This window comes from Lepus europaeus, chromosome 10 (assembly GCF_033115175.1).
Source record: "Lepus europaeus isolate LE1 chromosome 10, mLepTim1.pri, whole genome shotgun sequence".
NCBI lineage: Eukaryota > Metazoa > Chordata > Mammalia > Lagomorpha > Leporidae > Lepus > Lepus europaeus.
In genome coordinates this window covers 4,064,317-4,125,264 of record NC_084836.1, presented here as the reverse complement: position 1 = coordinate 4,125,264, position 60,948 = coordinate 4,064,317, and the positions used below count along the sequence as shown (strand labels likewise).

Sequence of the window (60,948 nt, the reverse complement as noted above, 5' to 3'; positions counted from 1 at the left end):
TCGGACTCTGCCACAGGGCCATCTGGGGGCTCTGGGAGGGGCCGCACCCACAGTCACATCCCGCGTGAGTCGTGACAAATCTGCACCTGCACTTGGGTCCCGGTGACTTCCGTCCTCTCCACCGCCCGGCTGGACCCCGGCCCGGCGTGGAGTACAAGCAGGACGCCGGGCGCTGCGCCCCGCGGGCGGTTTTCAAAGGGGCACTTCCGGCGTCTCCCGCACATGCACTCCGCACAGCCAATCCTGCACACACCTTCCTGAATGGATTTTGAACTTTTCAGGCAGGTTTTTGTTTGTTTGTTTGTTTAATCTACTGAAATGACCTCACGTTTTCTCCCTGACTTGCCCATGTGGCAAATAGCCTGAGAACTGACCATGCGACACCGGCCCGGCCGTCCGGCTGCTGCCTGGGCATTTTGTTCAGAATATTTCACATCTGGGGCCGGCGCTGTGGCGTAGCGGGTAAAGCCTCTGCCTGCCACATCGGCAGCCCAGCGCTGGGTCAAGTCCCGGCTTCACCTGTTCCCATCCAGCTCCCCGCTAATGCGCCTGGGAGAGCAGTGGAGGATGGCCCAAGTGCTCAGGCCCCTGCAGCCACGTGGGGGACCTGGAAGAAGCTCCTGGCTCCAGCCTGGCCCCGCCCGGGCAGATGGACCGTTTGAGGAGTGAACCAGCAGTTAGAAGACCTCTCTCCACCCGCCCCCACTCTGCCTTTCAAATCAACCAATCAGTGTCAAGAAATAGAAAAAGAGAAAGCCACGTGCAGTCTGCCTTGGGTGCAGGTTTCTTCTGGTGCCCGGGCGTCCCGGTGAGGTCCCTGTCCCACACCACAGGGGGACGAGGTGTGGGGGCGAACGGCTTCTCCAGGCAGCAGGGGCCACGTGCACATGTCCTGGCCTCTGTGGTCACCACTGTCGTGGCTGTGGCGCCGCTAGTGGAAGGCCACGAAGTCCCGGGGTCTCCACCCTCATGGTGGACAGCACCTTCCTCAGGAGACTGGTGGACAGTCACACAGGGGCTCAGCCTCTGCCGTCTGTCTCTCACATTGTCATACGGTGTCTCAGCCCCTACCATCTGTCTCTCACGTCGTCCCACAGGGGCTCAGCCTCCGCAATCTGACTCACATCGTCACACAGCGGCTCAGCCCCCACCATCTGTCTCTCTCATCACACAGCAGCCTCCACCATCTGTCTGTGTTATCACACAGCAGCTCAGCCCCCACCATCTGTCTCTCACGTTGTCACACGGCGGCTCAGCCCCCGCCGTCTGTCTCTCACGTTGTCACACGGCGGCTCAGCCCCCACCGTCTGACTCTCACATCGTCACACAGGGGCTCAGCCCCGGCCGTCTGTCTCTCACGTCATCACACAGCAGCCTCCGCCATCTGTCTCTGTTATCACACGGCAGCTCAGCCACTACCATCTGTCTCGCATTGTCAAATGGCAGCTCAGCCCCCACCATCTGTCCCTCGTGTTGTCACACAGCTGTTCAGCCTCCGCCATCTGTCTCACATTGTCATATGGCAGCTCAGCCTCCGCCATCTGTCTCTCACGTTGTCACACGGCAGCTCAACCACCACCATCTGTCTCGCATTGTCACACGGTGGCTCAGCCCCCGCCGTCTGTCTCTCTCATCATCACACAGGGGCTCAGCCTCCGCCGTCTGTCTCTCGCATTCCTACTCCCTCCACAATGGCCACTCCCGTTCTGCTCCTCCGGGTGCCGAGCTGCACACAGCAGAAGCTGAGCGAAGGCAGAGCCGGCACCTGTACCTCCAGGGCCCTGAGCCCAGGTGACCCTCGGCCCTGCAGAGTGACAAACGGGGCAGAGCCAATCCTGTCACCCTGCCAGAGAGGGCGGCGCCTGGGGGTGCTGGGAGTGGAGTCTAGGGGGAGACAGAGACCGAGAGAGACAGAGGATGGAGAGAAAGAGAAAGAGGAGAGAGGTGGGGGGAGAAGAGAGAAGGGGGAGGAGTGAGAGAGGGGAGAGGAGAGTGAGAGAGGGAGGAGGGAGGAGAGAGAGAGGAGGGGGGCGGGCAGAGAGGAGAGAGAGAGGGAGGGAGGAGGGGGTGGGGAGGAGAGGGAGAGAGAGGAGAGAGAGGGAGGAGAGAGGGAAGAGAGAGAGATGGAGAAAGGAGAGAGGGGGAGGGGGAGAGAAGAGAGAGGAGAGAGAGAGAGGAGAGAGAGAGGAGGGGGAGGGGGAGAGGAGAGAGAGAGGAAGGGAGGAGGGGGTGGGGAGGAGAGGGAGAGAGAGGAGAGAGAGGGAGGAGAGAGAGGAGAGAGAGATGGAGAGAGGAGAGAGAGAGGGGATGAGGAGAGAAGAGAGAGGAGAGAGAGAGGAGAGAGAGAGAGAGAGGGAGGAGGGGGAAAGAGAGAGAGGAGAGAGAAGGAGAAGAAAGAGAGAGGGGAGAGGAGAGAGGGAGGGGGAGGGGTGGGGAGGAGAGGGAGAGAGAGGAGAGAGAGAGGGGGGAGGGGGGAGAGAGAGGGGAGAGGGGAGGAGGAGGGAGGGAGGAGGGAGGGAGGAAGAGGGGGGAGGGAGAGGAGGGAGAGGAGAAGAGAGAGGGAGGGAGAGAGAGGAGGAGGGAGGGAGAGGAGAGAGCCAGCACACCCCAAGCAGCCATGGATCACACAAGCGAGCCCTTCCCAACATGCACCGGGGGCTGGTTAGGCCTGGAAGGTCAGAGGGCAAATCTGTGCGCTGATCAATCGGGGGCTTACACAGAGCCTCCCGAGACTCTCAAGTGACAGCGACACTTTCCCGGTCCCAAGAAAATGTGGGGAAAAACGGCCCGAACTTCCCTGGGCTCAGTGCTGCCCTGGAGCCATCGGCTTTGCCACACGCTGCACTGCCCGGCTCCCACGGCGCTGGGCCCGGGATCTTCCCCACCTACCAGGAACTGCCGGCGTGGAAGGAGGGAGAAATCCTAACGCAAAATCAGCGACCGGAAACGAGAGAAGCGACAGGATGTTGTAAACCCACAGCCGCCTCGGACAACTTGGATCAACACGGAGGGAAGCAGATTTAATTAAGGGGTGGGGGCCGGAGCAGATACGGGGAGGAGACCCGGCCGCGATGGGCGACGGGCGAGAAGCTCCAGTCTCCGTGAGATTCCTGCTCGGCACCTGAGGTGGTGCAAGGGGGCGGAGCCGATCCGGGATCCAGGTGCCACCCTCCACCTCCGTGCCGGGATTCCCGCCAGCCCCCCATCCCCAGGGAGTGTGCATCCCAGGGCCCCGGGCAGCAGCAGAGACTGTGGGCCCTGGAAACACAGGGACAATGAGGACGGAAGGCAGACGGGATGCAACTGGGCAAAGCCCACAAGACTCGCCACGAACGGGGTGTGGCGTGGCATGGTGTATGGTGTTACATGGTGTGGCAAGGTGTGGCATTATGTGGCGTGGCATTACGTGGTATGCCATGGGGCAGAGTGGCGCAATGTGGCATGGCAAGGTGCAGTGTGGTGAGGCGTGGCAAGGCATGGCACGGTGCGGTGTGACGTGGTGTGGTGTGGTGTGGCGTGACGTGGGGCAGAGTGCCATGGCAAGGCATGGCAAGGCGTGGCATGGGGCAGAGGAGGCTGGTGGCTGTCAGCCCCTCCACGGTGGGAGCTCCGCCTTCCCCGGGGCTCCCGCACACCCCTCCTGCCGTGTGTGTATGTGTGTGTGTGTGCGCAAGTTGTGTGTCCTCGGTGGGGCTCACTGTGCCCTACTAGAGGGTCCTCCTCCAGGCGTGCAGGCCACGGCCCCGTCTCTGCTCCGTGTTTTTCTCTGTTATTTCCCCGTTTCATGAGTAGGTTATTTTGTTCTGAAACAATGAGGTTTGCAGGGGAGAGGAGCGAGCAGCTGCCCTCTGGGTCGGGGGAGGTCCCAGCTCCCGTGCTGGGCCGCTTTGCTTGAGACGCTGTTTTCCGAGTTTCCTACACTGGGAACCTGCCCTGGTTTATAAACAGAACCCATCCGTGAGGCCGGGTCAGCAGGGCTGGGGGCGGGAACCAGGGCGAGCTTGCCGGTGGAATGAGAGCACAGCGGGGCTGGAGCCAGACTCCCTCTTCATTGTTCGTAAGAAGCCCTGGGCGGCTCGGGCTGCCAGCGGGAACGAGCCGGGACCCACAGCGCCGAGGTGAGACAGAAAGACCCGACTGGACTCTGGGAGGGAAGCCGGACAGGTGAGCAGTGCGGGGGCTGGATGCGGAGACCCCAGGGCTGATCCGGTCGGGATCCAGTGCCCTGACTGGCCGGAGACCCAGCGCGGGATCCAGCGCCCTGACCGGCCGGAGACCCAGCACAGGATCCAGCGCCCTGACTGGCCGGAGACCCAGCGCGGGATCCAGCGCCCTGACTGGCCAGAGACCCAGCGCGGGATCCAGCGCCCTGACTGCCTGGAGACCCAGCGCGGGATCCAGCGCCCTGACTGGCCAGAGACCCAGCGCGGGATCCAGCGCCCTGACTGCCTGGAGACCCAGCGCGGGATCCAGCGCCCTGACTGGCCAGAGACCCAGCGCGGGATCCAGCGCCCTGACTGGCCGGAGACCCAGCGTGGGATCCAGCGCCCTGACTGGCCAGAGACCCAGCGCGGGATCCAGTGCCCTGACTGGCCGGGAGACACAGCTTGGGATCCAGCGCCCTGACTGGCCGGAGACCCAGCGCGGGATCCAGCGCCCTGACTGGCCGGAGACCCAGCGCGGGATCCAGCGCCCTGACTGGCCGGGAGACACAGCTTGGGATCCAGAGCCCTGACTGGCCGGAGACCCAGCGCGGGGTCCAGCGCCCTGACTGCCCGGAGACCCTGGAACAGGAAAAACAACTGTGCTGCAAGCGGCTGAGGCCTGGGGGAGGGGCAGGAAGTGCTCCCAGCCCCCCAAGCAGCCCTGTCCCCCCCCCAAACCCCCCCCCCCCGAGATCCAGCTGCTGGGCCAAAGAAGCAAAAGTTGTTCCTGCGGAGGTCAGCAGGATGGGGACCAAGGGGCCCAGGGGAGCGCCCCCCACCCGCCGGGCCCCAGACCACGGAAGAGGGAGACCCGAGAGCCCGCAGCCTGCCTTCGGCTGCCCCACACAGCACAGAGCACATGGGAGAGGGGGACCCCAGACCAGCACAGCCCGCCCCTCCCCAGGGAAGAAAGTGCGCAGAGCCGTCCTCGGGATCCAAGGAAGGGGCTGAACTCCTCCCCGGCCACCACCACGGTGCCCGCACAGCAGGTCCCGGGCGTAGGCGGCCTCCCCAACGGGTTCTCATCTGGTGAGCACGGAGGGAGCTGTGGCTCAGCTGCACCCAGACAGAAGACAAGGGGGGAGCTGCCGAGCTGTGCTGAGCGGCGGTCCCTCCTGGTCAGAAACACAAAAGCCACCTAACCCTATCGGCCAGGCTACCGTGGCCTTCTGCAGAAAGGGTAATTAACACCCGACTGCCGAGTGTGCCGACCCCTGGACGCAGGCTGGTTTGTCACTTGAAAATCAAGCCCGTCAAGTCTCCCTACGGACAGAACAGAAGGGAGACACGGGGTCGTCTGAGTAGACCGGGGAAAGCCTTTAACAAAATTCAGCATCCGTGCACGGCCAGACGCAAACCAACAAACGTAAGCACGGCTCAGCAATGAGGGAGACCAGCAGTGTGCTCCCTCGGGCAGGGCGGCTCCGAGGAACCCGGCGTCTGACACGGCCCCGTGGTGAGATGCTGAGCGCTTCCCTTCTAAGGTCAGCCAGGGCAGCGACACACTCGTGTCTGTGTCACGGTGTATCCCAAGTCCTGGACAGAGCGACCAAGGGGAGAAGAGGAAGCTACAGGCAGACAAACAGAAGTGGAGAAAGCTCTTCCTTATCCGTAGTTCAGTGACCATGGATGCAGAACATCCTAGAGGTTCCGAGAAAGAGCTGCCCACGGAGACCTGAGACGCTGGAACAGAGGCTCCTGTCCCCCGCCCCCAGGAAAGAACTCCAGGGGCTGCGGTTGTGGCTTGGATGTTGTGAATCCCGGCCGCTCTCCTTCCGATCCAGCTCCGGGCTAATGCGCCTGGGAAAGCAGCAGAGGATGGCTCAAGTGCTTGGGCCCCTGCAGCCGCGTGGGAGACCCAGAGGAAGCTCCCGGCTCCTGGCTTTGGCCTGGCCCAGCCCTGGCTATTGTGGCTATTAGAAGAGTGAACAAGCAGATGGAAGACCTCTCTCTCTCTCTCTGCCTTTCAAATAAAGAAAGAATCCCAGACATGAGTCAGGGTGGCACTGAGCATCTAGCCAATTTGAATGAAACAGGTGCACATGAGTTGTGGGTATGCAATTCAGCAGCCTGAGGGCCCGGGGCAGGCAGAGGTGCGTGTGGTAGGGGGTCCACGCCTCCCCCTCCCCGCCCCCTTCTCCTGGGCTATTCTGGGCAAAGGGCTTTTTTGGGTGAGATTCAGGAAACCCCTCCAAAGCTTCATTCCCAGGTGACGCCGGCCCAGTAGATTGTCGTGGGACATCTGGGCGGGGGGGTGATGCCGGGACCCCGGACACTGAGTGCTGCCAGAGCCTGCTGCGTTCCTGTTTTGCCCATCGCTTCCCTGCAGCCGGCTGCCCTCCCTCCCACCTCACCCAGCTGCCGGCAAACTCAGCAAGGCCTCGGTCAAGAGCAAATGCCACGCTTGCTTGTTTTCAGGCGTTAGTCACAAGTCATCGCAAAACGCAATCTCCTTAAAAATCCATTTCTGCCAGCCTCCAGAATAACATCAACTCATTCGGAAGACATTTGTAAAATACAGCCACCCAAACTATGGAACACCGCTGAGCGCCGAGAAGCCGAAGGAAACCAGAGGCGGCGGCGGCGGCGGCTTCCGTTCACGCGAGACGCGGTGGTATTTACACGCCGGCTCTCCCCGCATTCACGGCCGTTACGGTGCCTTCCCATCACAGCCCCAGCAGGTGTCCTGTGTGCGAATCAATGCGGCGATTCTGAAGTCCCTGTGGAATTCCAAGGCCCTGAAAGTCCACAGGACTCCCAGTCATGGGGCCGAGGAACGCGTCCATCTCCCTTCATTTTCATAAATCTACATTCCATACCCCCAGGACGGCCTGCTGCGTGGGCTCCTGCAGACCGAGGACAGCCGGACTCACCCTGAGAAGGAGGGCAGAGCCCGGCATCCCATGTGGGCGCTGGCTCGAGTCCCGGCCGCTCCAGGTCTTTGCCCTACCAATCTGGGGGTCATGGCCGAGGGTGAACTCACTGGGGCAGCTCAGGGGAGAAGGGCCCAGGGCAGGGGCCCCTGTTCTCACCCACCGCCCAGGGCCCCAGCGGGCGGTGTTACAGGGCAGCTCTGTGCTGCGTGCCTTCCCCGTGTGTGCACCTGCTGTGGGCTCCCACAGGTCGCCAGTCCCCGCCACTGTCCTCGGGGCAGTGGGCAGAGAGAGGTGAGAGTCCCGGGAGCTGCAGACCACCGGGGTCCACACTGGCCTCCCCGTGACTGGGCAGCACCCCTCCCTCTAATCCCCTGAGGCCCTGCCTAGTGAGTAGGAAGAAGGCAGGTGGCCGGTGGAGAGGCCAGCCAGATACCTGTGAGGGGCCCAGGTGCCCCACGGCTCCCGAGGTCACCAATCAACCTGGTGGGAGGGGAACACATAGAGGACCCCCCACCCCCACTCTCCACTGTACAGCCAGGAACAGAGGGGGCCGGGGGGTGTCGGCCAGCTGTTGGCTCAGGAAGAGGCAGACACGGGGCTAGGGAGAGCCGGCCGGTCCGTGCCACACCGGGCAGCACACGTGGTCGCTGTGCGGGGAGAGCCGGCCGGTCCGTGCCACACCGGGCAGCACACGTGGTCGCTGTGCGAGCACTCTACACTCAGGACGGAGCTGACCATTCCACTCCCTGCAGTGTCGGTGGACGGGAAGAGCCCAGCTCAAGGTCCACGCGCGTGGGAGGTGAAGCGGCTCCATCAGCAAGTGGCTGCGCCCGAGAAGTTCTCGCAGATTTGCGGGAGAATCACAGGAGCCGCTGCTGCCCCTGCAGGCCCCGTGATGGGAGGGAGGCAGCTGCGGCTCCCGTGCCTGTGCTTTTCGGTGCTGGGCACCTGACCACCAGGCGTCTGTGAGCACAGTAGCATTTGGAATCCAGGACATTTCAAAGCCACCTCCAGAAGTCGTGGGGCCTGAGAAGGGACCAGGAACTGTGGCAAAGTGGCCACAGGTGCACGAGGGTGAGGGCTAAGGTGGTGACCAGGGGGCAGGTGCACCACCGGGTAGGCCGAGCCAGCTTCCTGGCCCCCAGCCACATCATCCTTCACGGGGAAGGTGCCTCGGCTCCCCATGGGCACCCGCAAAGACCCTGGGGCTCCCTGGCAGTGACGTCAGTGGAAATGGAGGGTGAGCAGCAGTGTGGCAGCTCTGCCCGCGCCGTCAGAGCAGAAAATGAAAACAGAAAAAGTCACCAAGTCACAGAAAACGCCATTCTTGGAGAGACCCATGGCTCCAGGGCCACCCCCAGGGCTCAACGGGACCCGGAGGGTGCAGGCTGGTGGACACCGTGGCCAGATGACAACCTGCCACAGCTGGGGGCCACCGCGGCCAGCCCCCCATCCTCATGGCCCTGCAGGCCGGGCGGTGCGAGACTCGGTGGCAGGTGAGGGCTGCTCACTGCTGGCCGTCTTCTCTCAGTGTGAACGGTCATGGCAGCTCCACCCTCAAGACCAACTCACCCCAAAGGCCCCACCCCCAACACTATGGCCTTGGAGGGCAGGATTGGGCAGCATTGAAAACAGTGTGCTGGGGGCTGCCGCTGTGGCACAGTGGGTTAAAACCCTAGCCTGAGGCACCGGCATCCTACGTGGGTCCCAGGTCAAGTCCCGGCTGCTCCACTTCTGATCCAGCTCTCTGCTATGGCCTGGGAAAGCAGTGGGAGATGGCCCAAGTGCTTGGGCCCCTGCACCCACGTGGGAGACCCGAGGAAGCTCCTGGCTTCAGCCTGGCCCAGCCCTGGCCGTGCAGCCATCTGGGGAGTGGACCAGGACGGAAGCTTTCTCCCTCTCTCTGTCTCTCCCTCTTCTCTGCAGCTCTTTCACAATAAATGAGGAAATCCTGGTGAAGAATCCCGGGGGCTCCTGGTGCTGCTGGAACAGAACTCCGGAGACTGGGCGACTGACAAAAAGCAGAAGTTTCTCCCTCACGCTTCCGGAGGCTGACGGCGCGCGGGTCTGGGGTCCGCGGCTGCGTCCTCCCGGGGCGGGGGCGGAAGGGCAGGTGGGCTCAGCAGGAAGGGCCCCCCCCGCCCCGCCTGGGCGCCGCCCCCTGCGAGGCTGCGGAAGACGGAATGAAAGCCAATGACCTTGGTGCTAAAACCTAAACATCCACGCACGGATTCTCTCGACGGCCATGCCTGAACGTCGGAGCAGGCGCGTCAGCCGTAGCCATTTGCGACAGGAGAAAGCCTTCCTGCGCACAACCTTTCCTTCGAAGGTGACCCAGTGCGCACGAAGCTGTGAGCCTCCCACGGGAAGTCAACCAGCGTTCGGGAGAACGGAGCGACGCCCCCGGTCCCCAGAGGGCACGGCTGTGGGTGGCAAAGATGCCCGTTTTCTTTCTTTTTTAAAAAAGTTCGCGGGATTAATTAATTTCTGGTAAAAATCCTAACGTAACTTTAATCCTGAATAATGCAAGTTGGTAAGAATGGTCACGAGGTGCACTAACTGGAGTGCAGGTGACGTTACCACTTGCATGGTCTACATTATTAAAAGTATTAACGTGTATATATTACCCTGTAATCCAAATAAGTCAATCGGTGTTCGACAGGTGCTGCCTGGCTGTCGCGATGCTGTTTTGTCCTCCACGCTCTGTCACTGGTGCTGTCTCCTGGGGGGTCCCCTCCCCAGGCTCTCTGGCCGTCTCCACCCTGGTTCTCTGGGGTGCACGGGTCAGCCAGGCCCAGACCTGGGGCTCAGCTCATGCACTCTCTGCCTCTCTGGGCTGGCCATGCACACCCCACCGCGGGGATTCTGTGCCCAGTGTAGGCCCCAGGCCACAGGTGGGCCGCTCCTGGCCACAAACCCAGGCAGAGTTCGGACAGCGTCCGGTCCTGGGCAGACAGCGTTCCCACTTCGGGTTTCCGTATTTTACCTGCTCTTGGACATACATGGGTGACATGTGTGGTGCTGCTCCCATCTTCACTCTGTGTGTCACAGGCACGCCACCCAACCCGGCCCACGCTGGGTCCTAGGCTCATCCGTGGAGTGGGCTGATCCACTGTGGGGGCGGTGAGGGGACACACACACTCGCCAGCACCACGCCACTGTCACAGTCCCTAGCCAGGGTCCTTCCCGCCGGAGCTGGGGGCAGGGGCGGGGGCGGGGGCGGGCGCCGTCCGTCAGCTCCGACTCCCCCGCCTGGGAAGATGCCCGGACGGCAGCATCAGAGCATCAGGAGGATCTGAGCAGAAATCCCGATGGGGCCAGAGGCCAAGGCCACCCTCCCCGGGCGTCCCCGGGGCTGAGGTTTGCTGAGGGAGCCGGTGGGTCCACACCTGCGGGCAGTCCTCGGTCAACCACCAAACACAGGGCTGCTCCTTTGCCGGCCTGGGCTTAGATGCCGGGGACGCGGATAGACCCGACGCCAGCTCTGCCTCTGAGGAGCAGTCGGGGGTTGGGGGGGGGGGGGGCGGAGTGGGACATGAGGTCACGGGGCCGGTGCTGTGGTGCAGCGGGCTAAGCCACTGTCTGCAGTGCCGGCATCCCATATGGGCACCAGTGCAAGTCCTAGCCGCTCCACTTCCGATTCAGCTCTCTGCTATGACCTGGGAAAGCAGTGGAAGGTGGCCCAGGTCCTTGGGCCCTTGTACCTGCATGGGAAACCCAGAAGCAGCTCCTGGCTCCAGGTTGGCCCAGTTCTGGTCATTGCAGCCATCTGGGGAGTGAACCAGGGGATGGAAGATCTTCCATCACCACCCCTACCCCACCCCCACCCCCATAAACTCTGCCTTTCAGATAAAATAAAAAACGATTAACTCTAAGGAAAGAACGCGAGTTCAGAAAAGGACCGGGCAGCGACTCGCAAGCAGAGTGAGCCCTGGCCGGGCAGGTGGGCACGGGCAGGGCCGAGGGGTCCCCGGGCGTCTCCTCGCCCAGGGAGGGTCCTAGGAGGAGTGGCACTCGATGCTTGTCTAAGCATCGGGAGAACAAGGGAGGCAGAGAGGCAGGCTGGACCCGGCCTGGGAGGGCTGGGGTGGCGGAATGGAACCGGGCAGGAGAAGCGTCGGGGGCCTGGGGAGCAGGTGTGGGCCGGTGGCGGTGCAGCCTCTGCCGGACGTCCTCAGAGCCGGCACAGCCAAGTCTCAGAGTCGGCGAGGATGGAGGCCCAGGTCCAACCAGGATCCTCGCACCAGGCCAGACAGTGGGCTGGGCCTCCGGTGGGCAAAACGGGGGTGGGACAGGCAGGCCCTTGTCAGCCGCGCAGGACCAATCACAGGAGGGCACAACGCACCGTTCTAGATGTTTCCATGGCGGCGGGCACTGGCCAGGCCAGCTGGGCAGGTTTTGGTTTCTCTTCCCAGGCATCCTAGAGCCAGAGGGCAGGGCCAGGCCCCCTGTTGCCTGGGAGACGGAGCCGCCCAGCCCAGGGCAGAATTCCTTTCCCTGCCCCACACCTGCTACCCGAACTCTGGAAGACTCCTGAATTTGTTAGCAATTTTCTGGTGAGAACAGTGAGGAAGATATGGGGGGGGGGGGGGCCTGCCAGGTACAAATACAAAGGATCAAACCCTAATCCGTCCACACAGGGAGAAGCCGGCAAAACCAATGCATGGGCGGAGGAGACGGGGAGAAGAGCCGGCCTGGCACACACGAGCGCCCGTGGGAGACGGGGAGAGCGGGCCCACGGAGGGGCGCGGGGGAGGACTGACCATCGCCGGGTATCTGTGTAAACCTCTGAACGCCCGCCGGAGTCCGTGTGCCAAATTAATCCCGGAAGTGACCGCATCAGGGGACACAGAGACCTGAGGCCGGAAGCAGCGGACACCACGGATCAGGCGCTGCAGCCTCCGAGGGCTCTGCCAGGCTGGCGGTGCCGCTTCTGCCCGCCGCGCTCGGCGACTTTCCCGAGGTCGCGCGCCAGGTGCCCTTGCACAGATGAACCCGGGAGCAAGCGTGCCGACTGCAGCTGCTGTGAGGCCGGAGACATTTGCAGAAACAGAGAGCGACGTCACTCTGCTAACCTGTTGCTTTGGAAAACACTTTGTAGCAATCCGCAGTTCCGGCTGACGTGTGATGTGAGTTTTCACTTCCAGATCGAGCAGTGCTTCAAACTGCTTGGTCCACAGTGCGATGATGGGGACTGACAGACAGACCAACCCAAACAAAAGCTCTCTGGGGTCCTCAGTGGTTTTCAACAGTGCAAGAATCCAGAGACCCCCACCCCCATGGACCCCAACAACCGGCACACTCAGTGCCAAACCATGCACCAGGCGCTGTCACAGGTGCTGATGGACTGCACCTGCCTGTCCCGTGTCGGTCTAGTGGGCGTGGTGCTGAGTGGGCGAAGCCATCGCATAGCCAGCAAACGACACGCACCAGGTTAATATCTTTAATAGGTATCGAGCCCACACAACCGTTATCAGACCCCAGTAGGCAGAGCCAAGGACAGTGACAACCCACGAGAGAGGAGACAGAGCCGTTTAACAAGAGCGATGCTCAACTGTGCTAGAAATCAAAGAAACGCAAACACAAGCCTATGTTCTCAGGATCGAGACAGCAAAAGGTCAGCCTGGCGCCAAGGGCCAGCACTGGCGAGATGGGCACGCCCTCCCGGCTCGTGGCAGCGAACAGAGACACCAATACCTCCGCTAAGCGGAAGCCTCTCTGCCGACGGGGAATCAGAGCCCGCAAGGTTTCCACGGCTTTCACTCAGGAGGCCCCTCCGGGGGCCGCCCCAGGACGTCCGCTGTCGCTGGGGCCACGGCTTCCACCCGCCTGCCGGCAGAGTGCAGCCAGCTCGGAATAAAGCCGGTTAGGACACGGGTGCGGGCCGAAGATGTGGTCAGTGCAGCTACGCAAAATTGTACCATAGCATAACTGTGTTAAAAACTAAATGCAAAGAAGCCATGGCCAAGGGGTGAGAGGCCTGCAGGAGGCACCGGCGTCCCACGGTACTTGGCTCACTGCAAGCCGCCGGAGCTGTGGCAGTGAGGAGCACCATCCCCTCCCTCCTCATCCACGTCCACGTGGTGCTGACTGCCACCTGACCCCACGCTAGGTCACGGACAGTCCCACACCCACGCCCGGCAGAGCGCCCTGCGCCCAGCCCACCCTCACAGGAAACTGCCCCTTGGCCACAGCGCCGGCTCTCGCTGCCTTCCCCAGGGGCCCCCGCCTAGGCCGTTCCCTCAAACCCCCTCCACCTGCGCGTCCCACACAGCCGGGAGCTCAGCTGTGAGGACCCCTCCCCAAGGTGACCTTGGCACGTGCCCAGCTCCCCCACTTCCCTTCCGGCCACCAGGGCCCCGCTCGGCCAGTGGCAGCTCCGTGGCCAAGGAAACAGATCCTCACTGCTTCCCAGGAGCCACGGAGGGGCTTCAACAGGAAATACGAACCCCAAGGCCACAGTCCCGGGGACCAGGGCGCTGCTCCTACACTGAAGCCCCCTGCAGAAGGCGGGGGGGGGGGGGTTACCAGCCAGGGCACCACATGGGCACGAGAACGGATGAACGCCCCTTCTCACGCCTGCGTACCACCGCTGCCTGTCCCTTTTATACCTCAACACCTGCTCTCGGAATTGCAGCGCCAAAGCACACGGCCAGCCTCTGCCTTCCCCCGCCCGGCTTCAGCCTGACGCCCCCATCTCAGCCATCTTCCTCGGCTCAGGCTGAGGGGTCTCCCACAGGGGCCCAAAGAGCCCCCCACCAGCTCCTCTAACCTGAGCCCCACCCGGGTCCCATGGGGAAGCCACTCCTTGACCCTCTCTCATCTGCTCCAGGTCCCAAAGGCACAAGGAGCCATCAAGAAGGTCACAGAGCCACAGCAAGCGCACGGTGGAGGACGCTGAGCACACTGGACAGCGGCCCGGGCTGGAGGGTGGCCAGCCCCACCCATGTGGCCATGGCTGCGGCGCCAGCACCCCCCAGCACGGCACCTGCTCCACCGCCAGGAGGCAATCCTCCTCCGGCTAGGCAGGGCCCCGTGGAAACCCACCAGGGGTCTTCCCCGCCCCAGGTGCCACTGGACCCCTTCCCCTGGAGCCCCTCTGCCGGGCAGGTGCAAATCTTACAGTGCGGCTGCTGGAGACACAGCTGAGCACAGGGAAGGGAGCTGTGCACCCCCACTCCTGCTTAGTGAGCGCCGCGGCCCCACCTGAACAGCCTCGGTCAAGTCCAGGGGAACCCAGACCCGTCTCCAGGCGGCTATGCAACCGGGCGGCCGAGCTGAGAGTTGACAAGGAACGTGCGCAGCGGCCACGGGGCCACAGGCCCGGCAGCCACGAGTGTCCCCTGCCCCTGCTTCCATCGCGGTCACCTCCCCAGCAAGTCGTAGGGGCCGCGGGATCCCCGCACGCAGGCTGCACAGGGTCCTTCCTTGGCTCAGCATGACCACCCACACCAGCGCAGGCCAGCCCAGGGCAAACCACCACGTCCCACCTCGGTGGGCCATCTGGCACTGAGACGTGGCGGGGCACCAGTCCACCAGGCCTGGCCGAGTCTCAGCCGCAAGTCCTGGGCAGTGACCTCTTGGCCGTCCGCTCCAGGCGGTGCAACTCCATCCCTCGGGTCCAGGACGCACGTGCCGGCTCTGCACTGTTGCTCCACCAGGAACTGGGCCGTCGCAGCTCCGCACCTCCACAAACACCCCCACGACCCCGGCTGTGGCCGCCAGAGGTGGACACTCCCCTGCCTCCCGCTCAGAGGCTGTCTACTCCTCCCTTGGACAGCGGCTGGGCACGAAGGCTCAGTTAGCAGGCCACTGCAGACCTGGAGGGGGCGTGAGGGCTCTGAGAGAGGCCACAGGGCACCTGAACGCAGGCGGGCAGGGGCGTCAAGCCCAGCAAGGCTCACCACGAGGGACCGGACATCGCTGGAGATGCAGGGCTGCTGCCCGCTGTGGGTCAGCGCTCAGCCGAGGGGACGTCTCCCATCCACTGCCCAGCAGGTCCTTCCCTGTGCAGCCACGGGCAAACCGGACAGCAAATCACCGGCGGAGGCAAGGCCTGCCCCCAGGAATGCCAGAGGCGCTGTCCCGCTGGGTGTCACCACCCGTGGAGGGGTGGGGGGCACGAGACCCCTGTTCCAGGTCCGGAGCTCATCAGCAGGAACTCAGCGACATGGGCAACGGTGGCCCCCGTGCTGAGTGAGGCTCACGAGTGGCAGAGCGGCAGCCGGGACGCGGCGGGTGGGGGGATGGGGGGGCATGCACTCGGAGTCGGCGCCCAGCGAGCACCCGGCACGAGCGCAGCCAGGTGAGCCGGGCCTGGAGAGGCGGAGGGAGCAGCTTCACGCGTGGGCGTGGGCAGGACTGCAGAATGCACAGTTCCTCCGCGCGGCAGAGCGCGCGGGCGCTTAAAGGTTCCGCGCTCGCGAGGGCAGCGCAGGCGCCGGGCCGGCCCCGCCGGACGCCGGGTGCACCGGGCAGGGCCCCGTGCCCGCGGCGGCCAGCTGGCGGCACAGCACCTGCCGCTCGCGCACCGCCCGGTTGGAGGCCGAGGTCTTGCGGATCTGCGCGCGCCGCGCGTGGCGCAGCGGGGACTTGTAGGTTCTGCGCAGCTCGGCCAGGAAGCCCTGGTAGTTGTTCCGCAGCGGGCTGTCCGGCTGCATGTGCGGGATGGCCCACTTCTCGGCCTCGCCGGTCAGCCGCGACACGAGAAAGGCCACGCGCTCCGCCTCGCCCGGGAAGCGGGAGGCCTGGAAGATCATGAACCTGTCCATCTGCATCAGGAAGCCGGCCAGCTGGCCCGGGTCCCCGGAGAAGGGCTCGGGCAGGGAGGTGGGCGGCGTGGTCAGCGGCCTCGAGCCGCCCGAGGCCATGGCGGACACGGGCGGCGTGATCTGCAGCGCGCCGGGGATGCGCGCCCGCGTGCGCAGCAGCGTCAGCTCGGCCATCACGCTCTCCAGCATGTGGGTGAGGTTGGCCTTCTCGGCCCGCAGCGTGGACGCCTCGCGCCTCAGCGCCGAGTTCGTGAGGCGCAGCGAGGTCAGGGTGTCAATCACGTCGTCCATCGGGGCGCTGGCGGCGGCGGCCGCGGCGGCGCCCCCCGCCTTGGCGGCCTGCGGCTGCACCATGCCGACCGGGGGGCCAGGCCCCGCGCCCCGGACAGGGAGGCCGGGGGCGACGCCGGGCCCGGGTCCCGGGCGCAGGTGCGGCTGCTGCCCACGCCTCTCACGCGGCCTCGGCCGCTGGGCCCTGGAGGAGCAAGAAAATGGAGTTGTTTTTAAGAGGTGCGTGGGCGGCGCGGCCGCGCTGGACCCCCCCCCCGGCGCCCCCTCCCCCACCCCACCCCCGGGGAGGACAAAGGGGCTGCACCTGCGCGGCGGGGGGGGGCGGCGGGCGCGCGTACCTGGGCTCCCCGGGGCTCCGTCCGCCGCGCGGGCCGAGGAGTCACCGCGGCGGCGTCCCGGTCAGCGCGGCCCAGGCGGCGGCAGCGATGGCGGCTCCGGCAGGTGCAGCGCCCGCGGCAGGGCGGGTCACGGCGCGGCCTTTGTGCGGGCGGGGCCGGCGCGGCGGCGGCGGCGGGCGGGCCTAGCGCCGAGCCCGCTGGTTGCCATGGAGACCGCCGCGCGGCCCAGCCCAGCCCCGGAAATGACGTCGCCGCCCGGCAGCTGCCCGGCCACCTGCCCCGGCTGCCAATCCGCCGGCGCCGTGGCTGATGTTTGGTTATCCGGTCTCTGATTGGCTGCTGGCGGGGCTCTTTCGGGGGCGTTGTCGCTTTAAAAAAGGAATTAAAAAGGGGTCTCCCCTGCTGTGCCTGCGGCTGCGAGGTGGATTCCCCGCAAGGCGGCGGGGTGACTCCGGCCTGCCGGGCCCCACCTGGGAGAAGCGGTGCTGCGGTGGCCCCGGGGTGCCGTCCGCTGCGGGTGTCCGTCTGCGCCCGCCGGGCCCGTGACGCTTGCACAGCACCGAGTCCTGCACCTTTCCCGTCAGAGGTGGCTCCTGGGCGGCCGGCCTCTGTCCGCAGGTGTCTGCCCGGGCCGAGCCACGCTGCACACGGGCGGGAGTCCCAGCCCCGTCCCCCGCGGGCCTCGCCTGGTGTCCGGGAGCACAGGTGTCAGGCCAGGGGTGTCACTGGGTGCAGGTGTGGGGAGCACAGGTGTCAGGCCAGGGGTGTCACTGGGGTGCAGGTGTCAGGAGCACAGGTGTCAGGCCAGGGGTGTCACTGGGTGCAGGTGTCGGGAGCACAGGTGTCAGGCCAGGGGTGTCACTGGGTGCAGGTGTCAGGAACACAGGTGTCAGGTCAGGGGTGTCACTGGGTGCTGGTGTCCGGGAGCACAGGTGTCAGGCTAGGGGTGTCACTGGGGTGCAGGTGTCCGGGAGCACAGGTGTCAGGCCAGGGGTGTCACTGGGGTGGTGGTGTGGGGAGCACAGGTGTCAGGCCAGGGGTGTCACTGGGTGCTGGTGTGGGGAGCACAGGTGTCAGGCCAGGGGTGTCACTGGGGTGCAGGTGTCGGGAGCACAGGTGTCAGGCCAGGGGTGTCACTGGGGTGCAGGTGTGGGGAGCACAGGTGTCAGGCCAGGGGTGTCACTGGGTGCAGGTGTGGGGAGCACAGGTGTCTGGCCAGGGGTGTCACTGGGTGCAGGTGTCGGGAGCACAGGTGTCAGGCCAGGGGTGTCACTGGGGTGCTGGTGTCGGGAACACAGGTGTCAGGCCAGGGGTGTCACTGGGTGCAGGTGTCGGGAGCACAGGTGTCAGGCCATGGGTGTCACTGGGTGCAGGTGTCAGGAACACAGGTGTCAGGTCAGGGGTGTCACTGGGTGCAGGTGTCCGGGAGCACAGGTGTCAGGCCAGGGGTGTCACTGGGGTGCAGGTGTCCGGGAGCACAGGTGTCAGGCCAGGGGTGTCACTGGGTGCAGGTGTCAGGAGCACAGGTGTCTGGCCAGGGGTGTCACTGGGTGCTGGTGTCGGGAGCACAGGTGTCAGGCCAGGGGTGTCACTGGGGTGGTGGTGTGGGGAGCACAGGTGTCAGGCCAGGGGTGTCACTGGGTGCTGGTGTCGGGAGCACAGGTGTCAGGCCAGGGGTGTCACTGGGGTGCTGGTGTCGGGAGCACAGGTGTCAGGCCAGGGGTGTCACTGGGTGCTGGTGTCGGGAGCACAGGTGTCAGGCCAGGGGTGTCACTGGGGTGCAGGTGTCGGGAGCACAGGTGTCAGGCCAGGGGTGTCACTGGGGTGCAGGTGTCGGGAGCACAGGTGTCAGGCCAGATGTGTCACTGGGTGCAGGTGTGGGGAGCACAGGTGTCAGGCCAGGGGTGTCACTGGGTGCAGGTGTGGGGAGCACAGGTGTCAGGCCAGGGGTGTCACTGGGTGCTGGTGTGGGGAGCACAGGTGTCAGGCCAGGGGTGTCACTGGGTGCTGGTGTCGGGAGCACAGGTGTCAGGCCAGGGGTGTCACTGGGGTGGTGGTGTGGGGAGCACAGGTGTCAGGCCAGGGGTGTCACTGGGTGCTGGTGTCGGGAGCACAGGTGTCAGGCCAGGGGTGTCACTGGGTGCTGGTGTCAGGAGCACAGGTGTCAGGCCAGGGGTGTCACTGGGTGCAGGTGTGGGGAGCACAGGTGTCAGGCCAGGGGTGTCACTGGGGTGCAGGTGTGGGGAGCACAGGTGTCAGGCCAGGGGTGTCACTGGGTGCAGGTGTGGGGAGCACAGGTGTCAGGCCAGGGGTGTCACTGGGTGCAGGTGTGGGGAGCACAGGTGTCAGGCCAGGGGTGTCACTGGGTGCTGGTTTCGGGAGCACAGGTGTCAGGCCAGGGGTGTCACTGGGTGCAGGTGTGGGGAGCACAGGTGTCAGGCCAGGGGTGTCACTGGGTGCAGGTGTCGGGAGCACAGGTGTCAGGCCAGGGGTGTCACTGGGTGCAGGTGTGGGGAGCACAGGTGTCAGGCCAGGGGTGTCACTGGGTGCTGGTGTCGGGAGCACAGGTGTCAGGCCAGGGGTGTCACTGGGGTGGTGGTGTCGGGAGCACAGGTGTCTGGCCAGGCCAGAGCCATGGGAGGGAGTCCCAGCCCTGTCCTCCGCGGGCCTCGCCTGGTGTCCGGGAGCACAGGTGTCAGGCCAGGGGTGTCAGTGGGGTCCTGGGTGTCTGTCCAGCTTCTCTTGCTGAGCTGTTCCCCAGTGGTGGATTCCAGGCTGGGCGCGGCTGGAGGGGAAGATAAGCCCAGTGCCCGTCTTCGAGGGGCAGTGTTGGAGCAGGCCGAAGCCCCCCTAGCTGCCCACAGCCGCCCACATCCCTTAGCAGGCCTGGGACACAGCTGGCTGCCTGGAGAGGATGCATTGGTTCTGGCGCCAGAATGTGGGGTCATGTGACAGAAGCAGGGAGAGGGAGGGTCCTCAGGCTGCTTCTGGGAGGTCTCCCATGGGTGGGGGCCGGAGCTGTGCTTGCCTTCACCTAGGTCGATGGCTGGAAACCAGAACTTGGCCTGTACCCCCGCTCCTTCCAGACGCACCCCTGCCTGCAGCCCTGTCGATCTCTGTCCCCAGGGCCATGTGAGAGACAGATCTGTCACAACTCCAGCTGTGGCTGATACGCACAGCTGAGTTCCCCGGGTGCGTTGTCTGAAAGGTGAACCCTGGTTCAGAAACGGCAAAAACAGGAAGTGGATGAGATAGCCCTGCTTCAAACAGGACACGAGGTGGCATCCCATAAACAGAGCATGATGGAAATTAAAGGTTTATTTATTTATTTATTATTTTTTTGAGAGGCAGAGTTGCAGACAGAGAGAGGGAGAGAGACAGAGAGAGAGAGGTCTTCCATCACTGGTTCACTCCCCAAATGGCTGCAATGGCCAGAGCTGCGCTGATCTGAAGCCAGGAGCCAGCAGCTCCATCCAGGTCTCCCACGCGGGTGCAGGGCCCAAGCACTTGGACCATCCTCTGCTGCTTTCCCAGGTGCGTTAGCAGGGAGCTGGATCAGAAGTGGAACAGCCGGGACTTGAACCGGTGCCCTTATGGGATACTGGCACTGCAGGAGGAGGCTCAGCCTACTGCGCCGGCTTGTTGGAGAGCGTTTGAACCTGATCCACAAGATGCGGATTCACGTGTGGACCGGTGGTGAGTTTACACTGGAGCAAGGCGCCGAGATGGCTCCGTCAGCCATGGGCATCTGCGCCGAGCCGGCCGGATGTCCCCGGCGGGGCAGGGAGCTGGAACCCTGGCCACACCCAGCACAGAACCAGCGCAGGACAAGTCAGAGGCTTTGCTGTGAGACCAAAGCTGTAAAACTCCGAGAAGCAGCGCTGCGGGCTCCGTGGCCTGTGATGGAGCAGCGGTTCTCAGGTGCTTCTCCAAAATGCAAGAGAAAAGACGAGAAACAGATGACGTGGGTCTCACCGGCGTTTAGAGCTTCGGTGTTTCAAAGGGCCCTGTTGCCGAGGTGGGAAGACAGCCAGCCGGCAGAACGGGAGGAAATCTTTGTAAACGGATACCGGCTGCGGGTCCGGTACCCAGAGCACAGACAGAGCTCTCACAGCTCGGTAACAGAGAGGCAAGTAACCAAAGAAGGACTTGAAGGGCCATTTTCCAAAGAAGATACGCAAACGGCCGAACAGCACCTGAGAGGCTGCTCCTCATCGTTTGTCGTCAGGGAAACGTAAGTGACAGCCATGGTGAGACGCCACCGCCCGGGCCCCAGGACTGCTGGATCCGAAAGGCGGATGAGAGCAGGTGTTGGTGAAAATGCGGCAAAAACAAGTTCGTGCGTGCTTTACTGTTGGGGGCGTAAACTGGAGGGGACCGCGCTGACCGTGAGGTCCCCGTGTGACCGGGGTTCCCCTCTGGTGTACGCCTTAGGGAACTGGAAACCAGTGTCCACACAGGAGGTTCTGTGTGAATGGTGCCCCAGGCATTATTCATCACAGCCAGAGAGGGGGAGGGCACGCAGCTGCCCAGACGGCCATTGGTCCAGCCAGGCGGCCACCGTCCAGGTGGCCATCGGTCCAGCCCAGGTGGCCATCGGTCCAGCCCAGGCGGCCATCGGTCCAGCCCAGGCGCCCTCCGTCCAGCACCGATGAACGCATGAGCATACAGTGGGATCTCAGCCATACAATGAAGGAAGCACCGATCTATGCTTCCGTGTGTGTGATGCTTGAACGCGGAATTCTAGATGAAAAGCCGGCCTCAGAGTTCTTCTGGATGGTCTTTATGATGTGTCCAGGATAGGCAAAGCCGGGGAGGTCAGGGTGAGCCGCGGTCCCTGGCATCCGGGGAGAGGCAGGCAGGCAGAAAGCTGATGGATGCAGGGCTCTGGGGGTTGAAACCGCCCTGGAGTCCGTGGTGATGGGCGCACACCTGTGAATATCTGAAAAGCTGCAAACTGAGTTATGGCGTGTGAATTAGATCTTGAAAAAGACAGTGGCCAGCACAGATAGATGGGGGTGGCAGGGACCTCCCCAGCCTGACAGGAAGTATCTGCGAAATCCCACAGGCAGCGTCTACTTGGGCTGCCGGTGGAGTGCCTTCCCCGCACAACGGGGAATCGGTGATGGCCATCCTCACCACTCTCACCCGGCACAGTCCTGGCAGCTGTGGCCGGTGCAACAAGGCAGGAGAAGGGAATAGATGTGCACACTGGCAGAACCTCCGTTGTCTCTGTAGACAAGCAAGCTAAGCCATATCCTGACACCAACAAGTGAGTTCAGCCAAGTTGCAGGAGAAATGAGACGGACGTGGGAAAATTGACTCCATGTCTACCAGCACCGACCACAAACACAGTGCCGTGTGCAGCGGCTCAGAGAAACCCGTGTGACGCTGAAGAAAACAGGTGCGGGAATTTTATGCAGAAGAGCTCGTGACGGAGAAATTCCGAGAAGCAATCACAGAAAGATACCCGTGCCCGGGATGGGGCGAGGCAGCATCACAAAGACGTCCACTCGCCCACAGTTTGGTGTGGACGCGTGAAGCCACGTCTGCCGGCGACCACGCACGATTATGTGTGGGTCGGGGGTGAGGGGATTGTTCTGAGGCGCATGGGAGGCAAAGGAGGAGAGCTGCTGGACTCGCTTTGGAGAGGGGAAGTGGGGTGCCCACCTACCCCGCTCCAGTACTGCCTGTTTGGCTTCATAACTAAGGCCACGTTAGAGCGGTCAAGGAATGGACACACAAGTCAAGGGGGCAGAACGGGAAGTCCGGGGACAGACCCACGCGCACCTGCCCCGCTGATTCTGTGCAGTTTCCAATGAATGGTGTCGGGCACAAGACAACACACAACCTCACCGGAAGTCTCACATCTACAGCCGGGATTTCTTTTTTCTTTTTTTAAGATTTATTTATTTATTTGAAAGGGAGAGTTACAGAGAGAGAGAGAGAGGTCTTCCATCCGATGGTTCACTCCCCAATTGGCTGCAATGGCTGGAGCTGCGCCGATCCGAAGCCAGGAGCCAGGAGCTGCTTCCAGGACTCCTAAGTGGGTGTAGGGGCCCAAGGACTTGGGCCATCCTCTACTGCTTTCCCAGGCCATAGCAGAGAGCTGGATAGGAAGAGGAGCAGCCGGGACTCGAACTGGTGGCCATATGGATGCCGACACTGCAGGCTTTACCCGCTGTGCCACAGCGCCAGCCCCAAACATGATTTCACAGTGACCACAGACTTGCCCTGTGAAACATGATACTGCACATACAGGAGAAAGCCTGGGGCGGGGAAGTGGACAACCTGGGCTCCATCCCAGATCCCGTTCCCTGTGAGCATCCTGCAAGCTGGCGCCTCCGGGGTGTCTGCAGGCTGGGTGCTCTGCGGAGGACTCGGGTCTAGAACGCGGGGAGAGCTCTCCGGCTCAGCCAGGAGCCGCCTACGGTCAGGGGGGAGCTCTCCACCTCCTCCGGCTCGGCCAGGAGCCGCCAGCCGTCCCGTTATAAAACGGGCAGGAGGCACGAGCGGCCGTTCACCGAGGAGGCCGGCGAAGGAGCAGACGCGCACGCGAGGCGGCTTTGACAGCAGAAAGGTTAAAATAAAAACGGGCGACAGCACCCAGCGCCGGCAAGGCTGCCGAGCAGCTGGGCGCGCTGGTGGGGATGTGCAAAGGTGCAGCGCGGTCAACAGTCTGGCGACTTCCTGAGAAGCCGAGCACGCAACTGTTAGACAAGCCGGCAGCTGCAGTCCGGGTGTTTACCCCAGAGAAGTGACAGCTTCTGTCCACACACGCTCACACACACACGCTCACACACACATGTTTACAGCTACTTTACAACCAGAACCTAGGAGCAGACTAGACCTGATTCCACAGGCCGTCGTCCATCCTCGCCGTGAAATCCGAGTCGGCAGTGAGGAGGAAGAGGGAGTCATGGCCAGGACGTCTCCGAGGCCACAGGAGAGTGAGCCGCGTGGAGGCTCCCGGCCCCGGAGCCGCCAAGGCCGCCTGTAGAAACGGCGTCTGCTGCCCGCCGGGGGCTGCGGAGCGCGGGGTGCGGGGGTGGGAGGGCAGCAGGGGGTGGAGGACCCTGGCCGTGGTTCCGTCCTGCGTATCTGCAGGAAGCCACCCTGGGCGGCTGCGCGGGGGACACGCCGGGCCATGCCCTGTTATTTCTCACAACTGTGTGTGAGTCCGCAGTTACCTCGGCATCTAAAAGCTTAACCGGAGAAAATATGGGGACGGAGTGAAATCATCGTAGAGGGGATAAAATCTAGGCTGCGATGGGCGTTTTTGGCACAAGGGGGTTAAGCAGTCACCTGCAACGCTGGTTCAGGTCCCAGCTGCTCCACTTCCAATCCAGCTCCCTGCTAAGGTGCCTGGGAAAGCAGTGGAAGATGGGCCAAGTGCTTGGGCCTCTGCCGTCCTCTTGAGAGACCTGGATGGAGTTCCAGGCTCTTGGCTTCAGCCTGGCCCAGCTCTGACCATTGTAGACATTTGGGGGGAGAAAACCAATGGGTGGAAGATTTAGTCTCTCTCTCTCTCTCTCTCTCTCTCTCTCTCAGATGGGCGCAGGCTAAAGGGGCAGCCGTGGCCCCCAGGGGATGCTCACTCCCAGCCTTTGCTGTGGGACTTGTCCACTGATGCCCCTGGAGGCTGGGCCCGAGGCCAGGAGAAGGAGCTGGGCTCCAGCCACCCCGGGCCCAAGGCAGGCCACACAACCGGGTGGACACCACCATGGAGAACTGTGGAGGTGGGGGCCCCACCACCCCCACCAGAACCCTTAAGGTTCTGGAAGTCACCGGCTCAGTGCTCAGCCCTAGGCACGGTGACACCTGTGTGTGGAGTGGGGGAGGGGCTGCACACCAGTGTCTTCTCCAGCGCTTCGCCTTCTGCTGGGGGTCAGTGCAGCCCCCACAGCTAAGGCTCCGCCCCCACTCAGGTACAGTCTCAGGAATTGGGTCCCCACGTCACGTTTCCCTTCAGCCTGGCTGCGCACCACTGCTCCCACACCCCCCCCCCAGGTGACCCCAGGTGCAGAGAGCTCGGAAGTGTAGGATGAAGGGCGTGATGAGGATGGAGGGGGGTGCTGGAGGTCGGCCAGGAGGGGCCCCGGGCCCAGGCGCCCTGTCCCCATGCCCCCAGGCAGCACTGCCCGCGTGGCGCCCGCGTGTGTCCACAACAAGCAGTGTCGATCACTAACCCAGGAGCCAGCCCCTCTCCCCTCCCCAGAGAATGGGGCGTGGGGGTGCCTAGCTGAAAGCTCCAGGCGTCTCGCCCTGGTGGTCAGCCCCAACCCTGGAGCCGCCAAAAGCCGCCTCCTGAGGACCGAAGCTGCCCCTGCTGCCCAGGAAGCGCCAAGGGTTGCAGGAGCTGTGTGTCAGGAGCGGGGTGGAAGACACAGTGGGGCGGCGCTCCTGGTCCCTTTACTGCTCAGGAGTCGGCCAGGGCCCTGGGGCCTGGGCCGGGAGCCAGGGTGCTGAGCACAGGGCGCACTCCCTGTCCCGCGCGGGATCTGGGCACTCACTCCACCTGCTGATGTCCGGAGCTCCCGATGTGTGGGACAGGACGGTCCCTGCCTCTGGGGAGCTGCCCATCCTCCACCCCACGTGAACTGAACACCTTTGCCAGTGCGCGTTCCAGCCCAAGCACAGGTCCCAAATTCTGCACCCTCCCTCCCGAGCCACCGTAGCAGCCAAAAAGACGGAGCAGTAATTGTGCCCGTAAGCCCTGTTCTTGTCATGTACACCTGCCAATGCATTAAAGGCGGGTGCGCTTGCCAAGCCTCACAGAATAGATTCTAGAATTCGTAAGGCCTCACGCGGCCAATTCATCTGCGGGTGCAGCCGGGAGCCAGACACGCGGCGGCCTGGAGGGCTCGGGCTGCGTCTCTGATAACCGTTCGGTTACAGCGGGAAATGAGCATTTTGTCCCCCGGGCCGCAGTGCACCCCGGGTTCTGTGAGCGCCCAAGAGGCTGGGGTCGCCCGGGGCTTGGGGAGGGCCTGGGACGTGCAGCCGTCAAGAAGGACTCGGAAGAAAGCTTGGATGACGCCCCCGAAAGGACATCGAGACTTTGGGGTGCAATTGCTTGGTCACGTGTGGATGAGAGTTTTCAGTTGAAAAGCAGAGCAACCTAGACAGAGGGAGAGGCAGATAAGCATCGACCCCAAATCCTGTTCCCTTCACCTTCGCGTCTACCCTTACGGCAGCGTCAAGCTGTCCGCTCACCCTGGTCTTGTGGAAATATTGGTGTAATGATATTGATATTGGTGTAAACTCTGAACCGTTGAGTTTTTTAAAAAATTCTCCGAATTATTGAATTTCTTCTTTTCCAGTTTTTTTTTTTTTTTTTTGGGGGGGGGAGCTCTTCTCAATCATTATAGCACTTTCTAGAAATGCTTAGGATCGACTTGGATTTCTTCAATCAATTTTGCTGAATTTGTTTAAAGTTGAATCTATGGGGCCGGCGACACCGGCATCCCATGTGGGCACTGGGTTCGTGTCCTGGCTGCTCCACTTCTGGTCCAGCGCCCTGTAACGTGCCTGGGAAAGCAGTTACGATGGCCCAAGTGCTTGGGCCCCTGACCCACACGGGAGACCCAGAGGAAGCTCCAGGCTCCTGGCTTTGGCCTGGCCCAGCCCCAGCCATCGTGGCTGTAAGGGGAGCAGGACAGAGGGAAGACAGGATAGGAACTCGCAGCCAACACAATCTATTCACGAAGGGAAATGGTTCGCAGCGGTGGCCGGCCGCCGGCGTGCACACAGAGCGAACTCCAGGCTAAGGGTCCCGAGTGGGGTGGGGGCACTCCTTGGAAGCCAGTCCCTTCCTACAGGTTTTTCGGGTTTTCTGCAGGCTTTCAAACCTGGAGAGTCAGAGGGCGGGGTGGGGCAGCGCGCTGGGGGCGGGGCTGGACCGGCTCTTGCAGGATTTCCTTCTAGGCAGGGAGATAAAACGCTGAAGCTGGTGTCCTGGTTCCGTCAATCCTGAGTCTGCGTCTAGATAGGGAGACGGGCGCCGGTTCTTTCTGGCTGCTTCCTGCCGGCACAGGGAGTGGGCGTGGGGTGGGGCGTCTGTGCTCTGGATCCGATTGGCTGGGGATGTAGCAGTCATTCGCCCCTGTAAGGACTTCTGAGATGTTCGTTGCACATGGTGGGAATATCCTGTGATTGTCAGGAGAAAAGGAGACGTTAGAGACGTTGCCCGTGGCGGGAAAGACGGCCCCGTGAGGAGGACAGGGAGGGAAGAGGACGGCAGAGCTCAGGTCCCTGTCCAGGCGGTGGGGAGACAGGTGCGTGCCTGGTTGCCACTGTTAAAGACCGCTCCCGTCTGGTTTAGCCTGTGCGAGCCGGCAAGGAGCCGTGGGCTGGAGTTAGCCTGCCCGCTGCTGCCAGCCTGGGCACCCGCATTTTCTCCCTCTGCCTAGGAGCCCCGGCTGCTGTGGGGCTGGGCGAGGACTGCTCTGGCTCCTCCAGGCTAAGGGGCAGTGAGTAGGGGCCACAGCCAAGGCAGGGCTCCGGCAGGGGGACAGGGCTGCAGCGCCGGCTCGCAGAGACGGTCTCCACTCATGTGCAAGGCCATCTGGAACGTTCACCGCTCCGAGTCCAGGAGCTAGATCTCAAAGCAGATAACGCCCAAGCACACAGAGGATGGAGGCACCGTCAGAGGACCTCGGAAATGTGCCGTCCACACCAGGGGGGAGTTTTCCCAGGGAGAGGCCAGCAGAAACCCGCAGGAGGGGCTTGGTGACGCTCGCTGGGCATGGAGGCCTGGCCAGGCGTCTGTGAGGTCCAGACCTGTCCATCTCCTAGGGAGGTGTGGACCCCCTTAGGGAAGGCGCCCATCGACTCCCACTAGCTGGCCGGCCTGAACAGGAGGTTAGTGTCCAATAGGCAGCATCTCCACAGCTCTGCCTGCAGTGTCACCGAGCCCCCGCCGGCCCCCTGATGGCGTGGGCACTTTGGAAGCTGGGCGGAGGGAAGGTCCGGCAGGATCTGCAGCTCTGGCCTGGGCAGCCATCCATCCTGGGGCCGTTACCTGTCCAGAGCTGACGGCTCGTCAGAGGCTGGCTTCTGTCGCGACTGCTGTCTGTCCGCATGGAAAACCAACGCCATTTGGGGGTGACCTGGCCGTGCTGGGTCTCCCCGATGGCAGGGCACTGTGTAAAGCTGTGGCTGTTTGGCCTGGCACCCCTCCTTACGTCGCTCCGGCTGCCCGGCTCCCTCCTCTCCCTCCGGGTCTCTGTTCAAGTAGACCACAGGGGAGGCCTTTGGGATGTCGGCCAATGGGGCACTCAGTCCCGGCGCTGGGCTAGAAATCTGTGCTCACAGGCATGCTTGCCCGTGTTCTTCCCGTGAGATAAGGCAGCGCCCACGAGGAGAGCCGTGTCCGTCTAAGACCCGACAGGAGGGCATCTGTCCAACCTGTCTATAGACTTTTGAAGTCATTGGTAAAACTTTTTCTCTCTCCCTTAGTTTGGTTTGAAAAGGGAGGTTTTTGCCTGTCTGCTGTGCCCATGGCAAAGTAAACCTCGCTGTGAAATCCTAATTTAAGCTCTCGTTTAGATCTGTTATTACAGAAAAATGTCAGCCACGCCCCTTGTGAGACCCAAAGGTGGACCTGGGCCTCCTGCTGGAGAGGCCTTCCGAGGAGGCTCGGTTTCCTGTTTGAAGAGGACAGAGGAGAGGTGGGGGGAGCAGCCCGGCCTCCCGGCAGCTCGCTCTCAGTGATGTGAAAACCCAGCACGAAGTTTGTATAGACTTTTTTTTTTTTTTTTTTTGACAGGCAAAGTTAGACAGTGAGTGAGAGAGAGAGGGAGAGAGAGAGAGAAAGGTCTTCCTTTTTCTGTTGGTTCACCCACCAAGTGGCCACTATGGCCAGTGCATTGCAGCCGGTGGGCTGCGCCAATCTGAAGCCAGGACCCAGGTGCTTCTCCTGGTCTCCCATGCAGGTGCAGGGCCCAAGGACCTGGGCCACCCTCCATTGCCTTCCCGGGCCATAGCAGAGAGCTGGACTGGAAGAGGAGCAACCGGGACAGAATCTGGCACCCCAACTGGGACTAGAACCCGGGGTGCTGGCGCCGCAGGTGGAGGATTAGCCTAGTGAGCCGTGGCGCCAGCCATCAGCACGCAGTTTGAACCGTCAACACTGCCAGCAACGTCCCGGATTCCCGGAGCAGCGGATCTGACTGCGGTGTCTGGCAGCGGATCTGACTGCGGTGTCTGGCGGACAACACAAAGCTGAGGGTGCCAAAGGCCTTTAAACAGCCACGCCGAGCACCGGAGACTCAGGAGCCACCAGGAAGGGGCGTGTGCTGGGCCGCAGCCTGTAGGAGCACCGGGAGCTTTTGTAAAGCAGTTAAGCCTCTTAGCCGCTGGGCCTGCTCCATGAAGACGGCCGTCATGGCTGATGATGGCCCAGCAAGATCGTTAGACTGGGAAGTTCTGGCCATCTGGGTAAGGTGCACTGTCTGTTACCACAGCTAAAACCCCGCTCCACTTCACATCTTGACGCCTTTCACAGACCCCGAACGGCCCAAGGAGTCGGTGTCTCTGTGAGAGGAGAGGTCTATCCTTTGACATTTCCAGGGGCCCAACTGTTCCAGAACAAGATTGGAGCTTTGATTTTTTTTTTTTTTTTTTTTTTTTTGCCCGTGAACAATGCCAAGGAGGCGTGGAATAGCGGGGAAGCAGGGTCGCGAACATCCTGGCCGAGTGGTGTCCAGGCTCGTCATCGTCGGACGCTTTAGAGTGAGTGTGCACTCAAGCAAACCATAGCTCTTTTAGGGAGAAACTTAGCTGGTTGTTTGCCTAAATGATCAGAACTCAGGGAGAGACAGACAACAAAGATTACCCCCTCTAGGATACAAAACCGATGTCTCTTGGGTCTGTCACCAAAATGAGAAACGAAAACCTTCAGTATAAGAGTTAGCACAGACGGCGCCGTGGCTTAACAGGCTAATCCTCTGCCTTGCGGCACCGGCACACCGGGTTCTAGTCCCGGTTGGGGCGCCGGATTCTATCCCGGTTGCCCCTCTTCCAGGCCAGCTCTCTGCTGTGGCCCGGGAGGGCAGTGGAGGATGGCCCAGGTCCTTGGGCCCTGCACCCCATGGGAGACCAGGAGAAGTACCTGGCTCCTGCCATCGGATCAGCGTGGTGCGCTGGCCACAGCGCGCCAGCCGCGGCGGCCATTGGAGGGTGAACCAACGGCAAAAGGAAGACCTTTCTCTCTGTCTCTCTCTCTCACTGTCCACTCTGCCTGTCAAAAAAATAAATAAAAAATAAAAAAAAGAGTTAGCACATGGACAGCCAGCGCGGTGGTGCAGTGGGCGGAGTCTCCACCTGTGGCACCGGCATCCCATATGGGCACCAGTTCGAGTCCCTGCTGCTCCGCTTCTGATCCAGCTCTCTGCTGTGGCCTGGGAAAGCAGTAGAAGATGGCCCAAGTGCTTGGGCCCCTGCACCCATGTGGGAGACCTGGAAGAAGCTCCTGGCTCCTGGCTTCAGATCAGTGCAGCTGCGGCCATTGCGGCCATCTGGGGAGTGAACCAGCGAATGGAAGATTTCTCTCTCTCCCAAATAAATAAATAAAATATTTAAGAAAAAAAAAAAAAGAACAAATCAGCATAGAACAATGGAGTAAGTTTAAAAAAAAAAACAAAACAAAACAGAGTTAGCACATGGAGCCCTCCGGTAAGCTGGGACGGCTTTGGCACAGTGAGAACCAGAGAGGAGAAGGCAGCTTCCCGGAGCCGCGAGGAAACCCACAGCCGCCCATCAGACAGAACTATCAGAAGGAGAGCGCAGTTTTTAAAGTCCCGAAGCCAGAGATGAAGGCTGTTTGAAAAATCTCTGGTAGGGCGGGCGACATCTTCTAAATGGAGGACAGCTCACTTCCTCCTCCGTTATTTTGAGCAGCCTTGAATTATTGTCCGTAGATGGACAAATAAGAAAACAAATCTGATAACAAACCGCAATAGTCCCTTATAGACGGTACGGCGCCAAGAGTACCAGAGTTTACACTTAGGTTTATCTGGTTTACTTTACCCAGCTCACAGTTGGCGGTTACACCCGGAGGATGCTACGCCATACTTTTATCTGATTAAGGTGGGAGTTGCGTTGCTATGGGATTCTACTCCTTTTTGTGAAACTCCGCCTGGAAATCTGCCACATAAACCAGAGATTGCAAAATCCGCCTTAGGGGCTTCGACAGGGCTGAGCACCTCCCCCCCCCCCCCCCCGCCCCGCGCCCCGCTGTTCCGTCCGGGTCAGCTGAGCCGAGCTCCGGGACAGTGGGCAGGCTGCAAGGCCAGGTTGTAAGGCAGCCACTTGCTAGAGCCAAGACAGAGAAACCCAGTGTCCAGTGACAGCTGAGCCCATTCTCCCGCACGAGACTCACTCCCCAAAGACGTCCCTTTAGGTTTTCAATGGAATTTGAGTCTAGTTTTTTACCCCAAAAAAAAATACCTTGGGCCGACGATGCCTGGTCAGCAGTCAGTTGCTTGGGAGGTCTCTGAAGCCAACGCGCATTCAGTTGACTGACAGGTCCCAGGGTGGCTGGGGGCTGGGGGCCGGTGTACCACGGGGGAGGGCACTGGGGGTTGCTCACCACTATGTCAGGTTTAAGGGGGGCATCAGAGCGGGTGGGCCCCCTCCGGAAGGAGACACTAAGGAGGAGGAGGATCTGATAGGTTATGGAGGCAGAGCTGCACCGGGACGCGGTAATTAACCCAGGGAGCCTGCTGGCCGGAAGGCTGAGGTCTTGATGGTTACTCCGCATGAGAGATCTCCAGGGTAATTTTGCCTTGGGAGGGGGGCATTGCTGGGTGGGGGGCTTCCGGGGCATGGAGGGGCCGGAGTCCCTCCCGGGACCTCACAGTGCACTTGCTGGCGCTCCTGGTGCAGGGCGCGGGTCAAGCCGAGGTGGCCGGGTTAAGCCTCCGTCTCCATGAAATACTGGCAAAGAGGTTTGGGCTACCGGTGGACAAAGCAGGGGAAAGAGAGAGAGGCCAGGCAGGGAGCGAAGCTGCTCGGGACCTCCCACTGCTGTGCAGGTGGCGGACGGAGGTTTTGCTCCGGTGCGAGAGAGAATTCGGATGTGACTCCATTATGTTGGGTTTTAGGGTTCCTAGAGGAGAGGGGTGGCTAAAGCAGAGACGGGCGGATGGAATGGGGCGGTGAAGAGAGTGGGGGGTGAGCCCACCAGGACAGAGGGCGGGGGGCGGGGTTGAAGTCAGCCCTCTCTTCAGCTGCTTGTTGGGGAGGTGCAGAGCCCAGCGTGGGCCTGGAGAAGGCTCCTTGGTGCTGTGTACGCTGCTGGGTTGTCCTAGGAGTTTGGAATGTTCCAGACGAGGCAGAGGGCAGGACGAGGGGGAGGGGTCAGGAAGGGGGCAGACGAGGGGACAGGGCGAGCAGAGGTGGCAACATCCCCAGGGAAGAGGAAGGCGAAAGTCCCGGGTTCGAGAGGAGCCCCCAGGCGAGGGCTGGCAAGGAGGAGCCACACCTGGGTGCAGGGGGCCTCCAGCCTTTGCCGGTTCGCTGGTTCGCTGGTTCTCTGCGTGGAGGACTTTGAGAGCAAAAGTGCCAGATTCTTGGCCTTATCTCTGGCCCGGGGCACTTGCGCAAGCTCCTTGCTGAGAGCAGATAAAGTCAGTGTCACCCCCTTTGGTGTGTCCAGAGACAGCTCAGCCCCACCCACCCCTGCGTTCTTTCTCAGGTTTGAAAGCCGCTGTGCAAACTGGAAAAAACCCGTATGAAGAAACCCCTCCATCTACTGCCCCCTGCCCCAGCTCAGGACCCGTAGCCCACCCTGAGATACAAAAGGCCCAGCCTGCCGAGGACCGGGCCCTCCGCCACGTGCTCACCCTGAGTGCCCGCCGCACGTGGCTGCCCACCCCTGCAAGTGTATTTATTTTCCTTGAATAAATTGGTTCCGGCTGTGAGTTCGTATCCGGCCTCCTCCCCGTTCTGCACCCTTCTCTTACCCAGGCTGGGGGGAGTTGGGAAGAGGGGAGACACTTCAGAGCCCGTGGATCCGGGGGATGGGCCCAGAGCTCAGAGGGTTGCTGCTTAGAGCGGCCCCTGAGGAGCCCCACGCAACCAGAGTCTTCTCCCGGCCCTCGGCTCAAGGGGGACAAGCCCACCCCGTGTCAGGAGGTGGTCCCCCAACAAGGCCTCCTCCTGTTCCTGGAATAACAGGGGCGGGACCAAAGTTACCCCAAACCTCCGGGTGGCAGGGGACAGCGCGCTCTGGGGCCACGGCGGCGTGGGGCCCATGTGGCACGCAGCAACGGGATCTGGCAAGAGCTCTGGCTGAGACAGCGTCAGTAACGAGAAAGTGCGAGTGAGCAGGACAGTTTGCCCCAGAAAGGAGACGCAGCTTCCGGGGGGGGGGGGGGGGCGTCACGGCCCTTACCCAGCGTCCGAGGGACCACAGTGGGCAAGAGGCTGACCTCCCCAGTGTAAGAAGGGGTGCGGAACCGAGAGGCGGCAGGATCCGAACTCACAGCCAAAACGAATTTATTCAAGGGGAAAAGAGGTGGCCAAGTGCTGGCGGGCTGGGCCCTTGTGTCGTAGGCTGGGCCGAGGGTTTGGAGCGGGGATGGGGGGCGGTGGTCACGTCCGGAAGCTGGGAGTGAAGGGGTGGGGGTGCGAGGAAAACAAAGGGTCCGCAGAAGCTCACTTGGGAAGCAGCCCGGGATTCCACACTCAGAGTCCTCTCCGAGCCGGTGCCTTTCCAGGTGGTCCCGACGGAGGCGGGCCGAAGGGATAAATTGATCAGATTCATGGGCTGGACGCCACGCCTTCACCATGCCCCTGCCTGACCACACCTGTGCCCACCTGCCAATCAGACTAATTAGCCACACCCCTTTGGAAGTGGATGAAAGGCCTGGGGCACCGTGGGCCCCTCCCTTATTTTCCCTGCTGCCCTGTGCCTTCGGGCACGTGGCCTTGGGGTGCGTGGCCTTCGGGCACGTGGCCTTCACAGCTCTGCTATGCTGCCGGTGGCTGTAACTAAGCTCCCTGCACGTGGCTCCTGGCCGCTCTCTGCTCAGTATGGATCCCAACTTAAGCTCCAGGCTTCATTTCTCCCTTAGACAGGGCCCTCACTCTCCTAGCATATCCCTCACGAAATAAAAAGCCTGCTGCCTGGTCTATTTGAGCCAGTATTCAGAACTCTCTGAACTCGTGGCCAAAGCCCACACCCTTATGGGTATGGGAAATATTGACAAGCAGATCAGTTTCAGGCCCAGCCCCCACCCCAGGGAAAGCTCCCAGGAGAATCCTCTCTGCCCAGCACCACCTGGGGTCCCAGCCTCACCACACCAGGCAATGGAGCCTTCACAGCCGCCCCCAAGCAGGCCCTAGAGGCAGCCCCTCTGCCCGCCCAGGTGGGCTCTCCCATGGGACCTGGGGAGGAATTTCACCTGATTCATACCCAGCAACCCCTGTGTTGTGGTGGAGGGGGACAGGGGGAGGGGGAGAAAGAACAGGACCCCGCGCCCTCATAAGCCCCGGTCTGAACACGGACTGCATGCTCGGCTCTCCGCTCTCTGCACTTGACCTTGCTTTCCTCGGACTGGCTGACCGGGCGCTCTCCGGGGTCTGCCCCGTCCCCTCTGACGGATGCCCCGCCCCACTAAACCTCGCTCACCCCTGGCTCACCTCTCTGTGTCTCCCATTGGAATTCTTTCTTGCGCAAAGAACTCTCCCCACCCATCGCTGCTAACAGCCAGAGGCGAGCTTCTTCCTGCAGGTTTTTCAGGTTTTGGGGCACTCACAAACCTGGGAAAGAACGCAGGGGTGGGGTGGGGCAGAACACGGTGTGTGCGGCTGAGCTGGGCTCTTGCAAGAATGCAGGGCTAAAGGAGTCCATGGGGGAGTCTGGTTTACGTTCAGGGAAGAACTAAGGTGGCTGAGGCCGAGGTCCTTGTTCTACCAGTGGCCATCCGGGGAGTGAGCCAGCGGATGGGAGACCCTTCTCTCTCTCTCTCAAATCAATAAAACAGATCTGAAATTGTATTGAATCTGTAGATGAGTTGGGGAGAGACAGAGAGGCCTTCCATCCACTGGTTCACTCCCCAAATGGCTGCAACAGCCAGGCCTGGGCCAGGCTGGAGCCGGGAGCCAGGAGCTCCATCCTGGTCCCCCACATGGGTGGCAGGGACCCAGGTACTTGGGCCGTCACCCACTGCCTCCCAGGCACACGAGCAGGAAGCGGGATGGGCCACACTGAGTAGCTGGGACTCTCCCGTATGGGTGCAGGGCTTCCAAGCCTGGCTTAGCCCCCGCACAGCAGTGCCCCCCCGGTGAGCTGTGCTATGTTCGTCAGTGTCCTGGAGAGGTGGGCGCCTCCTGCCGAGGGCCTCCGTGCAAGTGAAGACCAGATCGCACCTGCCAGTCCAGGTGCCGAGGGGACACAGGCGGGGAGGAAGCCCAGGCGGCTAAGGGGCTCCCCAAAGACTGAGGTGGAAGTGCCTGGGGTCTCAAACCTGCTGTGGAGGCAGCAGGCGCAGGCAGCAGGCGCCCTGGGGGTGAGTGGTGGGGCCAGCCCTGGGCTACTGCAGCCCCATGGAGCTGCCCTGGGGGCCATGGGGGGAGGGGCGGTGTCAGCTGTGGCATCAGGGAGCACAGGCAGGCTGGGCACAGGAGGCCAGGATGCATTCCTTCAAGGGAATTCGGATGCTTCGGGGGCTGTGCCGGGGCCTAGGGAACGACCGGGCACGCAGAGGCCGGCCGGCCGCTGAGGGGGTCGGGAAATGCGGACACCCTGGGGCTCTGGACTGAGGGCGGAGCAGTGGGAATTCTATAGGCTGAGAGGCAGTGTCACCCCAGGCCCTGTGACCACAGCTGTCACCTCCATGTCCCCCGTCACTCCCAGCGGCGGGGTGTCGACGCACACCCCAGGGCTGCTGTGTTCACAGTGCTAAATTCTGTCTAGCACCCCTGGGCGCTCAGGCACAGGAAGCTGGAAGGTGACGCAGTGGGGGGGATGCCGTGCTGCCCCCCCAGAGCCGCATCCCTCTCCAGGCACCGCCCTTGGCCAGAGGGGGCCTCCGCACAGGAGGATGCACTGCCCCCAGGGTCAGTGGTCATCCCTACAGCCCCCCCCCCCCGCAGTGAAGCCAAGGGTCGGCCAAGGGGGAGGGACGGAGAGAGGGAGCAGAGGACGGGGTGAGGAGAGAGAGGGGACGGACAGGGACCTGCCCATCTCCATGCCATGTGAAGGAGCCTCCACTCCCCTGTCTGGCACTGTCCACCGACCTGGTGTGACTGGCATTGCTGCTGCCCATGTCCACTCTCCCTGCCCTCCTGCGCCCTTGAGGTCTCCGTGGCAGGAAGGTCCCAAGTGTCTTTGCCTGCGCCCTGCGGTGGACGTGAGCGGCTCCCGGCTTACAGCTGTGACGCAGGCTCCATGCCCCCTGCCAAGTCTGCACCTTGGAGCCAGGGTGCCGGGGCACCCGGGGGCTGGGTCAGGGGTCCAGTGGATCTTGCCGAGCCGTTTTCAAAGTGGCTGAGCCCTTGGCTACCGCACAGAGGCGGCCACCAGGGTGGGAGCGGAGGCCCAGAAGGGGCCCGGGGAGGCTTTTGCAGCACTGAAAATGCTTTGTGTCTGGGTCTGGGTGCTGACCCTCGGTGTGCAGCTGCAGGCGGCTTGTCCAGCTGCACGTGGAATCTGTGTGGATCACTCCCCAACACAATGCTTTAGAGACAGTATTTCTGTAAGCCTACACGGGACGTGTGTCCCCCGGAGCTGCAGCTGGAACCGAATCCTGAACGTGGGCGACCCCACCCCAGAGGGTCTCCACGTGACTGACAGGAGGGCATCGGGCACAGCACGGAGCCACGCCCCAAGGTGTGGCGCACAGCCGGGCCACACACTGCACACAGGGGCAGGGACATCTGCAGCCCTGTAAGGGGCGTGGCTCCAAGTCCCAGCTCCACCCCAGTGCCAGCTTCCTGCCAATGCTCACCCTGGAGCCAGCAGGTGATGGCCCAGGTGCGTGGGCCCTGCTCTGGGGAGACCTGGAGTGAGCACTTGGCTCCCAGCGTCAGTGCTTGAAAGCATCCAGGAGGCCGGCCGCAGCTCACTAGGCTAATCCTCCGCCTGCGGCGCCGGCACCCCGGGTTCTAGTCCCTGTAAACCTCTTCCAGGCCAGCTCTCTGCTGTGGCCCGGGAGTGCAGTGGAGGATGGCCCAAGTGCTTGGGCCCTGCACCCCATGGGAGACCAGGAGAAGCACCTGGCTCCTGGCTTCGGATCAGCGCGATGCGCCGGCTGCAGCGGCCATTGGAGGGTGAACCAATGGGGAAAAAAAGGAAGACCTTTCTCTCTGTCTCTCTCACTGTCCACTCTGCCTGTCAAAAAGGAAGGAAGGAAGGAAGGAAGGAAGGAAGGAAGGAAGGAAGGAAGGAAGGAAGGAAGCATCCAGGAGAGAACTGGGTGGGTGTGGGTGTGTCTGTCTCTCGAGTAAATAAAAAAATTATGAATGGTCCATTTCTGAATTTTCCTGTAACTTCTGTTCTTTTTAAAAAGATTTATTTATTTGAAAGGCAGAGTTACAGAGAGAGAGAGCGAGAGAGAGAGAGAGAGAGGTCTTCCATCCACTGGTTCACTCCCCAAAGGCTGGGACACCCAGGGCTGAGCCAGGAGCTCCATCCAGGTCTCCCACATGAGTGCAGGGGCCCAAGCACCCAGGCCACCTTCTGCTGCTTTCCCAGGCACATTAGCAGGGAGCTGGATCAAAGATGGAGCAGCCGGGACTCGAACCGGCACTCTGCTATGAGATGCTGGCACTGCAAGCAGCAGCTTAACCCACTGTGCCACCACAGCAGTGTTTCTTAAGGCCAAAGCAGAACCTCTTTGCGTCCCAAGGAGGGGTGCAAATGCATTCAGTAAACATAAAAGCGCGCGGCTGTCTGGGGCCCAGGGAGTAGAAGAACCCGGTGCTTTCCACAGCTGAGCCTGAGCACCCGCCGTCAGCGGAAAGCTCCAGATGTCAAAAGCCGATTTTAATTAGAAATCTGTGGGTGCACAGGGGGCTGGGACCCATCTGGGCTGCAGGGGGCAACAGCTGCTTCTCAGCCCAGCAGCCAAAGGCAGGCACTGAGGGCTCCTCCCTCGCCCACCAGAGCCCCCCTACTCATCCTCTCTGGGAGGGAGGAGCCAAGCCCTTGGCTCCGCCCCCCTGGAGTTTGGGGAGGGCAGGGGCGTTGCCGGCCCCCACGGTAGAGATCTGGGTGCTGAGTCAGAGTTGGGGTCGGTTTCATCAGTGTCCCTTTGGGTGGCCTTTTCGAAGAAGCCAATTATGCCAGCCCCGGTCCAGGGGGCGCCGTGGCCCACAGATGCCACGGCTTGCGAGTGGTGAGCCGGTCCTCGCGAGAAGCGTGCAGGTCATTGCAGGAGTGGTTTGCACCTCCAGCTAAACGGCGGGGCGGGCAGGCGCACTGGGGTCTGGAATCCCTATCTGCCGTCCTGTGGTTGCCTCCCCAGGGTCTCCTGGGGCGGGGCAGCCAGGGGCTGGAGGCCCCCCTCCCGGTGTGCACCCGCAACCTCGGATGAGTCACTCCACAGCTGAGCGCTTCCCAAGCGCGTGACCGGAATCAGAACAAGACAAGGCTTGAGGATGGGGGAGGGGCTTAATCTGTGGATAGATGAGGCTCAGGATTTTCGCGGGGCTCGGATGGGGAAGTTGTGCTGGGGGGCGGGGGGAGTTGTGACCAGTGATGGAGCCTGGGCCTCGGGCGTGAACAGCCCAACCCTGAAGCTGGAGAAGTGGTGGCCTGACCTAAGGAGAGCGGGGCAGAGCCGCGTGCGTGACGGCTGCCAAGCTGAGGGTGCCCGTGACGCCCTGCTCAGTGGCCTGCACCCCACCACCGCCGTTACTCTCGGGCCCTGCTCAAGGCAGCTGGCGCGCGGCTCTCTCCGGAAACAGCTTTGCTGTCGTCCCCCTTACACGCAGGGAAACTGAGGCACTAGGAGCAGTCGGGCGTCCCAGGCTGCACAGCAGGCGAGTGGCAGCGCAGGGTCTGAGCCCAGGGCAGCCAGGAGGGGCACCTCCGTGCCTCTGCACCCGCCACACGGTCTGCACCAGGACGGCCCCTCCCTCTGCCCACCCGGCCGGCTTCTCAGCCTCCTGGCTCAGCTCAAGCCCCACGTCCCCACGATGTCCAGGGGCCAATGCTCCTTCCTTCCCACTCTGTTCCAGCCTGGACCGTCCGCCCGCCCCCACCCCCAGCCCCAACCGGCCGGACTCAGCTCTGCTCCCCCGGGGCCTCCCAGGACACCGTAGAGGGAGGGGAGCCACCACGAGGCAGGGAGATGGCCGGGTGGGGGCAGTGGTCTCTGCCATCAGCTGGGCCCACTCAGCTCCTACACCGGGCAGAGCTGTCACCCACAGAGCAGTGGCAGTGATGGCCTCGGTGGGCCCCTGACAGTGGGCGGACTTCGTCCTGGGTGTGTATCATATGCAGATCCATGGGGTCCTGTCTGTCACAGGTGCAGCACAGAGCACAGAGAAGGGAAGCCACGCCCTCGGGGTCATACAGCCAGGAGATGGCAGAGTAGGGGTTCTGAGGGTGCCTGTAGGTGGATGGATGTCACCCACGCTCCCTGGCACGCAGAGCACTCAGGCCTCCCCCATCGGACTGGGAGCCTCTGAGGTCCAGCCCAGGTCCCTCTCCAGCAGAGTGACCCACTCTGCAAGTGACGGGTCTGTGTCACTCCCCTCCGTGATGCCTGCCAGCTCCAGGGAGGTCCGAACCCCCAGGCCTGACGTTCAAAGTCCTGAGGGCCCTGGCCCCAGCCTAGACCAGAAGCCGCACATCCCCCCCCGCCCCGCCCCAGAGCCACCCCCTGCACCCTCACAGCCCCCTGCACGGCCAGGGCTGTCTCCCACCCACCCTGTCCACTTGGGAGCTCCGGCTGTGTCCTGGTCACTCCTGGCCGGGGCTCCCACAGCGCCCTCGCTGCCGCCTGTCCCTGTGCTCAGGGCCGCCTGCCTCCTGCTAATGGGGAGCCAGCCTCCAGGCTGTAGCTCACACGGCCTGGACCGCCCAGCCGCATTCACGAAGTCTGAACACCAGGGAAGCTCGGCTGAGTCAGAGGCCGCCCCGCTGGCTCCAACCACGGCCGGCCGCCCCAGCCCCAGCCACCGCCTGGGCCTCACGGCAGGCTGCTCACGGGGAGCTGCCAGAGCCGCCTTGCCCAGAGCTGGGCGGCTGAGACATTGATTGCGCAGAGCACAGTGGCGCACAGAGTCCGCGCTTCCTCGGGGCCCGGCCCGGGAGTCGGCCTCCCTGAACACAGAAGTCCGCAGCCACTCTACGTACTCCGGGCAGCCCGGGAATCAGGCTCCACGCAGAAGCCACCCCCTCCCCCCGCCGTGCTGGCAAACCTCCAGTGTCCTCACCCGGAGAGCGCACCTGCAAAGGGTGGGGCAGGGTGGCTCACTGGTGAGCTTCATTGCGCCTCCTGGTCTCATTTCAAAAAATAAAAATATGTATTTATTTGAAAGGCAGAGTTACAGAGAGGGAGAAACAGTGCAGAGAGAGAGAACCATCTTCCATCCGCTGGTTCACTCCCCAAATGCCCGAGGCTGAAGCCAGGCGCAGGAACTCCATCCGGGTCTCCCACGTGGGGGCAGGGGCCAGGCACTCGGGCCTTCATCTGCTGCCTGGGAGCGGGATTGAAAGTGGAGCAGCTGGGGCTGGCGCTGTGGTGTAGCGGATATAGCGGGTAAGGCCACCGCCTGCAGTGCCATCCCATATGGGTGCTGGTTTGAGTCCACTTCTGATCCAGCTCCCTGCTAATGCAGCTGGGAAAGCAGCAGAGAATGGCCCAAGTGCTTGGGCCCCCGCACCCATGTGGGAGACCCAGAAGAAGCTCCTGACTTCGGATCCGCCCATCTCCACCTGTTGTAGCCGGAGTGAACCAGCAGATGGAAGACCTCTCCCCCATGGTATTTCCAGGAGCCTCTGGGTGGGACCAGGAATCTGAGGCTCCAGGGGAGCTGCAGCGCCCAGGGCCAAGCGGAGGAGTTTGGGGAGACCCTGCAGCCCAGAGAAAGCGCCTTCAGTCCGCACGATGAGACGCCAATCTCACTTCAAAGAGCGGTCATGTTGCTCAACACGGAAATCGACAAGCTTGAAGGCCAGCGACCCAGGCTGGCCCCGGCCAGGTGGCAGCTCCCACGCACACGTGGTGACTGTGCCCCTGACACCCAGCCACTCCCAAGAGGGAGTAAGACGTGTGAGGAGACCTGACGCCCTCACAGGGGCTCAGCCTGACCGCACCCAGATCTGCGCAGGGCACGTGTGCTGTGCACGGCAGAGAGCTCGGGGTGACCGGAGCGTCCACAGAGTAGAGGTGGGGCCGGCGCCCGGCTCGGCGGGGAAAGCCACTGCTGCGGCACCGGCATCCCATGTGGGCGCAGGTGCAGGTCCCGGCTGCTCCACTTCCCATCCAGCTCTCTGCTGATGGCCTGGGAAAGCAGGGGAGGACGGCCCAAGTGCTGGGGCCCCTGCACCCGTGTGGGAGACCTGGAGGAAGCTCCTGGCTCCTGGCTTCAGCCTGGCTGTTGCGGCCACGTAGGGAGTGAACCAGCAGATGGAAGACCTCTCTGCGTGTCCCTCTACCTCTCTCTATGTGGCAACTCAGGCTTTCAAATAAATACATAAATCTTTAAGAAAGAAAAAGAAACTGCAGCGTCAGTGCCCCGCACCCATCAGAGCAGCTCAGCTCCGGGCTGGGACCAGCCAGCGTCTGCGAGACGGCGTGAGCCGTGCCCTCCCCACACAGCACTCCCCTCCCTGGAGAGAAGAGAGACTCGCAGAGATCTCCCAGCTGCCGCTTCACTTTGCAAATGCCGCCCGCAGTCAGGCCCGGGCCAGGGGGAGCCAGGAGCCTGGAGCTCCGTCTGGGTCTCTCCAGGGGCAGCAGGGACCCACGTGCCTGAGCCCCGGTCTGCTGCCTCCCAGGGTGTGCATCAGCTGGATTAGAAGTGGGCCCGGCTAATTTTGCCTACGTGGGACAGAGGTTCCTATGGCTAAATGTGATAAACACATTAGGCACAGCCAGAGATGGCCAACAATTGTAGAACAAGGCGCTTAGAGAAATGCACTGTAATAAAAGTCGCTCAAAACTCACGGTTTATTTATTTCTAGGATTCTCTGTTCAACATTTTCAGACTGTAGTCGACCACGGACACTAACACCATAAATAGGGAACCCGTGCAGCCACTCAGCACCTGCTTGTGCTGCCGGCGTCCCACATGGGTGCAGGTTCAAGTCCCGGCTACTTCTCTTCCCATCCGGCTCCCTGCTAATGCACCCGGGAAGGCAGTGGAGGACGGCCCCAGAGCTCAGGCCCCTGCGCCCATGTGGGAGACCCAGATGGAGGTCCTAGATCCTGGCCTTGGTCTGGCTCAGCCCTGGCTGTTGTGGCCATTGGAGAGTGGGCCAAGGAATGGAGGGTCACTGTGTCTTTCCAACAAATGTTTTAGAAAGCTTTCCTAAACAGTGAGACTACAGGTGAGGACAGCTGTGGCAGAGTGGCCTCCCCCGTGGAGAGCAGACACGGATTCTCAGGGCGGGAACAGGAGGAGAGGCTCACGGATCCCACGGACAGCGCAAGGACACAGACAGGTGGGGGCCAAGAGGTCAGACCCCGAGATGGAGCAGACAGAGCCCTGAGAGGGCGCCGGCCACCAGAGCCCCCCCGGGAAACAGGGCACCGAGCAGCCCTGCATCTAGCAAGTGCCACGCACGGTTGCACCCGCCCCTCGCCTCTCGTCCAGGAAACCGAAGAGGCCGGAACACGCTCCGGTTTGTTCTGGGAGGCCAGCGCTATCTGGACACTAAAATCAGACGGAAACATTTCAAGAAAGGAAAATCCCACGCCGACATCCCTCGCGAACAGACACAAGGGAAATCCTTGAAGTTGAGTGAGTGTACCAGGTCAACAGGTGTGCTACTCAGATACAAGCACGCGTGCACACACAGAGACACACATGCACACGTGCACACACACACAGGCACACAGACGCACACACACAATAATGCTCTTGGCCCACACGAGGCCCACCCCAGCAGGGCAAGGCGGGTTTAACATCTGAAAATCAACCGACGTAATTCAGCATCTTGACAAACTGCACAGGTGCACCGAGGCATTCGACAAAACGCCGCCTCCGCTCACGATTAGATGAACCGTGTGCCTTATGTCACGGGGTTTGCAAAACAGCGGGGGAATAAACGCACCTCTGCCCCACACACGCAGACCCACCGGGCACGGGCCAGACGGCTGTCGTGGGGGAGAGAGAACGCGAGCGCGGTCCGCGGCTGAGACCGTACCCCAGCTCTCAGCCCCTTGTAGGAGGCAGGGGCGGTGCCTTCGTGGGACGTAGGTCAGGGTGGGGTCTGAGGCAGCCGCCTCCTGGGCAGGGGGGCGTCATCACACACAGGTGGAGAGGGAAAGGGAACACGGCAGGCCCACGGGGACTCCAGCTCACCCGCTTGACCAGCTGCGCCGTGTGAAAGCGGCCGGGCGCGAGAGAGGACCTCCTGGACGGTCACTTACGGGAACTTGAACAGACAGAGCTCAGAGGAATGAGAACAGCAGTGGCCTCGGGCGGGCGGAGGAGGGGAGCCCGGAGCTGCTGGTGGCTCGGGTTGGGGCGAGGAAAGTGCATGGGGCGCGCTCAGATCTGTGCACTTCCCAGGGTGCACACGCCCGAGTGCACACTTCACTGAGCGAAGCCAAACAGCCGCGCCCTGGGGCAGGGTTTGCTGCCGGCGCTGTGGCACAGTGGGTAAAGTCACCGCCTATCGTGCCAGCATCCCGTGTGGGTGCCAGTTCGAGTCCCGGCCGCTCCACTTCCCATCCAGCTCCCTGCTAATGCATCTGGGAAAGCAGTGGAGGATGGCCCAAGTCCTGGGCCCCTGCACCCACGTGGGAGACCTGGATGGAGCTCCTGGCTCCTGGTTTCTGCCTGGCCCAGCCCCAGCTGTTGCGGCCTTTTGGGGAGTGAACCAAGGATGGAAGACCTCTCTCTCTCTCTCTCTCTCTGACTTTCAAATAAATAAATCGAGAGAGAAGGAAGCCACAATTTCCTGCAGTTCAACAATCCCGCCCACTCCCGCTGATCCCCGGATGTCCATGTTAAGCCCGGTGCTTCCATCTTGACCTGCCGAGAGACAAGCCAGGGACGCTGTGTCTCCTGCCAATGCTGCTGGTGGCGGTGGGAGACTTGTGACCCGAGGAGCCCACAGGGTGCCCGGCAGGGCAGGGGGCCTGGCCCAGGGCACCGAGCCCGGGGCCTCAAGGCAGCAGACCCTGCGGCTGTCAGGACAAACAGGACAAGAAGCCCCTGGCCTCCCTCAGCCGCAGCTCCTCCGGGAGAGTGCTGCTGACATCCGGGCTGCCGTGGGCGTGGAGGAGCTAGGACGGTGCACAGCCAGCGACTGAGACAGGGGTAAGAGCAGGAGCTACGGCCACAGAGAACCCAGGACTGTCGGGTGTGGAGGCGTCTCCCAGCCCCGGGAGCTGACGGGAAGCGGGCGGGCACATGGGTCCACTGCAGGGGCTCAGGCCACGCCGCCCGCCAGCCTCCGAGCCTGGCTTCCACCTGGCCCGGCTCTGGCAGGTGCGACCATTTGGGAAGTGAGTAAGTAGATGGAGGACCACCCCTCTGTATTTCTGCCTTTCAAATAAATAAATAAATCTTTCTTAAAAAATAAAGATGCTGGGGCCGGTGCTGTGGCTCACTTGGTTAATCCTCCACCTGCGGCGCTGGCATCCCACATGGGTGCCGGGTTCTAGTCCCGGTTGCTCCTCTTCCAGTCCAGCTCTCTGCTGTGGCCCAGGAAGGCAGTGGAAGATGGCCTGAGTGCTTGGGCCCCTGCACCCACATGGGGGACCAGGAGGAGGCACCTGGCTCCTGGCTTCGGATCGGCGCAGCGCCGGCCATAGTGGCCATTTGGGGGGTGAACCAACGGAAGGAAGACCTTTCTCTTGTCCCTCTCTCACTAACTCTGTCAAATAAATATAAATAAATAAATAAAGATGCCACTTGGGCGATTGCAGCCCGTATCACTGCACCTGGGTGCGGGTCCCAGCTCCATTCCCGACTCCGGCTCCCTGCCGATGCCCCCTGGGAGGCAGCGGTGACGGCTCCAGTTCTCAGGTCCCCATCACCCTTGTGGGAGAGACACAGAGGCTCCCAGCTCCTGAACAGCCCCGGCTGCCTCAGGCATTTGGCAATGGGAAGGGTTAGAGGAGATACCTCTCACTTGCTCGCTCTCACTCTCTCTGCCTTTCAAATAAAAGCAAAATCGTAAACTTGAAATTAACAGAAGTCAAGGGAAGAACTGGGAACAGCCACGCCCAGGCCCGGCCTTCTCCCCTCCTCCGATGTTGAACACGCGAGGAAGAACAGGCCACGGCCCCATTCGGCAGATGGGAAGACTGAGGCTGGGCAAGAAGCGCGACTTCCCAGAGTGCACCTGGCTGCCCAGGCTGGACCTCCCTCCCAGGGCAGGCGGGTGGGCAGGGCCAAGGCCACAGGTGTGACCATGGCGCCCCTCAGACGGCACCGAGGTGGTGACTGCACCATGGAGCAGGGACTTCCTCGCGCCACTGACCCTGCAGTGGTGACAGGAGCCCGGCGGGCAGCTGGACACAGCCCGGGCCTGGGGCGGCTCCCACGGTCTCAGCTCCCTCCTGGGCCTTCGGTGAAGACGGCAGGAGCCGCCCGCACACAGCTGGGGCGTCCGCCCCCACCGAGGGTCAGGGAGGCAGCCCCTACCCAGCCCCGGGCGTCCACCCCCACCCATTGTCAGGGGAGCCAACCCCACCCAGCCCCGAGTGTCCACCCCCATCCAGAGTCAGGGAGCCACTCCCACCCAGGGTCCGGGGAGTAGCCTACATCCAACCCTGGGCGTCCACCACCGGGGTCAAGGTCTTCGTGTGCCCATTCGCTGCTCGCCAGCCTCAGTGAACTGGGAGACCACCCCCCACCACGCACACACACATGCGCGCACACACACACACACGCCGGGCAGGTCCCGCCTGCCTGTGGGCCCCGTGGTGGCAGCCGATGGCCCCCAGGGAGCCGCGGGCTGCCCCCCGCCCTGGCTGGGCCCCGGTTCTCCCTCCTCCCGGGAGAGCAGACCTGGAGGCTGCCCCTGTGGCCTTGCCGGCAGCGCCACACTAAAAATCCCCGGGCAGGCAGGGAGCAGGAGCAGGAGGGGCCCTCCCCACGGTGCGTGCAGCTCCCCCTGGCAGCCAGCCGCGTCTGGGTGCACAGATGGGGCGCGGCGCTGCCGTGGGCAGGAAGGAGGCAGCGGGCGGGGGCAGGGAGGCCTCCGGGATGGTGCCCAGGGCCCAGCAGGGCCAGACCCCACCTGCCGAGGGGGCTGAGAGGGGCAGCCAGTCGGGCCCTGGCTGCACGTACACCCGTACACGGCTTTGGCGCACCCCACTGCGAGCAGTCCCACACCCATTCTCCAGGGCGTGTCTGAGCCCCGGGGGAGGGAACCCTGCCCCTGCCCCTGCCCTGGGGGCCCTGCAGCCCAGGTCTGTTGGGTTCCAGGCCTGGGGTCGGCCTCATGGGGTCTTCCATGAGGCTCCGGCCCCGCCCCCTTCCTCCCTTCTCTCACTTGGACTCTGGGGGTGGCCTGAGCAGCCCAGGACAGTCTCCCCACCTCCAGCCCCTCACTCAGCCACGTCTGTGAAGCCCTGTCTGCCACGCAAGGTGACATGGTTGGCAGGGCTCGGGGAGCTGGGGGCTGCACTGTGGTGGGGGAGGAGGTGATGGGCACAGCTGAGCCCTCGGTGCTGGCCTGGACGGCACCACGGCCCTTGGTGCCACAGCGGGGCGGGTTTCAGCTCAGTTGCAGGGCCCAAGCAGAGCAGGACAGAAAAGTAATTCCCCCAATAGCGGGTCCCCAGATGTCGTCTGGGGGTGCTCCCAACTCACAGGTGCGCCTTGAAAGACCTTCTGGGGGTGGGAGGCATGTGGGCAGGCCAAAGTGTAGGACCCACCCACCTTGCTGAGGCTCCACCCCTGCCCACACCCCCTGAGCCAGCCAGGTGCCCTGTTTGGGGGGATCTGCCTCCCTTCGTCCCCACCAGGGGCAGCCCCCTCCCCTCCGGGAGCTTCAGACCCAGGGCCCCCTGGCCTGGGGAGCTGGGCCATGGTTTGCAGCTGGCTCGGCCCCAGCCTTGACCTTGACCCCTTCGCTGTCACCCAGGGGACACCTGTCTCCCAGGCGTCTTCCTCCGGCCAAGCTTTCAACCCCGGCGCTGGGAGAGGAAATGATTTTCTGATCAAATATTCATGGGTCTGTCAGCCCAAAATAGGCCCAAAAGGAAGAAAGCAGTTCCTGTCCAGTACAAATGCTGACGGGGCGACGTGACGCCACTGGTGGGCTCCTCTGAGCCGCCCTGGGCCCCCGCCCCACCCCACAGAGGTGACCCGCGGCCACCTGGGCCCCCCCGCTCAGCGCCACGTTCTGTGGTCATTGTTGAAGTCCTTAACAATTCTGCAGCCAGACTGCTCCCCAACTCCATTCTGCACCCCCTCCCGCCGTCCTGCAGCTGTCCCGACTCTCACACACACACGCCGTCCTCAGTGGGCGCTGGGCAGGTGCTGAGGGGCCATCGCCACCACACGCGTGCCCTGTCCATCCTTAACCACCTCAAGGTCAAAGCACAATAATGGAACAGAGTCCACAGGCACCAGGCGCTGCCCAGCGGGCACCCAGACCCCCATGGTGACCCAAGAGCCCTGGGGTGACCCCCACACCCCTTCAGAGAGAGGAACGGCTGCTCAGGGGCCAAGGCCTCCAGCCGGGGCTTCGGAGACCCTGAGTGGTGGACATGGAATGTTCCAGAACTGACACTAGAAGAAGCCAGCATGGCGGACAAGAGAGGAGAGAGGTGGGTGGGCGCTCGGAGGAGGCCACACTGGACTGGGGGATGCTGATCCAATGCCCGGCACTCCTGAAAGCCCAGGGATATCTGGGCTCAGAGGGAAGAGGTGGCATGGTGGCGGTGGCAGAGGCTGGAGCTGGGAGGGGCAGAAGGATGTTCCCTGGGGCCACGCCCACGCCGTGATCCTGGCTTCTGGCCTCCAGGACCATGGGAAGGGGTGAGGAGCTGCTGTGTGGAGCCCCCACGCCGTGGCGCCGGGTTATGACGAGCCCAGGAAATGAGCTGGTGAGACCCAGGGGCCGCAGTGGGGTGAGAGACCCGGCCTTTGTCACCTGCGCACAGCGCCCCGTTGTCCATCCTGGGCTCTCCGCTGACCACGCCACAGCCTTGGTGGGTGGCAGCTGTGGCGTTTGGAACAGGCTTGAGGGAACAGCGGGGCAGAGGAGAGACTGGGCGTCCACTCTGGACACCAGCGTGGGGACGAGGCGTTGGCAGGTTTAGGATTCGCAGGAAAGGTCTGGGCTAGGGATGGGTTCAAGGTCAACGTTAACCCCACAGGTTGAATAGGAGTCCTGGGGTTGGGGCCAGGGGCTCGGCCTGGAGGCACCAGAGGAGGAGGGCAGGGCGTGGGAGGGAGGGCTTCTGCCTCAGCTCCGGGCCCAGGACGGGGGGGAGGCCGGGAGGTGGGGGGAGGCCCCCTTCGAGGGTCCTCGGGGAGAGCCGACGACGTCCACAAGTGAGATGGAGGGGGCAGGCAGAGGACAGGGTGGGAGGCTGGCTGAACCAGCGAGCGAGCGACTGAGCGACAAACAGGCGGTCGGGAGCAAGGACCCGAGAGCCCCCCACCCCCATCTCCAGGGACCCCAGCTGGGCTGTCATGTCTCCTTTCTCCTGGTTGTTGTCCCACGCTGTTGCTTCTCCCGGGAGACCACCGCACGATGACGCAAATGTCACCCAGCTGGTGGCGGCGGAAGCCACCGCCCGGCTGCCGGTGTTCATCTGCCCTCTGCCAGCTGCAGTGCCCTGGCGCCAGAGGCATTTACGCGGCCGTCCTGCGCTGACGCCGGCGGGCAGGCGTGTCACACGTCACCTCTCGATGCCAGAAGCTGGACAGAGGGAAACTTGCCGGGGGGGAGGGGGCCCCAAGAAGCTGTGGCTGCTGACGGTGGTTCCTGGGCGTCACCCAGTGTGGTCCTCACTGCTCTCTCTCTCTGCTGGAGCAGCCCTTTGTGGTTTTAAAACAGGTCCCTGCATCCCAGCCCCCTGTGCCCAGGGCCTTTGGAGAGAGGAGGCGTGGCCAGTCTGGTGCGGCCTGCCTGCACTCACCCTGGCAGGGCTGCTGGACCTGAGAGTGGGGCCCGCCCCTACCTCTCCACCCTGGCCTTCGGCTGCTGGAGAAACCCAACGGAGCGATTCCCCTGGAGTCCCTGGGTGAGCCGGTGTGCCTGCAGCCCTGGGGGCAGGGCTGTGACGCCCATGTATCAGATGGGGAAGCAGCCTCGGCTCTGTGCCAGCCACGGACTCGGAGGCTCAGTGGCAGTGAGACTCGCTCCCCAGCAGTGGGGGCACTCGGGCAGGTGCACCACTTTGCCGTGGGCCTGTGCGCCTTCCTCTCCCATCGACCCCAAGCCCCAGCCCCACAGCAACAGGGGGCAGCGCCAGGGAGGCCACTTGGGCTGTGGGGTGACTTCGATGGGGCCAATGGCTGCCACTGCAGCACAGGGGGCACCAGGTGACGCCCCTCCCTCCTCTCGGCCCTGTCCGCCCCCTCCCCTGGAGGCCACGCAAGGACAGTCCCCAGGACAGGTGCATGGACCTGACCAGTGTGGACCCTTGCTCCTCGTCCACCAGCCCCGCTTAGCGAAGACCAAGGGCGCCCGAGCCGGGAGGGCTCTGCTCTGGTCACAGGGAGCCCATCCCCCGCCTCGGCTGGGCTCCCCTCCCTGCAGAGACCCCGGCGAGAGGCACCTGCCACGTGCTCGCTTCGCCTTTGCCACGGCCCACTTCACAGATGAACAAGCTGAGGCGGGAAAGTCGAGCGACTCCTCCAAGGTCACGGAGCCCCGGACCCGACCGACGGCTGCCTGCCAGCCCCCGCCGTCTCCCAAGCCCGGCATCTGCCTGGCCTCAGCTTCGCCGCTCCCCGTGGCATTCCTGGCGCTGCTTCCCCCGAGTCACCGGGAGCCGCGTGTCCCCTCTCTGGGGTCCCAGGGACAACAAGCAGGGGCCGTTTCCCGGGTGGATTGGCACGCCGACCCCACAGGCCCTGGACAAGGGCGGCACGCCTGAGGGACCCCGAGCCCCCCACCTGCGACCCCACCTGGAGGGTGAGCTCATCACACAAACAGCTCCCAGGACGTGGGGGCCGGATGAGTCAGCCCCCGAGACGCGCGTGGAGAAATGCCAGGTGCCGGGCAGATGTGGGGGATCGTCCTGGATTGGGCGGTTGCCATGGTGACGGGCGCTCCGTGTTTAGCGGGTAAACACGCGCAGCCCACTGCAGCAGCTGTTCCCGAGTCATCCCACGTCTCGAGGCAGACACGGCCACGGCACCCACACACCACGGCCCCACCCGGGGGTGCAGTGAAGTCTCCCCCAAGTCTCCCGGGGCCCAGAGGGGACCAGCACCAGCCCTGTGCTCGGGGGGCCTCCAGCCATGCGGGGTGCAGACGCGGAGACCCTGACAGCACAGTGGGCCAGCTGCGATGGACGGGTGGGGCGGGGGGAGGAGGAGGAGGAAGACGTAGTCCAGTGCCTGAACCCCAAACCCCCCCCCTCCCCAGGGAAGCCCCCGTGGCCGGACACAGCAGGGAGGGCGGGGTTCAGGCCTCCTCCAGGACTTGGCCTGCCCTTGGCTGAGACGCTCCCGGCTCCCCCATGCCCGGACCCCGGCCAGACGGCCCCTCGAGGGCACCACAGAAAGTTCACGGAAATGGAGTCAGACGGTCAATTTAGTTTGTTGCAAAACGTCTTGGAGTCTGCGCAGGTTTTCACCATATGCGTCCCCCGTGAAGCCTTCCAAGGCCTCTTGTCGGTTACTTCCCTGACCGCGAGCTCGGTCGGTGCCCTCCTGTCTGTCCACTGAGCGCCCGTCCTGCAGGCCGAGTTCTGTCCCAGGCACAGGGGTGAGGAAATCCCCCAGGCCCAGGATCCGCTGGGCTTGTCACCCCGTGGGCAGAATCCTGTGGGCGACCTTGGCTGAGGCCCCTCCCCTGTGGGCGACCTTGGCGGAGGCCCCTTGCCCATGTCCGTTTACCCTGCAGGGACCGCAGACTTCGCAGTGCAAGTGAGCTCACAGCTGTGTCCGTCCCAAGCCCAGCAAGCTGTGGCCGGGTTCTCCACTCGGCGCCTCACCGGGCCAAAATGAAGCCGGCTGGAGCTCCCGGGGACTGGTCTGAGCTCACGTGCCTGCGGTGGTGGCATCCGGCTCCCTGCTTCCTGTCTCCCTGCTTCCTGGCGGGTGGGGGGCTTCTCTCAGCCGCCAAGCTGCCCTGCTTGTCACACGGACCCCATGGGCAACGCTGGCAACGGAGACCCGCCCTCCTACAGGTGCCCAGTGCCCGTGATGGGCTCACAGGACCAGGCCTGGCCCATCAGGGCTGATGGTCTGTTCTTAGGGACACCAGATGTGGGGCCGAGCCCACAAAGGCCCCCCAGCCCCAAGAAGACCTCCAAGGAGATGGGTCCGCGTTGTGCCATCTGCCTCTTTTTGATGCGAGACCCCCAGCGGAGAGCCAGCGCCCCACACGCCACTCCCCATCTCCACCGACTTCCCTGGCTTCTTTGGATGGAGGGGAGAGCAGACACGACTTAGAACCTTCCAGACTGTCAGCCAAGTCTGTCCCAGCACACAGGCCCGGCCCCTCCCACGGTCACATCCTAGGCAGAGCCCGTTCCAGGCGCCTGCACACAGCCGTCGCCCCCTCCCCACCGTGTGTGTCTGTGTTCTCACCTCCTCTCTGGTAGGGACGCCAGGTGTGGGGGGTTCCAGCACCCACCCCAGGACCTCAGTGTACCTGGCTCACCTCTTGAGGGTCAGGGATCCCACAGGGAGCAGGGCACACAGTCACCCCGACACGGGGCCCTTGTCTGTCCCTCTGGCCAGATGACGGACAACTCAAACATGCCAGGCAGGGTGTGGGCGGAGCGCCCCTCCAGCCCAGGGCCCAGAGGGGCTGGCGGCCAAAGCACTCCTGTGTCTGGGACCTGGGGACAGAGTGACCGTGTCCCTGACGCCAGAAGACAGCATTGTCCTCAAAGCCAGCAGGACAAAAGCAAGAAACAGAGCAGAGACCCCAGCCCTGTCATCCACCCGAGAGAGCCTTGCAGAAGGCAGCCACACTCCCGCCAGCAGCAGGCGGGTCAGCAGCACGCACACACGTGTGCACACACACGGGGTGTGTGGGCGTCAGAAACCCGCCAGGGAAGTGTGCCAGGCACAGTGTGCCCTGAGATTCCCCTCCCAAGCGCGCCCTGGCTCAGCACCGGGGGTGGGGGTGTCCACCTGATGCCTCGGGGAGCCCCTGGAAGCGAGAGACACCCAGAGAAGGTCCTGGGCTCGCTCCATAGAACACACGGCAGCTGGGGAGGAGCCCAGTCCTGCAGTCTGGCTATGATTCATCCCCCGGGCCTGCGTGCGGGGAGTGCGGTCCCCAGCATGGCGCTGCTCAGAGGTGGGGGTGGTTGGGGGCCTGGGGGCATTGCCCCAGGAGGCTGTGCCATTCTTTAGGGACCCTGGCTGGTGCCCGGGAGTGGGCTGTTACCACGACAGTGAGCCTGAGCCTGCGTCCCTGTGGCCGCCTGTGACCTCTGCTCTCACTGCGGGGACATGGTCTGCCACCAGGGGCCCCCCGTGCAGCATCTGTGCCCAGCCCCATGGCCTCTCACACCTCTGCTCTCACCGCAGGGACACGTCTGCCACCAGGGCCCCCCGTGCAGCTGTCCGTGTCCAGCCCTGTGGTCACCTGTGACCTCTGCTCTCACCGCAGGGACATGGTCTGCCACCAGGGGCCCCCCGTGCAGCTGTCCGTGCCCAGCCCTGTGGTCACCTGTGACCTCTGCTCTCACCGCAGGGACATGGTGTGCCACCAGGGGCCCCCCGTGCAGCATCTGTGCCCAGCCCCATGGCCTCTCACACCTCTGCTCTCACCGCAGGGACACGTCTGCCACCAGGGGCCTCCTGTGCAGCTGTCCGTGCCCAGCCCCATGGCCACCTGTAACCTCTGTTCTCACCGCAGGGACATGGTCTGCCACCAGGGGCACCCCGTGCAGCATCTGTGCCCAGCCCCGGGCATCTCTCTACAGCAGCAGGAGGCAGGGAGTGTACCTGCCATGGCTCTCAGCTCACGGTGCCCCGTGCCAAGGGGCACCCCACTTCGGCCATGCCCCACAGAGGCTGCCACAGGGCTCAGACCCTCACCACTGTGAAGGCGCGAGGCCCAGAGGATCGGCCCCGGCGGGCAGCCCTTTGTGTGGCCAGCGGTGTGAGGTCAGCCCTCTCTCCCTGTTCCCTGGCAGCCGATGGGACACGTGCAGGCAGCACACGCTGTCCACTTGGGTTTCCCGGGGGTCCAGGAGGGTGGGCAGCCCTGGCTCAGGTCAAGGGATAGCGGAGTTTATCCCACAAACCCTCGCTGTCTCCCAGATGCCAGGCAGGGGGCACAGTGGCTACACGCTCCAGGTGCCGCCCCTGGAATGCCGGGACCAGAGCATGTTCCGAGCTGGGTCCCTGGCGGCTGTGCGGGCCGTCAGGCCTTCAGGTGTGTGCCCGGAGCTCAGGAGGACAAGCTCAGAAGCCTGTGGCCACCTCCTCGATGCCCAGGCCTGCGGGGCCTCTGATCTGAAGTCATCCTACCAACCCTGCCACGGCTTATTTGGGACAGGGGCACCCAGCGGAGGGAAGCCACGAGACCCTGGCTGTCAGGTGGGAGCCCGGCAGAGGCAGGAAGGGACGCGGGCCATCCGCCGTGCGGCCCGGCTAGCTGGTCCTGCAGCCTGAGGCTTTGGGCTGCGTCCCTCGGGGGAGGGGGCTGGGCGCACCCCTCCCCCACTGTGCAGAAGCGGGAGCCAAATTCCCGCTGAACAGCAGGATGCTTCTGGGCCTCATTACCATGATGCAAATTAATATTTATTATGTAATTATTCATCTTTGTAATTGCTGGTATTTCAGAAGGAGCCCCGAGGCTTTCATTAGAAGGCTTGGAATGTCATTAGGACAGGATGCGGGGAGGGGTGGCCCCGGTCCCCGCGGCCTCCCACAGCCCCAGGCCCCACGGCCCCCGCGGCCTCCCACAGCCCCCTGTCTGCCGCCTCTGGGCTGGGCACCTGCTCTGCACCGGCTCAGCTGCCCCTCCTGGAAGCCTGCTCGGTAACTTGGCTCGCTCTTTGTCTTAAAAAAACCAAATTGCTGACTTATCCAGATCTCTTCTGAAGCCAGACACCCCTCACTAAAAGGGGCCGTGGCCGGCGGAGACACCCCAAGGTGCTTTGAGGTGGCAGCTGAGAATTCTGGCACAGAGGCCGGCCCTGCGTCCTGTGAGGGGACAAAGAATCAGCAGCCCCCCCCCCCCCCCCCGCGCCGTGGCCTCCGGCCGCTCAGCAGCCACGCAGCGGGGCCCTGCCCCACACAGCGCCCGGAGCCTTCGCCCGCCCGACACCCGCACACTGCGGCCCCCACCCTGCTGACCACTCTGTATTCACCGCGCCTCAGGTCGCGGCACGCTCCCCGACGGTGGACTGCTTGGCGCCGTCTAAGGGGACCAGCATGGAGCCCAGCTTGGAAGGAGCTGCACTGGGAGCAGCGTCCCGCAGCCATCCCCCACCCCCCCGTCTGCCTGGATTCTGGGGGGCGTGGAGGCCGTGGTTCAGCGCAGAAACTGAGGCAGGGGCACGGAGGGCGCGGCGAGGGCGAGCAGTATGCCGCGGGGCCGGCGGAGGTGGAGCGGGCAGTGGGGAGAAGACGGACAGACATGACGCCACGTGGGAGGGACAGACGTGGGCCACAGCACAGGTCGGGTTAGAGTCGTGGTCGCAGGGAAGCCGGGGCCTTGGGAGCCTGGGCTGACCCTGACAGAGACACGGAGGGGGCCCAGGTGGCCAGCACAGGCCCCTGACCCCTGGCAGCCAAGAGCAGCCAGGATGGGGCCTGGCAAAGAGGCCCGGCCGCCTCATCCCCCAGGGACTCGCACGGGTGCCCAAACTCCGCCGTGCCAATGTCGAAACTGGAGAGGCGGAGGACAGGGACTTTGTTAACCCTGGCAGCAGCGGGTGGCTCGGGTCTGGGAGAGGGGCATGCCCCGGGAAGGGGGTTCCTGCGAGAGGGTCGGTTACAGGAGTGCAGGTTCCGCCCTGGCTCACCCCGGGGTCATCCCTCCACACTGGCCACGAGCAGCCCCCAGGGACGCCAGCAACCTCCGAACCCTGTGGTGGGATAGACCTCGCCTTTCCCAAGACGCTCCCAGGCCCAAACGCAGTTCCCTGAGCACGTCGCCATCCTACAAATCCCACGGAGTAGTGGGCTTGGACGTCGCCATCCTACAAATCCCACGGGGTAGTGAGCTTGGACGTCGCCATCCTACAAATTCCACGGGGTAGTGAGCTCAGACCGCAGCTTCCGGGCCCCTGAAGCCAGGAGACCCAGGAGCCGGCTCAGGAGCAGCCGGGATCCCAGAGCTCGACCCCTTGTTGGCTGCAGGGCCCCTCTCAGCACCCACCCACCAAGCCTGGCCCCGGAGCAAGGGTGTCGGCGTGACTGGGCCCTCGAAGGCCGCTTCTTTCCACGGCTCCCAAGGCAGGCAGCCACAGCCTCCTGCCATGACGCCAGACACCCCGGGCCCCGCCCAGACATATTAATATGCATGTATGGTAATCAGCAAAGCACGAGGATTGGGGGGAATGGATCCCTGGTCCCCACAGCTTCCAGGGCACTCCAGCCCTGATCTCCCCGGCAGCAGGGGAGGATGCGATGGCCAGCCGCCCCCCTCTGAGCCTCCCCCATCTCACGCGGGCTGGGGGGAGGCCCTGGCAGATGCCCTGAGCCCTGAGCCCCGAGGCCCCAGCCCCCAGCTGCCTTCTGAACAGCTTGGCCCGGGCTGGGGCAGCAGGGGAACCGGGGGGGGGGGGGGGTGCAGCCCCTCCTGGGCCTGCTGTCCTGGCTGAGGGTGCAGTGGGCACTTGGCGAGGGGCCTCTGCCCCCTCCCACGTGGGGGCCCCCTTGAGCCCATAAAAGTGGAGAGGGAATGGGCCGGGCAGTCTTCAGCCAGCCTCCACCCCACACCTCCGACCACGCTGGGGAGCCGGCCCTGCCCTCTGTGGGGGCCGGGCAGAGGGTGGCCGAGCCTGTGGCCCACACCCTGTCTTCCACCCCTCCTTCGGGCTCTGGCAGAGTTCACAGCGCCCACCCCAGGCTCCAAGGATTTCAGCAGCGCCTCAAGCAGCCCCTCCCCTCCAGGGGAGCACTGGGCAGACACCCAGGCAGGGGGCTGGCTCTGCTCTCCCAATGCTTGTCAACAGTGGAGTCGCTGGGGTGGGGGGAGTGCTGGGACAGAAAGGGACTTAGGTGAGGCCAGGCACGGCGAGCACACAAGGCACGCTGCCTGGTTAACCGCACCAGTGCCAGTGCCGAGGGGTGAGGCCGCTGTGGGAAGCCAGGCAGCCCCGGACCTGGGACCCGGCACCAACATCTGTAAATCCCTAAGTGTTCTAACAAATGAGGTCTGTTGTTTAAAAATGAGTGATTTATTTATTTATTTGAAAAGCAGAGTTATAGACAGAGAGAGGGAGAGACAGAGAGAGGTCTTCCATCTGCTGGTTCACTCCCCAGATGGCCACAATGATCAGAGCTGCACCGATACGAAGCCAGGAGCCAGGAGCTTCTTCCGGGTCTCCCACGCAGGTGCAGGGGCCCAAGGACTCGGGCCATCCTCCACTGCTTTCCCAGGCCACAGCAGAGAGCTGGATAGAGGAGCAGCCAGGACTCGAACCAATGCCCATACAGGATGCCAGAGCTGCAGGTGGAGGCCCATCCTACAGCGCCACAGTGTTGACCCCATAAAGCCTATTCTTAAAAAAGAATTTTAAGAGACCAATAACGACTTTAAAACAGGCTGAGAAGCGACTCCTACCCACGGCCCAGCAGCTCTGCCCTGAGGACGCCCCCGAAGCAGCGAGCTCCTCATCCCCAAACGGCACGGAGAGCGGTGTATACGGCGGCTGCTTCCGAAACGGCCACGGACCGAGCAAACCCCACGCCGGTGCCTGCGGGGAGGGGAGGGCGGCGTGGGCACCCACCCGAGAACCGAGCACGGCAGGGGAAGAAGCCACCGCAACAGGCGGGGCTGAGGCTGGGCCACGGGGCGGATCCCACAGGTTCAAGGACACAAACTTGAAGGAAAGGCATTGAGGGGGAGGGGCATGCGGCACCGTGTGTGTGTGTGCGCGCGCGCGCGCTGATGAAATAAAGAATAAGTAACTCAAAATAAATGTTGACACAAAGATCGCACCCGTTACGGGGAGAACATGGGGGTCTCCCAGGAATTCCTATGTTGAAGCCTTACCCCACCCCGTGAGGTAGAATTGGGAGGCGGCTGGGTTTGAGAGACAACACGCGGGTGTAGCCCAAGGTAGGGACCTGGTGCTCACGGGGCCCTGACTGATGGCGGACAGCAGCCTCCAGCACCGTGAGAGCCAGGCCGTGGTCTCTGTGAGAGTGGCCCGACACGGGATATGGGAAAGCCACGTGGGAGCCTATAGCCCTGTGACCGCTCCACACGGCTGCCCCGGCATCCACAGCGACTGGCGACCAGCCACGGGACCCTCACAGCTGCCCCAGTCTCCACAGGGATGCCCCAGCTGCCCACCCCAACGGTGGCCACCCCCCACGTCTCCAGACACTGCCCGGGAAGCTGGCGCAGGGCTGGGGGAGCCGACGCCAACAGGAGTAATAAAGCAGCGATACAAATGTAGCAATGACAGTGGCTGCAGAAACAACAATGATTTTGATAATCACAACCACGGCAGAGTGATCACAGCTGCGGCAATTAGGCACACACCCACACACATACATGCAAACACCTGCACACGCACGCACATACATGCACGTGTGCACACGTGCAGCAGGAGCAGTCGTGAAGGGCCTGGTGCAGGAATCCTCACCTGCAGGCAGAGCTGCCGAGAGGGGCCTCCGGGGTCCAGCCGCCCAGCCCTGCCCCACGGCCAGCTCCGTGGCCCCAGGAGGTGGTGCCACCCTCTGCTGGAAGGCGACCCTCCTCCACAGGTGGCCTGGGACCTGACACCCAGGGGAGCGCGACCAATGGCCCCTGGACCTCCCAGGCTCTCCTGACCTGGCCTGGGCCTGCGGGTTGGGCCCTGGGCCCCAAGACCGAATCCCCAACAGCGGCTGATGTGACTCCAGGGAGCGGCGTCAGTGACGGCTCTGCCCCCGCTGGGCCGCCGGACCAGGGCCGCCCACGCTGCCTCCAGGCCTCGGACCTGCCTCCTGTCCTCAGAGCCCTGTTCTGTCCATGGCCTCCGATTTAGGGACACCCCGGCCCCTGTGCCTGGGCGGAGACAGCCGGTGTGGCCCAGTTTCTGAAGGGAGGGGCTCCTCGTGCCTGCCCGGGTGACTTCGGGGACGATGACAGGACACTGTCAGAAACTGAGCGGGGCCGACAGCCACCAAAGCCGCAGATCAGGCCTGGGGGACGTGGGTGCCCCTGCCCAGCACCCAGCTCCAGGGTGCAACCTCCATGTCAGTGTCCCTAATGGGGGCCACCTCCTACAGTCCCCGCGACCTGACAGAGCATCCGACACGCACCACACACTGCGGCCAGGAGCCAAGCTCAGTGTGGGCGGGGGGCTGGGGGATCTGCCGCCCCCCGACCACGTTGGGGCACTGCCTCGTGGGCACACCCAGCCTCGCCTGCCAGGTGTGTGCAGGTGTGCAAATGGGAGGGGGCTGCCTCCCAGGGCCCCATGGGAAAGGGCCCACCCAAGGACAGGGGCTGGGGCAGCGCTGCCAGGGACCGCATCTCTCCGCCCGCCCCTCTCCAGTAACCCCCACCAGGGGACAGACGTCAGGACATGGCCCTGACCTCACATGGAGAGGCTCCCGCGCTCTCAAACCTGCGGTGGTCACACTGGGTGGTGCTGTGCTGTGGGCAAAGCTGTTGTCTCTGGAGACGCAGTGTCCAGAGGGTGGACGAGGTGGCCCCAGGACTCCCAGGCCCGGCTGGCCCTCGGCCTGCCCAGCGCGACCCCGATGGCCTGCAGTGCCAGCTGCACACATCCTGTTTGCGTGGTTGCTAGGAGGTTTCCATGGTGACCACCAGGGGCCAGGGGAAGCCTGGAGACTTCACCCATCACGGGTGAAGACATGGGCCTCCCACGCAGGGGCCGGGGTGGCTGGGACCCCACAGACCCCTCCCAGGCCCTGGGGGTGAAGGGCCGAGGCTGCGGGAGCTGGATCTGGGGGCAGCAGGAGGGGCAGGGCCTGGTGCAAGCATCCGTGGGCCAGCTCCTTTTCCTGGGTGGGGTGGCTGTGACCCCTGAGCCACACAGAGCTCCCCAGCTTGTCCCTGGCTGCTGGACTGGCCCCAGGACCTCTCATCCTGACCATCCTGACCTCCTCCCCCTGAGAGGCAGGGAGACCCGGGCACAGAGAGGGCAGGTGGCAGCTCCGGGGTCACACAGCACAACAGGGAGTGTGGGGAGTTGGGGATGCTGGTGGGGGTGGGGCTGAGACACAGAGGAGACATGGTCGGGACGCTCTCGTGGGCTGATGCCCGGCAGCAGGGCGGGGCCAACCACAGGGTGGGAGGAGGAAGTGGCCCCCACCATGGGCAGGGAAACTGAGGGCAGAGGTGGCCCAGCTCCCGAGTGCAAGGTGGCCCCGGCCCCGGCCCTGCTGCCTCCTGGCCCAAGCTTGCCCACGCCCACTCTGCTCACTCAGGGCAGCACGGGCTCCCAGACCAAAGGCCCAGCCGAGGCTCTGCGGGGGTCAGAGGGAGGACCCGAACAGACCCCGGGGCTGCTGCCGCGGCCCCTCCCACCCACCAGGAGACAGTGGTCGGGACCCAGCCCCTGCCATCGCCTCCCCCAACCCCCGTCTGCGGGGGGTGGGGGGCGCCCAGGATTCTACTGCGCCAGGCGGCCACCGTTGCTATGGTGACCACCGTTACCTGGCAACTGCCCTGCACGGTCCTGAGCCGCTGCTGGCTCTGGGGACGGGGCTGAGCCCAGCCGCCCCCTCTGGGGGACGGGCCGGGCAGGCCGCTGAGGGGCGTGCAGAGGGGACCCTCTCTCTCTAATGGCAAAACTGAGAATAAAGGTGCTGGCCTACAGGATAAAAAATGTGCAAAAATAAGTTGCAGCTGCACGGGAAAGTTTTGCTTCTGTAGGGAAAGTGGGCGCCACGGCCTTGGGCAGCCCCTCCCCGCCACACGGGTCCTCGGTCAGGGGCCACACTGCGTGGCCTGCCCTGTCCCCTGCCCGTGCTGTGTGAGGGTGGGCTTCTGGCTCGATGACTCACGGGCTCCATCCACGGAACCCTGCCCAGCTGGAGTGACTCCCAGAGCCCGCCCACCACTCCTGCCCACGGCCCAGGACACTCACCCCAAGAGCTGCTGCTCCGTGCCTGCCCTCCGGAGAGCAGGGTCTCAGGCCCCCGGACAGGGAGACCGGAGACCCCCACGTCCACGCCTCCAGCGCTCCACCACTTCACAAGGGGCTGGGCGAGCAGCCTCAGCCAGGGAATCCGGGTGGGCTTCCTGGAGGAGGCTCCTTAGTGAGTGAGATTGGGGAAATGAGAGGGAATAGGGAGTGGATGTGAGGGGAGGGGGAAGACAGAGGCCTGGGGGCGGCACCTGCTGGTCACCAGTAAGGGGTCTCATGGGGCAGCCGGCGCCCTGCTCCCCTTTCTCAGAGCAGGCTCCCGGGCGGGGCCGTGAGGGGCCGGGCCCCCAGGAAGGGGAGGGGGCCGCACACACAAAGCCCAGGGCCGGGGGCGTGGCCGTGCCGAGGGCAGGTGTTTCAGAAGTCAGGGGCTGGGGACCAGCCTGGTGGGGGTGAGGCAGCCACCGTCCAGGCAGAGGCCCCCACACCGCGGGCCAGACGGGGCCCGAGGGGCGGTTCCTGGGTCCCGGTGGCTCGGCCCTGGCTGGCGTGGGGTCAGAAGTCGGGAGCCCCAGGGCCCGCGAATGGGACATCATCCAGAGAGTCCGCCCCCGGCTCCTCCCGAGGACCCCTAGTCCATGACAAGTGTGGTGAGAGGCGGGGAGAGGACTCAGGAGAAGACATGGGGAAAGGAGGCCCCACGTGCCCTGGGGCCTCGGGGGCGTGGCCCTGCCCTCACCCTCATCTCGGGCTTGTGGCCTGCAGCCGCCCACTGCGTGCTCGTCTGTTCTGGCGGCCCCAGGACACAGACAGGACGCTGGGCAGCAGTGGCATCTCCATGCACGGCCCGGCCACCACCTGCTCCGGTTCAGGCTCAGGCAAGGTGACGGGGGCGAGTGAGCTGGGCTTGGGGGCCCCAGTGGGATGTGGGGACCTCCAAGAGC

At 63.5% G+C, this 60,948-nt stretch overlaps 1 protein-coding gene across 1 annotated transcript; it reads right to left on the bottom strand.

Moving 5' to 3' along the window:
- Positions 1-12,514: 12,514 nt before the first annotated feature.
- Positions 12,515-16,206, bottom strand: RTL6 (retrotransposon Gag like 6). The gene has a single exon (XM_062202713.1). It carries the CDS (start codon positions 16,204-16,206, stop codon positions 15,487-15,489), a length of 720 nt encoding a protein of 239 aa, XP_062058697.1. The 3' UTR covers positions 12,515-15,486.
- Between the last annotated feature and the right edge of the window lie 44,742 nt (positions 16,207-60,948).

Bases quoted from the DNA above. Each gene is read 5' to 3' on its own strand.
- RTL6 (XM_062202713.1), bottom strand. From the start codon at position 16,206: ATGGTGCAGCCGCAGGCCGCCAAGGCGGGGGGCGCCGCCGCGGCCGCC.